Source organism: Bufo bufo, chromosome 8 (genome assembly GCF_905171765.1).
Source record: "Bufo bufo chromosome 8, aBufBuf1.1, whole genome shotgun sequence".
Lineage (NCBI taxonomy): Eukaryota > Metazoa > Chordata > Amphibia > Anura > Bufonidae > Bufo > Bufo bufo.
Window position 1 is genome coordinate 182,244,242 of NC_053396.1, and position 71,217 is coordinate 182,315,458.

General features: G+C 46.9%; 4 protein-coding genes across 5 annotated transcripts; 3 read left to right on the forward strand and 1 right to left on the reverse strand.

Annotated features, from left to right (window-relative positions):
* Window positions 1-416: 416 nt before the first annotated feature.
* On the reverse strand, window positions 417-16,720 carry C8H19orf54 (chromosome 8 C19orf54 homolog). Of its 2 annotated transcripts, none has more exons than XM_040406181.1 (7): window positions 16,608-16,720; window positions 10,613-10,814; window positions 9,024-9,092; window positions 8,111-8,235; window positions 1,906-2,035; window positions 1,499-1,569; window positions 417-939 (listed from the first exon to the last, which is right to left on the reverse strand). In XM_040406181.1, exons 2-7 carry the CDS (start codon window positions 10,807-10,809, stop codon window positions 632-634), a joined length of 900 nt encoding a protein of 299 aa, XP_040262115.1. In that variant the 5' UTR covers window positions 10,810-10,814; window positions 16,608-16,720; the 3' UTR covers window positions 417-631. The 2 variants fall into 2 exon arrangements, with proteins under 2 accessions (XP_040262115.1, XP_040262114.1); XM_040406180.1 differs by lacking the exon at window positions 16,608-16,720 and adding an exon at window positions 15,659-15,743.
* A 17-nt stretch (window positions 16,721-16,737) lies between these two features.
* SNRPA (small nuclear ribonucleoprotein polypeptide A) lies at window positions 16,738-28,614 on the forward strand. Its single transcript, XM_040406182.1, has 7 exons — window positions 16,738-16,894; window positions 20,047-20,130; window positions 25,403-25,575; window positions 25,735-25,917; window positions 25,995-26,174; window positions 27,951-28,039; window positions 28,186-28,614. Exons 2-7 carry the CDS (start codon window positions 20,058-20,060, stop codon window positions 28,343-28,345), a joined length of 858 nt encoding a protein of 285 aa, XP_040262116.1. The 5' UTR covers window positions 16,738-16,894; window positions 20,047-20,057; the 3' UTR covers window positions 28,346-28,614.
* Window positions 28,615-32,612: 3,998 nt separating this feature from the next.
* MIA (MIA SH3 domain containing) lies at window positions 32,613-41,865 on the forward strand. The gene is made up of 4 exons (XM_040406183.1): window positions 32,613-32,786; window positions 39,420-39,553; window positions 39,630-39,740; window positions 41,668-41,865. Exons 1-4 carry the CDS (start codon window positions 32,636-32,638, stop codon window positions 41,689-41,691), a joined length of 420 nt encoding a protein of 139 aa, XP_040262117.1. The 5' UTR covers window positions 32,613-32,635; the 3' UTR covers window positions 41,692-41,865.
* Window positions 41,866-67,403: 25,538 nt separating this feature from the next.
* On the forward strand, window positions 67,404-69,999 carry LOC120977980 (rho-related GTP-binding protein RhoU-like). The gene is made up of 3 exons (XM_040406184.1): window positions 67,404-67,750; window positions 68,312-68,370; window positions 68,732-69,999. The coding sequence occupies exons 1-3, from the start codon at window positions 67,531-67,533 to the stop codon at window positions 69,182-69,184; spliced, it is 732 nt and encodes a 243-aa protein (XP_040262118.1). The 5' UTR covers window positions 67,404-67,530; the 3' UTR covers window positions 69,185-69,999.
* The last annotated feature ends 1,218 nt before the right edge of the window (window positions 70,000-71,217 follow it).

Here is a 71,217-nt window from a genome sequence, read left to right on the forward strand (position 1 = left end):
GACGTCACTGCGCTCATCACATGGTCCGTCACATGATCCATCACCATGGTGATGGATCATGTGATGAGCGCAGTGACATCACCACAGGTCCTTTACCCAGGTCCTGAAGAAAGAAGACAGAAGAGAAGTCGGGCTGCGCGAACAAGTGGATTAAGGTGAGTTAAATTATTATTTTTTTAACCCCTCCAGCCGTATTATACCATGTTATAAGAGAAAATAATAATGATCGGGTCCCCATCCCGATCATCTCCTAGTAACCATGCGTGAAAATCGCACCGCATCCGCACTTGCTTGCGGATGCTTGCGATTTTCACGCAGCCCCATTCACTTCTATGGGGCCTGCGTTGCGTGAAAAATGCACAAAATAGAGCATGCTGCGATTTTCACGCAACGCACAAGTGATGCGTGAAAATCACCGCTTATGTGCACAGCCCCATAGAAATGAATAGGTCCGGATTCAGTGCGGGTGCAATGCGTTCCCGTGCAGAAATCTCGCCCGTGTGAAAGGGGCCTTAGAGTTTTAGACTTTACTGACATTTGACATCTCTCGTTGCATAATTATACACTCAATACGTTATGGGCTTTTTAAACATAATAACTTATCACTTGAGCGTTCAGTGTCTTTGTGCTTTCAATGTGCCAAGTGTTTCAGGAGCAGAATTTTGCCACAGAGCCCAGCTTTTACGCCCCCTTCAGGCACCACATAGACATTACCGTCGCAGGTTCTCTTGGGGTCTAGGTGAAGTAGCTGGCTATTACTGTGGCTCAGAGACTCGTATTCCCACAGCTGGTATCTGAGACTCTTGCCCTGCTTGGCGACGAGGTAGATTTGTTCTATGTCATCCGTGTTGAGGGCACATGGCCTAGGTGGTGGGTGGAATAGCCTAGGTGTTTCAGGGTCAGGATCAAAAGAGCCATTCTGCATGCTAAGAAGAATCCCTAGGTAGAAAGACACTGTTGTGGGCATCAGACATGTATTATACAAAAAAAAGTACATATATATGGAATGGATTGCGGTGCCCTTTATTCCTCAGGCTAGGTCATCGGTATCTGATCAGTGGGGGTCCAACATCTGGGACTCCCGTCGATCAACTGTTTGAGAAAGCAGCGGTGTTCCTGTGAGCACCACGGCCTTCTCTCTGCTCACCTCCATATAGCAGCTATATTTTGTATTGAGCTCAGCCACATTCACTAGAATGGGGATGAGCTGCTCTTAAGCCACGTGACACATGAACATGTCATCACTCGGCCTAGGAAAAGCAGAGAGAAGGCCACGGCACTCACAGAAGCACCAGTGCCTTCTCAAACCACCGATCAGATACTGATGACCTATCCAGAGTATAGGTCATCAGTACTTAAATCTCAGAAAACCCCTTTAATCTTAAGGGAACACAGTGCTGTGGCCCCTTTGTAGTACTAGTCTTGGGGTCATGGTGGTTAAACCCTCCTAATCAGTAGTTTATGACATCCTAGGACTACACTGTCTGAGTGTCCTTACCTGAAATCACTGCCCAGTGTGCCCGGTGTCCATCTCTCTGGCACGGCTCATGATTGAAGTCTTCATCATATCTGCACCAGTTGTTAAATACACATATATTGCTGATAAAATTTAATATCAAAAGCAAATAGAATGCAAATCCGCGGCCATGATCTGCAGTCTGTGCCTGCTTCAATGCTACTGTATGCAATGTTGTTGCCACCTAGTGGTCATCGAGCAGAAAGCAATCTATGATATACAGCTAATTTTCCATTTTGATTTTGTTGAACGTGTTGAAAAGAAAATTTTGGTAGAGGACAAGTAACCTGTACACAGCAGGATAGAAGTCATTTATATAACGCATTACCAAAGTGAGATTTCCCAGAGGACACTGGGGGACTGTAAAGTGTTCATATGGTAAAGGATACGGGATGAGAACAGGGAGCCCGGCTATCAGGTGAGCCAAGATTCTCTCTCTGTTCCCGCCTTCCATTCCTCCTGTCAGGATTTCACAGTGACAGCCAAAAACATTCTCTGCGAGGCAGGACATGTTATCCGCTAGAATAGAAAAAAAAAATGTTTTATCCACTATTCTCAATGTGTCCGGCAGCACACCCACAACGTTATTGCCTAGAACAACAGGGAATGGTGCTCGCTTACTTTCATTTGTGACTTTGGAGAGAGATTTGAGGGGTTTATACAGAGATATTCCAGGCCGGGAAATTAAAAAGACCATATGGATATAAGACTATGTATAGGATGACACATATGGATATTAGACCATGTATAGGATGACACATGTGGATATTAGACCATGTATAGGATGACACATATGGATATTAGACCATGTATAGGATGACACATATGGCTATTAGACCTTGTATAGGATAACACATATGACTATTAGACCATGTATAGGATAACACATATGACTATTAGACCATGTATAGGATGACACATATGGACATTAGACCATGTATAGGATGACACATATGGATATTAGACCATGTATAGGATGACACATATGGATATTAGACCATGTATAGGATGACAGCAACAGGTTGTCAGGCCAGCAGAGGAGAACATGGAGTTCCCTGCAGCTCTGTATGAAAACTAAACAGACAGATTCCAGTAAAACATAGATATTAGGAAATCGTTAGTTAAAGGCTATGAACACCTTCAGGGCAAATTTTTTATGATTGCATTTTACTCATTTTGCGCTAGAAATTATTTTTTCAAATGGTCTTTATTAAAAATGTTCAGCTGTTTTTGACATACAAGGGTTAAAAAAATAAAATAAAAATCAGTCCATTTGCAGGGTATCGTTTCTCTGTCCCGTTAGCTGACGGCTCATGTGAAGCCTTATCTCTGATCTCCTGACCTCATAAACACTCATTTAAAGGGATTCTGTCATGACATTTTAGCCCTATAACTTAAACATATGGCCAGGTCTGTACAAATAACATGAATCCGAAACTGTACTTATTAAATCTGCCTGTGGCTCTATTAGCACATAAAAGGTGCCCAAGGGGACGTCAGTTAATACAGGGTGCCCGGCCCCTCCTTCCCAGTCATAATCGCCGCCTTCCTCACCTCAGCGCCGCCTCCAGCAGATCCAGCTGGCCCTCTGCTAGATCCGGCACCTGCGCACTATGCTCAGCCTGATGCGCCGCAGACTCCTGGCAGCGGCTTAGTTGAGCAAAGTGCGCATGCGCCCGGGCACGCTGCCAGGAGTCCGCGGCGCATCAGGCTGAGCATAGTGCGCAGGCGCCGGATCTAGCAGAGGGCCGGACGGATCTGGCGGAGGCGGCGCTGAGGTGAGGAAGGCGGCGATTATGACTGGGAAGGAGGCGCTGGGCACCAGACAGCCGGGCACCCTGTATTAACTGACGTCCCCTTGGGCACCTTAGGTAGGCGATTGACCGGTTATAAAAACCTGTTTTATGTGCTAATAGAGCCACAGGCAGATTTAATAAGTACAGTTTCAGATTCATGTCATTTGTACGGACCTGGCCATATGTTTAGGTTATAGGGCTAAAATGTCATGACAGAATCCCTTTAAGGCCTTAGGCCTCATGCAAGCGACCGTTGTGTGCACCCGTGGCCGTTGTGCCGTTTTCCGTTTTTTTTCGCGGACCCATTGACTTTCAATGGGTCCGTGGAAAAATCGGAAAATGCACCGTTTTGCATCCGTGATCCGTGTTTCCTGGCCGTGAAAAAAATATGACCTGTCCTATTTTTTTCACGGCCAACGGTTCACGGACCCATTCAAGTCAATGGGTCCGTGAAAGAACACGGATGCACACAAGATTGGCATCCGTGTCCGTGATCCGTAGGTTAGTTTTTATACAGACGGATCCGAAGATCCGTCTGCATAAAAGCTTTTTCATAGCTGAGTTTTCACTTAGCCCCCCCCTCCCCTGTAGTTAACTCATTGGTGGCCAGTGGGCCCCCCCCCCCCTCCCTCCCCTGTAGTTAACTCGTTGGTGACCTGTCACTTACCAGTAGGAGGAGCTCCCGGCCGGACCTGTCACTTACCAGTAGGAGGAGCTCCCGGCCGGACGCAGAGATCGCAGCTCGCAGGTAAGTATAATGGTTCTACAAATTGCTAAGTAACCATGGCAACCGGGACTGCAGTAGCGTCCTGGTTGCCATGCTTACCGATCGGAGCCCCAGCGATTAAACTGGGACTCCGATCGGTACACTCCGCTGCCACCAATGATAGGGGGGAGATTTTAATTAGGAGGGGGAGGGAGGGGAGAAGGCCCACTGGCCACCAACGAGTTAACTACAGGGGAGGGAGGGGGGGGCCCACTGGCAACCAACGAGTTAACTACAGGGGAGGGGGGGGCCGGCCGCACTGGCCACCAATGAGTTAACTAAAGGGAGGGGGGGGGGGCCGGCCACACTGGCCACCAATGTGTTAACTACAGGGGGGGGGGGGGCTGCCCCCTGCTGCCTGGCAGCACCTGCCAGGCAGCAGGGGGCAGTCATGTACACAGTTCTTTTAGTATATTCTAACCTGAAGCGTCCCCATCACCATGGGAACGCCTCTGTGTTAGAATATACTGTCGGATTTGAGTTTCACGATGTAACTCAAATTCGACAGTATATTCTAACATAGAGGCGTTCCCATGATGATGGGGACGCTTCAAGTTAAAATATACCATCGGATTGGAGAAAACTCTGATCCGATGGTATATTAACTCCTGACTTTACATTGAAAGTCAATGGGGGACGGATCCGTTTGAAATGGCACCATATTGTGTCAACGTCAAACGGATCCGTCCCCATTGACTTGCATTGTAATTCAGGACGGATCCGTTTGGCTCCGCACGGCCAGGCGGACACCAAAACGACTTTTTTTTCATGTCCGTGGATCCTCCAAAAATCAAGGAAGACCCACGGACGAAAAATCGGTCACGGATCACGGCAAAACGGAACCCCGTTTTGCGGACTGCAAAAAAATACGGTCGTGTGCATGAGGCCTTAGTCACACAGTCAGTGTTCAGTCAGTGATTGAGCCAAAACCGAGATTGGAGTCTCCACAGACATCAGGTAGAAGGGAAAGATCTGCACCAGTTCTGTGTTTAGAGCCGCACCTGGTTTTGGCTCAAAATCACTGACCAAACACTGACTGTGTGAATGAGGCCTACGCCATATATTTATCAGTTTGATGAGAGTTTAGGCTACTTTCACACTCACATTTGGTGCGGATCCGTCATAGATCTGCACAAACGCATCTGTTCAGATAATACAACCGTCTGCATCCGTTCAGAATGGATCCGTTTGTATGATCTGTAACATGGCCAAGACGGAACCGTCTTGAACACCATTGAAAGTCAATGGGGGACGGATCCGTTTTCTATTGTGCCAGATTGTGTCAGTAAAAACGGATCCGTCCTTATTAACTTACATTGTGTGTCAGGACATATCAGTTTGGCTCAGTTTCGTCAGACGGACATCAAAACGCTGCAAGCAGCGTTTTGGTGTCCGCCTCCAAAGCGGAATGTAGACGGAACGGAGCCAAACTGATGCATTCTGAGCGGAGCCTTTTCCATTCAGAACGCATTAGGGCAAAACTGATCCGTTTTGGACCGCTTGTGAGAGCCCTGAACGGATCTCACAAACGGAAAGCCAAAACGCCAGTGTGAAAGTAGCCTAAGGGCCCTTTCACACTTGCGTTCTTTTCTTCCGGCATAGAGTTCCATCGTCGGGGCTCTATGCCGGAAGAATCCTGATCAGGATTATCCTAATGCATTCTGAATGGAGTGAAATCCGTTCAGGATGCATCAGGATGTCTTCAGTTCCGGAACGGAACGTTTTTTGGCCGGAGAAAATACCGCAGCATGCTGCGCTTTTTGCTCCGGCCAAAAATCCTGAAGACTTGCCGCAAGGCCGGATCCGGAATTAATGCCCATTGAAAGGCATTGATCCGGATCCGGCCTTAAGCTAAACGTTGTTTCGGCGCATTGCCGGAGCCGACATTTAGCTTTTTCTGAATGGTTACCATGGCTGCCAGGACGCTAAAGTCCTGGCAGCCATGGTAAAGTGTAGCGGGGAGCGGGGGAGCAGCATACTTACCGTCCGTGCGGCTCCCGGGGCGCTCCAGAGTGACGTCAGGGCGCCCCAAGCGCATGGATCACGTGATCGCATTGGACACGTCATCCATGCGTATGGGGCGCTCTGACGTCATTCTGGAGCGCCCCGGGAGCCGCACGGACTGTAAGTATACTGCTCCCCCGCTCCCCGCTCCTACTATGGCAGCCAGGACTTTAATAGCGTCCTGGGTGCCATAGTAACACTGAAAGCATTTGGAAGACGGTTCCGTCTTCAAATGCTTTCAGTATACTTGCGTTTTTCCGGATCCGGAGTGTAATTCCGGCAAGTGGAGTACACGCCGGATCCGGACAACGCAAGTGTGAAAGAGGCCTTAGCTGTTCAGAGTGTTTATGAGGTCGGAGCTCAGAAGCAACATTCTGTAAATAGACTGATTTTTTTTAACCCTTGAATCTCCAAAACAGCTGAACATTTTTAATACAGACCAATTGAAAAAAATGATTTTTAGCCCAAAATGAGTAAAATGCAATCATAAAAAACTTGCGCCAAAGGTGTCCATAGCCTTTAAGAAATTCTCTAATATACCTTATTGTTTAGATCCCAGAAGGCATAAACTACGTTACTACAGTACTGTGCAAGGTTTTTAGGCAAGTGGAGAAAAAACTCTGCAAAGTAAGAACCAAAGGAGAAATCTAAATCCAATCAATATTTAGTGTGACCAGCATTAGTTCCTCCAGGTAACCTTCCACACAGGTTAGGAAAAAACTCAGCAGCGAGGTCGTTCCAAACATCGTGGAGACCCAACCACAGATCTTCTGTGGATGTAGGCTTGCTGAAATCCTCCTGTCTCTTCATGTAATCCCAGCCAGACTGGATAATGATGAGATTCTGGCTGTGGGGGTCATATCATCACTTCCAGGACTCCTTGTTCTTAATGACATTGGCTGTATGTTTGGGGTCATTATCCCGCTACAGAATAATTTGAAGCCAATCAGACGCCTCCATGATGGATAAGTATCTGCTTGTATTTCTCAGCAGAACTGATGCTATTTTAAAGGCAAAGTCTGGTCACACCAAATACTGATTGGATTTAGATTTCTATTTTGTTCATTCACTTTGTATTTTATTAATTGACTCTTAACACGTCTAGGCTTGAAAACGTTCTTAAAGGTGTATTAGACTGCCAGTATTTCTACCGCTACCGACCGTTCTTATGAATGCTTGTTAGTGATCATCTGGCGGTCTAATACTGCCTCCAAATGCCCGTTACTCGAGCAATTGTGATTTTTAATCCTGTTTAAAGGGAGTCTGTCCCCTACTTTGAGCGTTTTAGACCACTCATATCACATTATAGCACAGTTGCCTAACAGAAAAATAGTATCTGTGTCTGTCCGTCCACAAGCTGAAAAAAACTCTTTATAAAGAAATGCAGATTAGGTCTGGCAAGTGCCCAGGCCTCTCTCTGATGTGCCAGCATAACCGCTCCCCTTCGAGTCCTCTGGCCTGCCCCCCTCCTCTTGGTTAGATCTCATTCGAGCGGCGGTCACCGCCGGGCCCGCGCACTGCTCTGCCCACTATGGCCAGAGGCACTGATCTTAACAGTGTGCATGCGTGAGCCCAGTGGTGACCAGCGCTTGCACGAGATCTAAGCCAGAGGAGGAGGATGAATAAGGAGAGGAGGGCAGGCCAGAGGACTCGAAGGGGAGCGGTTATGCTGGCACATCAGAGAGGGGCCTGGGCACGTTATAAAGAGTTCTTTTTTCAGCTTTTGGATGTAGGACAGAGACAATACAGATACTATTTTGCTGTTGGGCAACTGTGCTATAACATGATATGAACGGTCTAAAATGCTCAAAGTAGGTGAAAGACTCCCTTTAAAAATCACAATGTTGCCAGCGGCTGTGTAATAGCGATCTGCCGCCGGCACACCGCTGCCCTGCATAGGGACAAGCGATGGCATAGCGATTGCTCTTCCCCATGCCACGGAGGACATTGCTGCATGTAATAGCAGCGATGTCCTCACACCTGCCTAAGACTTTCACACAGAACTGCGTATACAAAGACAGCACTCACCTGAGAACATTTCCCCATGGATGGTGTATCCCCTTGAAGTTGCCACTTGTACAATGTAGTCAAGTGTCACCTCATGGTCATTGCTCAGTATGCCCCCTGCCATCCACAAGGCAACAAGACCGCACCTGCGAGGACATTGAATTGGAGCTGTTACATTGTGAAACGTATGCGTGTTAGCGGGCGTTTCCTGGGTGGAGCGGTTTTGGTGTCATGAGTGCCAATATCTCATTTACAACATAAAGTAATGTCTACTCCAAGTAGACGAACACTATATATACTGTATATATGTGCAAATTGTGCAGCCAACCAGATCATAGCATCTCTCAATCTAAGCGATCAGTCTGGTTAAGGGTTTTTTATTTTTGTATTTTATGTAATTAAAGGGGTTTTCCAGGAGTTAAATATTGATGGCCTATCCTCAGGATAAGTCATCAGTATCTGACTGGTGGTGGTCCGACTCCCGGCACCCCTGATGATTGGCTGTTTGATGGGGCTGCAACGCTCGGACAAGTGCTGTGGCCTCTTCACTGTATACCAAGAACAGCGCCTTGCATTTTCTAGTGGCTGTGCTTGGTATTGCAGCTGAATCCCACTCACTTGAATGGAACTGAGAAGCACAAAGGCCATGTAACCGATGGATGCGACATCCCAGGCCAAGGAAGAGGTGGTGGCGCTTAGCCAAGCAGTGTCATCCCTTTCCAACGGCTGATTGCCGGGTGTGCTGGGAGCCGGCGAATGTTTCCATTGATATCAAGCAGAGACTTTTGAAAATAGCAAGGAATATATCCACAGTTAAAAATGTATTCAAATATTGCAGAACTTTTCATTATAGAATGATTGCAATTTATTTACATAAAACCGGATGTGACCTGTTTGCTCTCCCGTCACTTCAGCGTGACTTTCTTGCACTTACTGGGGCCCCTCCTGTATGAGGGATGGGATGTGCTGGTTATACAGGAGCCATTTTAAATGTCCGCCGAATCTGAAAAAGAACAATATAATGAACACAAATCACAAACTAAAGCTGGACATACATCATACCCATCCAACTCCTCAGAGCCCACTCAGCCCACACCGTGTATGACCTCCTGGTCCAGGTATACACTCCCGCCCAATCTGATATCAGGAGTGAAGAGATGCAACTACCCGCTGGGCAAGGCAACTGTGTGATGCCCAGCGGGTAGTGTGCACAGATCCCATTCATTAGAATAGGACCCAAGTACAGCTCTCGCTGAGCAATTGCCTCGCTAACTCTCCCGCCCAGCGTGTAGCTGTGTTTCTCCACATCCAAACAGAGTGTGCCCACACAACGGCATTCTTACCCTTCACAGGGTTAACGCTATGCATCTCCTCATAGCATATGCAGCGTTAGTACCTTTAAATATCCTCCTGCTCTTACCACGTTAGTTGCCCCTGTCCTCCTCAGATGATGGCAGGGGCGGATTGGGAACTTAAAGAGGACCTTTCACCATAATAAAACCTCTAAACTAACTATACAGACGTGGAGAGCGGCGCCCAGGGATCCCCCTGCACTTACTGTTATCCCCGGGCGCCGCTCCGTTCTCCGGTTATAGCCTCCGGTATCTTCATAGTTAGGCTCCACCCAGGGGAACCTGCCGCGGTCTCCTTCTCCCAGGCTGTAGCGCTGGCCAATCGCAGCGCTCAGCTCATAGCCTGAGAGAAAAAAAAAGCCTCTCAGGCTATGAGCTGAGCGCTGTGATTGGCCAGCGCTACAGCATGGGAGAAGGAGACCGCGGCAGGTTCCCCTGGGTGGAGCCTAACTATGAAGATACCGGAGGCTATAACCGGAGAACGGAGCGGCGCCCGGGGATAACAGTAAGTGCAGGGGGATCCCTGGGCGCCGCTCTACATGTCTGTATAGTCAGTTTAGAGGTTTTATTATGGTGAAAGGTCCTCTTTAAAGAGACCCATTCTTGTAGGTGGGACCAAACTGACGGAAGGCAGGGCAGCACAAGTAGGCGGGACCAGCAATACCTTAGCGTAGCACAAAATACTGCCCCAGCAAATTAACCCCTTTAATTACTACTGGCCAGTCCGCCCCTGGATAGTAATATCTATACTAGGACTCCCAGTACAGACAAGCAAGTGATGGCACAACTGAGAGATAAGGCACATTATGATGGATGATCTGCCCTAATTTCCTTCATCTGAAGCTGCCGAAATTCAGCATGTATGCCTTTAAGATGCACAATGCAACTATATCGGCCTCCTCGCGCTACAGCAAAAAATATGCTTTGGCTGAACATAGACATTTATACTAAGGAGGGGGGGGGGGGGGGGCGCGGCGGGTAGGGCAAAGTGCTAAATCAGTGCTACAGCGCCTTTATTCTCTGAATCAGTGGGGGTCCCAGAAGTTGGACCCTGACAATTATATTCTTGGAAAATGGCATCACTTTATAAGATGGGAATATCCCTTTAACTATTTGATGTCACTCGTTGCAACGACTAGAAGCAAATGTTCACCAGAGACCATTGACTCACCGTTCCTGCTGATTCCTGATCACCCTTTTTAACTCTTCGTATCCTCCGACAGAGGGGTCACTGTTCTCTGCTACCTTCTTATAGAACTTGCTTTTCACCTGAAATTGAGGAGGAGGGCAGAGCACTGGTGGCGGTGGCGGAGGCGGCAGTGGTGGCGGAGGTCCGTGAATGTTATTTGCTTCATCCTCCTCCGGCATGGGTGCTAAAAAGATACAGTGAATAGAACATGAGATAATTAGGGAAACGATTTTGGTTTAATTTGACTGCATACACCGCCTTCACTGAAATGATTGCAGACTAAGGCCTCATGCACACGTTTTTTTTACGGTCCGCAAAAACGGGGTCCGTAGGTCCGTGACTGTTTTTTCATCCGTGGGTCTTCCTTGATTTTTGGAGGATCCACGGACATGAAAAAAAAGTCGTTTTGGTGTCCGCCAGGCCGTGCGGAGCCAAACGGATCCGTCCTGAATTACAATGCAAGTCAATGGGGACGGATCCGTTTGACGTTGACACAATATGGTGCAATTGCAAACGGATCCGTCCCCCATTGACTTTCAATGTAAAGTCAGGAGTCCCTTTTATACCATCGGATCAGAGTTTTCTCCAATCCGATGGTATATTTTAACTTGAAGCGTCCCCATCACCATGGGAACGCCTCTATATTAGAATATACTGTCGGATATGAGTTAGATCGTGAAACTCAGATCCGACAGTATATTATAACACAGAGGCGTTCCCATGGTGATGGGGACGCTTCAGGTTAGAATATACTAAAAGAACTGTGTACATGACTGCCCCCTGCTGGCCGGCCCCCCCTCCCCCCCTGTAGTTAACTCTTTGTTGTCCAGTGTGGCCGGCCCCCCTCCCTCCCCTGTAGTTAACTCATTGGTGGCCAGTTGGCCCCCCCTCCCTCCCCTGTAGTTAACTCTTTGTTGTCCAGTGCGGCCGGCGCCCCCTCCCTCCCCTGTAGTTAACTCGTTGGTGGCCAGTGGGCCCCCCCTGTAGTTAACTCTTTGTTGTCCAGTGCGGCCGGCCCCCCCTCCCTCCCCTGTAGTTAACTCGTTGGTGGCCAGTGGGCCCTCCCCCTCCTAATTAAAATCTCCCCCCCTATCATTGGTGGCAGCGGAGAGTACTGATCGGAGTCCCAGTTTAATCGCTGGGGCTCCGATCGGTAACCATGGCAACCAGGACGCTACTGCGAGCTGCGATGTCTGTGTCCGGCCGGGAGCTCCTCCTACTGGTAAGTGACAGGTCTGTGCGGCGCATTGCTTAATGATCTGTCACTTACCAGTAGGAGGAGCTCCCGGCCGGACACAGACATCGCAGCTCGCAGGTAAGTATAATGCTTCTACAAATTGCTAAGTAACCATGGCAACCGGGACTGCAGTAGCGTCCTGGTTGCCATGGTTACCGATCGGAGCCCCAGCGATTAAACTGGGACTCCGATCGGTACTCTCCGCTGCCACCAATGATAGGGGGGAGATTTTAATTAGGAGGGGGAGGGAGGGCCCACTGGCCACCAACGAGTTAACTACAGGGGAGGGAGGGGGGGCCGGCCGCACTGGACAACAAAGAGTTAACTACAGGGGAGGGAGGGGGGGCCCACTGGCCACCAACGAGTTAACTACAGGGGAGGGAGGGGGGGGGGCGGCCGCACTGGACAACAAAGAGTTAAATACAGGGGAGGGAGGGGGCCCACTGGACACCAATGTGTTAACTACAGGAGGGGGGCCTGCCAGGCAGCAGGGGGCAGTCATGTACACAGTTCTTTTAGTATATTCTAACTTGAAGCGTCCCCATCACCATGGGAACGCCTCTGTGTTAGAATATACTAGTGCTGTGTTCTCTGCTTTACCTGCTTGCTATTGCAGCTCCTCTGTCTTATTCACTTCAATAGGAAGGAGCACTTTCTGTCTGCTACTTCCCATTGAAGTGAATGGGGACTCCATTGTTGTAATTACACCCGCCCGCCGCTGCAATTTCGACGCCGAGCAGGTGAACAGAGAAGAGAGGGCAGCGCTCATATGAGTCATCAATATTGGAAACTGGCCAACCCCTTTAAGGCTCATGCACTCGACCGTTGGATGTTTTGCGGTCTGCAAATTGCGGATCCGCATAACACAGATACTGGCCATGTGCATTCCGCATTTCGTGGAACGGAACCGCTGGCCCCTAATAGAACAGTCCTATCCCTGTCCATAATGCGGACAATAATAGGACATGATTTATTTTTTTGTGAGTCGGCCATGCGGACACGGAATGCACACGGAGTCATTTCCATTTTTTTTGCAGCCCCACTTAAGTGAATGATTCCGCATACAGGCTGCAAAAAAAAATAAAAAAGCCCTTAAAGGGGTTGTCTCATCTCGCCGTTCCGACCACCTCCCGTCTGGGAAACAGCAGAGCGCTCTGCTGTTTCAGTAGCTCTCATTGCCGTGCATGAGAGCTACTGAAACGGCGTAGCACAACAAGCTATACTGTTTTCTAGTTAGGGAAGAGCCTTAGGCTACTTTCACACTGGCCTTTTGGCTTTCTGTTTGTGAGATCCGTTCAGGGCTTTCACAGGCGGTCCAAAACTGATCAGTTTTGCCCTAATGCATCCTAAATGGAAAAGAATCCGCTCAGAATGCATCAGTTTGCCTCCGTTCCGTCTCCATTCCGCTCTGGAGGCTGCCTGCAGCGTTTTGCTGTCCGCTTGATGAAACTGAGCGAAACGGATCCGTCCTGACACACAATGTAAGGCCTCATGCACACGACAGTATTTTTTCACGGTCCGCAAAACGGGGTTCCGTTGGTCCGTGACCGTTTTTTCATCCGTGGGTCTTCCTTGATTTTTGGAGGATCCACGGACATGAAAAAAAAGTCGTTTTGGTGTCCGCCTGGCCGTGCGGAGCCAAACGGATCCGTCCTGATTTACAATGCAAGTCAATGGGGACGGATCCGTTTGACGTTGACACAATATGGTGCAATTGCAAACGGATCCGTCCCGCATTGACTTTCAATGTAAACTCAGGAGTTAATATACCATCGGATCGGAGTTTTCTCCAATCCGATGGTATATTTTAACTTGAAGCGTCCCCATCACCATGGGAACGCCTCTATGTTAGAATATACCATCGGATTTGAGTTACATCGTGAAACTCAGATCCGACAGTATATTCTAACACAGAGGCGTTCCCATAGTGACGCTTCAAGTTAGAATATCCTACGAACTGTGTACATGACTGCCCCCTGCTGCCTGGCAGCACCCGATCTCTTACAGGGGGCTGTGATCCGCACAATTAACCCCTTAACAATTAACCCTCCCTCCCCTGTATTATATTCATTGGTGGCCAGTGCGGCCTCCCCTCTCCCCCCCCCCTAATTAAAATCACCCCCCCATCATTGGTGGCCAGTGCGGCCTCCCCTCCCTCCCCAATATTATATTCATTGGTGGCCAGTGCGGCCTCCCCTCACATCTCCCCCCCCCCCCCCTTAGTTAAAATCACGTTCCCCCATCATTAGTGGCAGTGGAGAGTTCCGATCGGAGTCCCAGTTTAATCGCTGGGGCTCCGATCAGTAACCATGGCAACCAGGACGCTACTGCAGTCCTGGTTGCCATGGTTACTTAGCAATTTTTAGAAGCATTATACTTACCTGCGAGCTGTGATGTCCTCCTACTGGTAAGTGACAGGTCTGTGCGGTGCATTGCTTATAGCACAGACCTGTCACTTACCAGTAGGAGGAGCGCCAGCCGGTCACAGACATCGCAGCTCGCAGGTAAGTATAATGCTTCTAAAAATTGCTAAGTAACCATGGCAACCAGGACTGCAGTAGCGTCCTGGTTGCCATGGTTACCGATCGGAGCCCCATCGATTAAACTGGGACTCCGGTCGGAGCTCTCCACTGCCACCAATGATTGGGGAACGTGATTTTAACTAAGGGGGGGGGGGGGGGAGATGTGAGGGGAGGCCGCACTGGCCACCAATGAATATAATATTGGGGAGGGAGGGGGTCTGCCCCCTCCTGCCTGGCAGCACCTGATCTCTTACAGGGGGCTATGATACGCACAATTAACCCTTTAGGTGCGGCACCTGAGGGGTTAATTGTGCGGATCACAGCCCCCTGTAAAAGATCGGGTGCTGCCAGGCAGCAGGGGGCAGTCATGTACACAGTTCTCAGTATATTCTAACTTGAAGCGTCCCCATCACTATGGGAACGCCTCTGTGTTAGAATATACTGTTGGATATGAGTTTCTGAAAAAGCTTTTATGCAGACGGATCTGCGATCCGTCTGTGTGAAAGTTGCCAACGACCACGGATCACGGATGCGGATGCCAATCTTGTGTGCATCCGTGTTTTTTTACTGACCCATTGACTTGAATGGGTCCGTGAACCGTTGTCCGTCAAAAAAATAGGACAGGTCTTATTTTTTTGACGGACAGGAAACACGGATCACGGCCGCGGATGAACAACGGTGCATTTTCCGAGTTTTCAACGGACCCATTGAAAGTCAATGGGTCCGCAGAAAATCACGGAAAACGGAACAACGGCCACGGATGCACACAACGGTCGTGTGCATGAGGCCTAAGTCAATGGGGACAGATCCGTTTTCTCTGACACAATCGAAAACAGATCCGTTCTCCATTGACTTTCAATAGAGTTCATGACGGATCCGTCTTGGCTCTGATACAGATAATACAAACTGATCCGTTCATGACGGATGCACACGGTTGTATTGTTGTAACGGATCCGTTTTTGCAGATCCATGACGGATCCGCCCAAAACGCGAGTGTGAAAGTAGCCTTAGCTTGCTGTGCTACGCTGTTTCCGTAGCTCTCATGCACACCAATGAGAACTACTAAAAGAGCAGCGTGCCGGAGCGGGAGGTGGTCGGAACGGTGTCTCATGTCGCCTTAGTAACGGCGAGATGAGACAACCCCATTTAAGTGTAGCTCTGGTTTTATGGGGATTGTCTCCCCTTTCATATAGGAGTTGCTGTGATAAGTGTTTCTCTGTGGGTCTGGGTCTAAGGTTGATGTTGACGGAGCCAGGCGGAGATGCTCACCACAACCAGATGAAAGGTTGTCCATGTAAGGCCTCACTCACACGTCCGTGACAAGATGGTCAGTGGTTCATCCGTGCAGCAGTCCGCGTGTCATCTGTATTCCATGGACACTGCTAGGCTGAAATTTCATTTCCAGAGCATCTCCTACCAATGGTCAGTGAAAACCACGGACCAAACACGGATGGCATCTGCGTTGTCTTTGTGGTCTTCATGGACCCATAGACTAAAATGTGCATGAAGGATCCATAATCAAGGACAAAAGTAGGTCATGTTTCCATGGTGTCACCACTGATGTGTAAAAGCCCTCATTAAAGTCAATAAACACATGAGCGGTCTATGGAGACGACGACAGCACACGTCACTGACATGTGACGGAGGCCTAATACATGGCCGACTCGGTCGTTGCTTGGTAGGGGTATGGCACATAGAGGGGTGTCCCTCGCTGCGGACCCCTCCTTTATGAGCTCAGCATGCACAAATACAACCTCACAATTCAATGAAACGTCAGAAGATGGCTGCTCCTTTCGTCCCTCCGCAGTATGGGTCTCATTTCTGGGCCCCCCTACACATGAACAGGCAGGTAATACCAGATACACATATATACTAAGATGGTAGACATCAATGATAGCGGAGATTAAAAAATAAATAAATGCGGTTACCCATAGCAACCAATCCACTTCCAGCTCTCATTTCTCAATAGTCCTTTTTAAATTGATAGCTGCAATCTGATTGGTTGCTGTGGACACCAGTTTGACAAACTTCCCCCATTGCCCCTAGCAAACAATAAAACGACTGGTCTACATAACAACGGCCACTTTATTACAGGGCTGTAGCCCGAAAGGGGCTTATGTCAGACGAGTGCACACTCCGAGCAGCTTCTAATAGCAACCAATAAAAAGCACACATGAGACGATAGTCACGTTTTTAGAACAGGTCGGCGGCGGCTTACCGAGTGTGATTGGCAGTTCGCTCTTCCTGACGTTTCATTGGCGTAGTTCCATCACGTGACGTACGTAGCCGACGCGTGCACGTAGGAGGCGTGTGCCGCTGACCAATCGGAAGCTCTCTGACGTAGCGCTGTGGGCGCGGCTACGTTGCTGGGTGCTATAGTAGTAAGGCCTGTTCTGCGGCCTGCCTTCATTCATTGTGCGGTTTTTTCGCGGCGTTTTCGTTGCAGGTCAGCGCGTGGAGCGTGCAGTCGCGGGACCCGAGCCTTCCGAAGTCGTTTGTGTATAGGTAAGGTGTGGCCGACATTTAGTAGGCTTATCGGGTGGCAGTGTGAGCGTGCGGGCGGCCTCATTCCTCCAATATGGGGGCGCGCAAGTCCTTATGAGGCGCCAGACCCCCCCCCCCCCCCCCCCCCCCCCGAGCGGATGGAGCGCACCCTTATATAACCCTATATTTATGAGGTGTTTATAATCATCATCTCTGGTGTCCATCTATCCATCACTAACCAATATAAATGCAGATGTCTACTGTTTTATACTCCAGAGCTGCAATCACAGTTCTGCAGGCATCAAGCATTTCATGTTGGGCTGTGACTGCTCAGTGCTTGGTGACTTGCATTCTGTGAAGTGTAGTAATCACACCACAAGCCGTGTAGGGACATGGCTGGAAAGGGGGGTTGTCAGGGAGCTCAAGGGGGTTCTCTCACTTTAACAAATGGGATTTATCATGTAGAGAGTTAAAGGGGTTTTGCAGTTCTTTTTAACTGATGCTCCGGCCTCTGGATAGATCATCAGCATCTGATTGGCGAGGGTCCCACACCCGGGACCACCGCTGATCGGCTGTTTGAGAAGCCTGTGTGGCTCCAGGCATGGAGCTTAGCCGCGCCCAGGTCAGTGTGAAGTCACTGGGCCAGAGGGAAACTGATCGGGGGGGGCGACCTTACAGACAGAGCCAGAAAAAAACTGCACGCCTGCCAGGAGCCGCAAGCTGCACACGACGGGATTACTGCAACTGAGTTTTCAAACATTTAAACCGCCTCTGGCTACTTTCACCCCTCTCTCCTGCTGCCACCAATGAGGAGAGAGGGGTGGGCACACTGCGCCACCAATGATAGGAGGACCTTTCACGGGTCCGGACTTTAAGAGAAGGCTACACAGAGCGGCGCCCAGAGATGTCCCAGCACTTACTATTATTCCTGGGTGCCGCTCCGTTCGCCCGCTGTGCCCCATTACTGTGTCCTGCTCCATATACTAATTACTATCAGAGAAATGGGGAGGAGACATCAGCTTCTCTCCTGGGAGTTCCTTCTCCCTGCGCTGCGATTGGACAGCCCACTAGAGAAGCTGATGTCTCCTCCCCATTTCTCTGATAGTAATTAGTATATGGAGCAGGAGACAGTAATGGGGCACAGCGGGCGAACGGAGCGGCACCCAGGAATAATAGTAAGTGCTGGGACATCTCTGGGCGCCGCTCTGTGTATCCTAATACTTAGTCTGGACCCATATAAGTTCGTCTTTAACACATAATACAGGAGGCGGGTGCCGGCAGCAGAATCACATAGTCTGCACCCTGCCTCTGACGGGGAGCTGCGATCAGCAGCAGTTAACCCCTCAGATGCGGCACTTGAGGGGTTAACTACCGCAGATCGCAGCTACCGCTCATAGAGGTCAGGAGCCGGCTATGTGATTCTGCAGCTCCCGCCTCCTGTATATGAATCAATGAGAGAGGTATCTTCATTGGTGGCGCAGTGGCCACAGCCCCTCTTGTCCTCTCATTGGTGGCAGCAGCACAGGGGGAGGGAGACACTGCTTCCTTCTCCCCTGTGCTGCTGAGGGACCAGGATCGCGCTGAGAGCAGCGCGATTTGTGTTCCTGGTTCGTTATCGGAATATCGGTAAAATAGATGCCGATACTGATAACTTTAAAAATACTGAATGTCGGCTGATTAATATCGGTAAAACCGATAATCGGTCGATCCCTAGTTCATAAGACCCCCATGATCAGTACTTCAATAAAAAACGGATAAAAAAAATAAGATCTTGCATCTCCTAATCTGTGCCCCTGTGCTGCTCTGTAGGAGCGGGGTGCTCTCCAGTGACCTGACGTGTACATGCTCAGATGACCGCCCCACCCCCATTCTGAGATCATGGAGGGGGGGGGGGGGGGGGGGTTTGACATGGGGGAGATGTGAGCATGGACTGTCTGATTTATGGTATCTGATGTGAGCACTGGGGAGGCTTATTTTGTGGGTCTTATCTGAGCTCATACTACCCCCATGTCAGATAAGACCCCCATGATCAGTACTTCAATAGAAAACTGTGGACTGTTCTCCATGTGTAGTAGGCTTATCCTGCCGTAACTCTGCTGCTCTGAGGACTGTGGCGCCCCCTCTCCACAGTGACCTGACGTGCACAGCGTCAGGTCAGAGCGCGGGCCTCCATGTACTAACTATGTACTAACGCTGTACGCGTCACGACATGGCGGAGAGCACTGCTGAGAGGAGCGCAAAGTAGAGGAATAGCCTCCCCTGCGAGCCGCGTATGTACACAGACGAGAGTAAGAGCTGGCCGCTCCCCTGCAAGCCGCAAATGAAGGTGCAAGGAGCCACATGTGTATCGCCTCCTTTCCTGGCCTGATTCACTTTTCCATCACAATATACACAGTTCATTTCCATGGTTATGACCACCCTGCACTCCAGCAGCAGTGGTCGTGGTTGCACAGTATATGTTTCCAGCCACCAGAGAGGCCGTGCCTTTTTTCCAGTAGTGTGCAAGTCCGACCATCGCTGCTGGATTCCAATGTGGTGGTAACTGTGGAAACGAGCCGTGTATAATGTGATGGAGAAATGAATCCAACCAGCAAAGCAGGCAATATGGACAATCACAATACATTAGTTAGGGCCTTGTATTAACTTCCTCTACATGATAAATGCCATGTGCTGAATTCCGGCAACCCCTTTAAACTAGCTGGTGACTGCTTAGGGTGCATGTGTTCTGAATGGGGAGAGGAGAATAAGTTGCTGCCAAACACCCGGCAGCCTTAATAAAAGGATCAGGCATGGTGAAATGGGAACGGCCCAGCCCTTTCCCCTGGCATCTGCTACTGGGGAGATTTAAAGGCTCTATTCACATTAGTTGGTTGTGTATGGCCCCCCCACAACATTAGAGGGGCTCGGCAGACCTGTCGGGATGCTGCCTGACAATGTGTGTTTCTGTTGACACAGAGCAGAATTGTGAATGCAGCTCTGACTAGAACAGACTGTAATGTGTTTACCAGGTTACAGTATACCCTGGTGTCTTCAGTGATGACCTGTATGGCTCAGCCCAGGGATGTGCTCACGTGTCACGACTACCCTTGTTCGTTACTGTCACGTTTTTAAAGTGTCAGACTCGGAAAGCCTCTATTAGCGCCTCATGTTTGACTTCGTGTTTTGTCATTTAGCCTCTTGTGCCATGGCCGTCCAGGAGATCAGACCCAACAACACAATCTACATCAACAACCTCAATGAGAAGATAAAGAAGGATGGTGAGTGTCTCTGAGAGTAGATATTCCAGCCGTGTAAATGCATCCTGACACCTTCCTATTACAAATAATGTTTCTACTGTACAGATACTTTGTTACAATGTGTCAGTGCAGGTAAATGTCTACAGACCTTTGGACAAAAACTGAACTGAATTTGTTGCTCATTTAATTCCCCCTCAAAGTATATTAGGAAGCTGCAGAACTAGACGTCCCCCATGACTGCACATGAGGATGTCCATCCCCATCTCTGTAGGGACAGGAAGTGAGAAGTTTAAGAGTTCCCCCACCCTCAATCTCCAGTGTCTTTCTGTCCCTACAGGGATAGTGAGTGAGCTTCGATAGAAGGGGGACAAAGAAAGATGGAAAACTACCCCTCCGGGGGACCTTTTTGGGGCTAGAGCTGGCCGGGGATCCCTGGTTTCCCCTCACAGCTCAGATCAATAGCCCTGCTAGCTACCCCTCCAGGCGTTCTCTAGCATCTCTCATCTCGCCTGTTGGGCCGCGGTGGATGAGATGTGGACGCCGCTTTCCCCTAGGGGCTCTTGGCTCGGCAGAACACTTCCTCCTTCACCCTGGCGGCACAAGTGATGGAGCGTCTGACGTCACTTCCGGCGTCGGCGGATCCAAGATGGCGGCACCCTGCTGGTATGCTTGAGACCCGGCAAATGCGCATACGGGGTTGACTACCCTGAAAACTAAGAAGCTGCTGTAGAGGGAGGGCATGTAAGGTAAGCCCCATAAAAGGGGAGAAACCACTCCAGGTTAGGTCTGTGATTCCTACTATGGAGGCCCTGATGTCGTCTAAGACTGAACCAGTCTCCGCGACACCTCTGCCCAGGGGCATGTAAGTGGATCCTATGGATAGGAAAACCGAAGGCCTCCTTAAAACAGCCTGGGAATGCTCGTCAGCTTTAATACTGATATTGCGGTGACGTCTGTATCCAGAGCGATGGGGCTGTGGTTGAATCAGTTGGAGAACCACCTTAAACTTAAAACATCCAGATAAGATATTTTAGATTCTGTTTCCCTCTTAATAATGGCTACAGCCGCCTTGGCAGATGCTTCAGCAGAGTATCTGTTTTGCTGCAAAAAAAAAAGACACACTAGCCAATACTTCCAGAAGAGCTTTATAGCTTAAAAAAACTGGTCTGGTGACTTGGCCTCTAAAAACAAGTTGTGCTCCATTCCCTTTTCGGGTTCTTATGTTTTCGGGCTGGTGTTGGACACAATTCTAGAGAAAGCGGCCGACAAGAAAAAAGGGTTCCCGGAAGAAAAGCCAAAGAAAACCCAGTCCTTTCGGAGAACTCCTAGACAGACACAGAATTTTTCTGGACGAGGGAAGGGTAAGTTGGTGGAGCTACCCTAAAGGTGGGAAAGGCAGAGGTTTCTTACTCAATCCGAATACCACCAGCAATACTGGAAAACAATGATGCCAGACCAGTAGGAGGAAGGCTGTGGTTCTTCAGTCACAAATGGACTCAGATCACGCAGAACCCTTGGATACTCCAGACGATCCAAAAGGGCTACAAAATAGAGTTCAGATCCCTTCCTCCTCAAAAGTTCTGTCTAACAATTCCTCAAACAACCTCCTTGAAATGTCATATGGTGCAAGACATACAGAAATGATGCAACATGAAGGCCGTAATACCGGTTCCAAAGTTGCAACAACTTAGAGGCCACTACTCAAAACTGTTTCTGGTAAAAAAAAAAAAACTGATGGATCATTCCAGACTATCATAAACCTGAAGTTCCTAAACAAGTGGATCAGTTATTACAAATTCAAGATGGAATCAGTCCAGACAGAAACCCCTCGCATCACACCAGGGGCATTAATGTGCGCAATCGACCTTATGGATGCATATTACCATGTTCCCATACATCCGGACCACCATCAATATCTCAGGTTTGCAATAAAAATAGATGGGTTAGTGTATCACTTCCAGTTTGTGTCTACCCTTCGGGATTTCATCTGCCCCTTGCGTATTTACTAAGATAGTAGTAGAGATCATGGCCTATCTGAGACAGCAGGATATAATTGTACCATATCTAGACTATTTTCTTTTGACAGCAGAATCACAGGAACTCCTGAAAATGCATCTTCAGACAACTCTGAATCTACTGTACAACCTAAAAAAAGTCAGATCTCCAGATGGATTACAGGAAAGTATTTTTGGGAACACTCCTGGATTCAATAAGACAAGCCTCCTTCCTTCCAACACCCAAACGCAAAGCTTTTATAAAAGAAATATCTTCCTTCCAGAAAAGAAGTTGTACCATCAGGGAAGCAATGCATGTGTTGGGCATAATGACTTCTTATATCCACAAAGTTCCTTTAGGCTCAAATTCGTTCCAGACCTCTGCAAAACCTGATCCTCTCCAGCTGGAACAGAAACCAGAATACCTTGGACAGGAAAATTTTAATACCAACCAGAATAAAAAATACTCTAGACTGGTGGATAGACCCAGTTAATCTTCAAAAAGGAGTATTCTGGAACAAAAGTCCATTCACGGTAGTAACTACTGATGCCAGCCTGAAGGGCTGGGGCGCCCAAGTAGAGAACCATTTTTTTCAGGGATATTGGTTGGCAATGGAGAGGTTAAAGATCTTCAAATGCAAGAGAACTGGCGGCCGTTCTGAAAACCTTAAAGATCGCAAGCCAGAGCCTGAGGGGAAAACGTTTAAAAAATCTTATTAGACAATATGACCACAGTCTGCTGCCTCAGACACCAAGGGGGAACTCGGAACCCGAAACTTCAGAGGATTGCGGATCAAATTTTCCTCTGGACCCAAAACCATGTTCTGTCAATTACGGCCTTAAACTTAAGAGGGGTGGAGAACATTACGGCAGATTTCCTAAGCATGAAAAAATTCTATCCAGGAGGTGTTTCAGGAACTTTTCCACAAATGGGGATCGCCTCAGGTCAATCTCTTCTCCTCCAGGGAAAATACTCAAATAATTATTTCTCTCTAGACCCCTAGGAGTGGATTCTATATCACGGAGATGGAATATTAACCTTGCGTATGCCCTTTCACCGATTCCGCTTATCTCATGATCATGTTCATAGGACCAGCTTGGCCAAAAAGAAGTTGGTATCCACTTCTAAAAAAGATGGCACTAGAAGAGCCAATATCTCTACCGTTGATACCGAACCTACTGTCCTAGGGACCTCTACTTCATCCAGACCTGAAGAAGTTGAACCTGAAAGCTTGGATCCTGAGCAGCAGATGCTAAAAAGGCAGGGTTTATCTGACACTGTTATTTCCACCTTACAGAAGAGCCGTAAGCCGGTAACATCGGCAATATACAAAAAAAATTGCTACCTGGTTATCAGTAGTACACCCAGATTGTACAGGGTGGGCCATTTATCTGGATACACCTTAATAAAATGGGAATGGTTGGTGATATTAACTTCCTGTTTGTGGCACATTAGTATATGTGAGGGGGGAAACTTTTCATGAAAGAATAGTTACGTCAAAACCAAGCAAACCATTGTTTTTCGTGTGAAATTCCCAATAAGTTTGATGTGTCACATGACCCTCTTCCTATTGAAAAAACAAAAGTTATATTCAAAGTGGCTGACTTAAAAATGGCCGCCATGGTCACCACCCATCTTGAAAAGTTTCCCCCCTCACATATTAACTTCCTGTTTGTGGCACATTAGTATATGTGAGGGGGGAAACTTTTCAAGATGGGTGGTGACCATGGCGGCCATTTTTAAGTCAGCCACTTTGAATATAACTTTTGTTTTTTCAATAGGAAGAGGGTCATGTGACACATCAAACTTATTGGGAATTTCACACGAAAAACAATGGTTTGCTTGGTTTTGACGTAACTATTCTTTCATGAAAAGTTTCCCCCCTCACATATACTAATGTGCCACAAACAGGAAGTTAATATCACCAACCATTCCCATTTTATTAAGGTGTATCCATATAAATGGCCCACCCTGTACTTCCCTTACTGTAGCACAAATTAGATATTTTTTTACAGAAGGGATTTGATCTAGGACTAAGACCTAGTACATTGAAAGTGCAGATTTCTGTTTTTATCCACTTTTTTTTGACTATCCTTTAGCTAAACATCGGTGGATTAAGAGATTTATAAAAGCTATAAACAGATTAAGACCCACCTTGAGACAAACCAAACCGTTCCACCCTGGGATCTTTCACTGGTACTTAATGCCCTATGTGAAGCGCCCTTTGAACCTCTGGACTCCATATCCTCGAAAACATTTATCACGGAAAACCGCCTTTTTAGTGGCATTCACTTCTGTCCGTAGTATAGGGGAGATGCAGGCCCTATCTATAAAAGAACCTTATTTAAGAATCTTGGAGGACAGATTAATTCTAAAATTGGATCCAGGCTTTCTGCCCAAGGTGGTAACATATTTTCATAGAGCACAAGAAATAATCCTGCCCTCTTTTTGTGCTTCTCCTAGAAGCCCACAAGAGGCGCGTTTTTACTGCTTAGACATCCTAGGATATCTACAGGAGACTCTAACCTTTTTGTCCAGTTTGGAGAAACATGTAAAGGGAACAAAATCACCAAAAGGACATTAACCAGATGGATCACACAGACCATTCAGGAGTCCTTTCGTCTTCAAAACAAGCCCTGTCCAGTTTCTATTAGGACTCATTCTACCAGGGCGGTAGCCACCTCCTTGGCAGAGGGCATGCGCTACAGTAGACCAAATTTGCCAGGCAGCAACTTGATCTAGTTTAGAACACCTTTTGCAGACACTACAGGTTGGGCCTACTGACCTTTGGTCGGCAGGTCCTTCAAGCTGTGGTTCCTCCCTGAGAAATTAATTTGGTAATTCTCCCATGTGCTGTCATGGGGGACGTCCTGGAAGTCAGTAATTAGTCTTACTGGTAATTTGTTTTTCCAGGAGTCCAACATGACAGCACTCCTATTACCCTCCCTTATTATTATTACTCAGTGTGAAGTTAACATTGTATGGGATATGACAAAAAAATGAGTTGCATCGGTTAGAAAACACTGCAGATTGGGGGTGGGGACATTTAAATGTCTCACTTCCAGTCCCTACAGAGATGGGGATGGACATCCTCCCATGTGCTGTCATGTTGGACTCCTGGAAATACAATTACCGGTAAGACTAATTACTGATATTCCATCATTAAAGGGGTTGTCTCCTCTCGGACATTGATAGGAGTCATTTTATATACAGGTTCCCAGTTGAATTATGGATTACAAGCTTCATGACACTTTTTGCTGCTTAGTCTGACCTTACAATTCTTTAATCTTTCCTGTAGAGCTGAAGAAGTCTCTGTATGCCATCTTCTCCCAGTTTGGTCAGATCCTTGACATCTTGGTGTCTCGCAGTCTGAAGATGAGAGGACAGGCGTTTGTCATCTTTAAGGAAGTTAACAGTGCAACAAATGCCCTGAGGTCAATGCAAGGATTCCCCTTTTATGATAAGCCAATGGTTGGTATTACATTTATTAAAAGGGGTTGTATGTTTTCTGCCAGCAATTGGCCCACTCACCCGTAGGCCATGTCTGTTATGGCCGCTTATGGCCAATTTTACTGACTTGTTTTAATTTGCATTGAGCGAGTCAATGGAACTTCATCCTTTTTCCTTCAGAGAATCCAGTATGCAAAGAGTGACTCTGACATCATATCCAAAATGAAAGGAACCTTCGTGGATCAAGACCGAAAGAGGCAGGAGAAGAGGAAAGTCAAAGCACAAGATGCTGCTGCTGCTGCCGCTGCCAAGAAGATTGTTCCAGGCGCTCCTATGGTGCCAGGCTTACCAGGGCAGATTCCTGTGAGTTGTATCTTCCTGATCTCAAGTTGTTGCTGCTTCTGTCCTCGAGCTTCTTACAAATGTTCTTTTCTCTTTAGGGAATGCAGAACATCCCTGGAATGACCCAGGCTCCCCGTATGATGCATATGGCTGGACAGAATCCATACATGCACCATCCTGGCATGATGCCACCACCAGGAATTGCTCCAGGACAGATGCCTCCTGGTGGCATGCCTCATGGACAGATGATGCCTGGACAAATGGCACCTATGCAACCGGTTAGTAGACTAAGACCTGCCTGTATATTACTGTAAGAAGACTGGCATGTGCATTCGTTGTGGTGGTACTGAATCTACCATATTACAGGTGTATTTCCATCATAGGATGGTATGGCAGAACATTCTGGCTGGTAAAGTCTGACCTGCAACACTCGGGAGCTTAAAGGGGTTTTGCCATCTCAGACAATGGGGGCATATCGCTTTGTCCGATACGTGCGAGTCCCACCTCTGGGACCCGCACCTACAATGAGAACGGAGCGGAGAAATGAAGTGAGGGTGCACTGCGCATGCGCAGTCGTCCATTTATTTCAGTCTGCCCCATAGAAATTAATGGGAACAGGGGTCGTGTGTGCATGGTGCGCTCCTATTCACTTCTATGGGAGCAGCACTTGGTGGGGTCCTCCAGCCACAACTCTCCCCGCTCTGTTCTCGTTGCAGGTGCAGGTCCCAGCGATATGCCCCCATTGTATGTAATGGGAATATCCCTTTAACAGCAAAGGGACCAAGGACTGGCTTTTCTCCAGTGGTGTTTCTGGTCTCCCACTATGCAGGGCACTACAACATGACCCACATTCAAGTGAAGAACATTGCAACTGCGCCATCGATTTTTAAGGGCATCTGTCAGCAGATTTGTACCTATGACATTGGCTGACCTATTACATGTGCGCTTGGCAGCTAAAGGCATCTGTGTTTCTCCCATGTTCATATGTGCCCGCATTGCTTAGAAAAATGATGCTTTAATATATGCAAATGAGCCTCTAGGAGCAACGGGGGCGTTGCCATTACACCTAGAGACTCCGCTTTGTCTGCAACTGCTGTGCCCTCTGCACTTTGACAGGGCTGGGTGTGATGATTATTTCTCTGCCTGGCCCTGTCCATTTAAGTGCAGAGAGCAGAGCCTCTAGGTGTAATGGCAACGCCCCCGTTGCTCCTAGAGGCTCATTTGCATAGATTAGAATATTTCACAGGTACAAATCTGCTGACTGATGCCTTTTCAGAATCGGTAGGTGACCCAGCAGTCGGGCCCAAACTGATTAGTAAGTGATGTCACATCCTGCATATATACCATCGATTTTACTATGGTAGGGGAAACCATTTCGGGACCTTCTGAGCCAGAACAGAGAGACTGACATTTCCCATGTAGTGGTGATGGCTAGGGGTTAAGGAGCGATTACACTGTCCGACCTAGTAGCCAGGTATAAGGAGCAAGAAGCCCGTGCACAATTGGGTCCAACAAGGAAATCTGCATGCTTTTTGAGAGAGTTGCGTGTTCAGGTGCAATTTTGCGGAACAGGCGTGGACCCATTCATTTCAACGGAGCCGCAAAAGATGCGGACTGCACACCAATTGTGGAGAAGAATAGGCATTTTCTATGATGGTGGCAGCGCACTATGGTTGTGTGAATGAGCGCTAACTCTGATCGGCATGCCCTTCATGGATGGGCACCCCAGCTGTACAGATGAGCTGACAAATAAGCAATTCCCTGTCAGCTGATCGCATTTTTTTATGCAGCATAAAAGATGCTAAATTGGCAGCTTATAGCCCCGTATAACGAGGAAAGTGCTGCAAATAATGAACATTTGTGGTAGCAACCATAGACTTTTTTTTTTTTTTTTTCTTCTTCTCAGCAGGTTAGTGTAATAGGAATATGCAAATGGTGCTGAGACATTGTAATGCCACCACCTCCCCTCCCCCTGTCTGTTTTGTGTGGTCCTCTGATCATGGAGCTCTTCGCAATACAACAAGGACTAACCTGCATTATACCTTCTTTCTCAGTTATCTGAAAATCCACCCAACCATATTCTGTTCTTGACCAACCTCCCAGAAGAAACCAATGAGCTGATGCTGTCCATGCTGTTCAACCAGTGAGTATCTGTCGCCCTCTGCTGGTGTTGTTGGGAGTTATCACCATGCACTACAAGATGACTGATCAGAGTGGTTCTGACGCTGCTCTGAGAGGCCTGTCACTTGTTTTCTGCAGCACTTAACTTGTAAATGTCTTTTTATCTAGATTCCCTGGCTTCAAAGAAGTCCGTCTAGTCCCCGGACGTCATGATATAGCCTTTGTGGAATTCGACAATGAAGTCCAGGCGGCTGCTGCCCGAGAGTCTCTACAAGGATTCAAGATCACCCAGAGCAACTCCATGAAGATTTCATTTGCTAAGAAATAATGGTGCACTGGGTACAGGGGCTTGTCAGGCTTCAGTCTCTGTAAAACCACTGGGCTTGTTGTGCAGTTGGTTCTTAGCAGATACTGATTGGACTCTTTTTAATTTAAATTCTAGCAATTATTCAGTGCCGAGCGCTCATCCAGCGTATTATGTTGGTGAGTATGGCATGGTTTCTATTTTTTTATGTTCATGCATCTGTTGAAAGCATTGCACCCAGAGTCTGATTCCAGACACTGTACCTGGCGCTTGTGAATAAATGTGTTTTTCTATGAGCCTTCGGTCATGTGTGTTTTGAGTTTATTACAGTGCAAAACGTTTAAAAGTAAAATACATGAATTGTCACAATATATTGCCATAAAGTATATACTTAATTACCTTACACATGTACTAAACTCTGTGGCCCTGATCTATCACCAGCGTGCTATGCTGGTCGTGTAGGTGTTTAATTTATGATGAGGCGCAGGCCTAGTCCTAAATTACTGGCAGTCTGTGATACAGCTCGTGTCTGGCGTAAATGGTCATAAATGTTTCGGGCTGATGGCCCCTCCCTCACCACGCCCCCTTTTTGGAAACTGGCAAGGGCAACGTAAAAATTGTATTTGCGGCTATCTAGTTACACTGGCATTTAAAAAGTTGCAAAACAGTTTTTTGCAACTTTTTAACACCAAAAGCAAGATGTGGGGCAGGGGTAGGCAGCCTCCTGCACTCCAGCTGTTGTGAAACTACAACTCCCAGCATGCATACTTGCTCTGCTCTTCTAAGAATAGTAGTTTCACAATAGCTGGAGTGCCGAAGGTTGCTGGCCCCTGGCGTAGGGGGGGTGATGAAGCTCCCCTTGTGTAATAAAATGACACCCCTCTGTGGGCACCAGTATTCAAGATGGCCACATTGCAACAAGATCAAAAGCCACGTCAGACATACAAGTTATAGGTAATATATGGTCAAATTTATACATCCCTGTATTAGCCTTTCAAAAACTGGCAACTGCCTCAGTTGTTTGTACTGTGCATTATGGTGCTTTTACCTGGGCCGTTCATCGGCCTTGTGAATGAGGCCCATAATTTATGTCCATATTTACACTCCGTATATAAACTGTACATGATACTAACCAAAAAAGCCCTACCGCCCAGTATACCGGCTGATGTCAGATGTGACACACAAGATCCAGGACGTTCTGGGGCTACACAAGTCCTTCATTGATGGAGCGCTACAGTGGTCACTTTGTGTATTCACAGGGATGCATACAGTGCGCCAGGTCTGTGCGGAGGCGGCAGGTCCCAGAGCTTGGCCTGCAGGAGAGGAATCCTGTTTACAGCCAAGTCGTCTCGCTGGATACTGGTTCATTGATATATTGCTCACTCTATGAAAATAGCCGCTTCCTTCCTCTTAGGAAATGTCCCCTGTGGATAAGGGGGAGAAGTAGTATTGGTGAAAATACTATTCAGTTTCCTCAATCCTTATCTCATATATATTAGTCAGCCAACCTTCGTTCCCGGCTGTTTGACTGTGGCGTGAGGCATTGGGCCCATGGGCACGTGTGTTCTGACCCTGCTGCCTCTTACGCAAGAAGGGCTTATCGGACAGCCTCATTTTCCATCCCTTACGTCGGGGATCAGTAACCTTTTGGCACTCCAGGTCTGGCATAACCGACTCCCAGCATGCACACTTACTTGGCTGTTCTGAATGCTAGCGGTTGTAGTTTCACAACAGCTGGAGTGACGGAGGTTGCTGACCCTTGCCATACGTGATACGTCAAAAGACTTTTGGCCGTAAATTAAAGGGGTCTTCTCTTGGTGACGGGCTTTCTTGAAATGTCTTCACCCAGCTTCCTCCTCCATTCCTGATATGTAACTGTATTGAGCAATACTAGTGCAATTTGCTTGTGTTATAAACCATCTGGGGGAGGGGGGGGGGGCCAGTTCTGGGAAGAACTCTGCAGGACCACCGCAGATACGTGTTTATAAAGGATGCCGCATGATGAGCACAAGATCCATCACTACCGTAACCCAACGTCATGCGAAGGAGGCAACTGACTCATTGGGACCAGTTCACATTATCATCAAAATACAGCAGACATTTTGTTTCTTATGGGTTTTTCTTTTTTTTTTTTTTTTTGGGCAGCATCAGCATGAGACGCGAAGTGACGGAGACTATCTGGCAAATAAGTCAGCAGGAGATGAAAGAATAGAGTGTAAATAGACCAAGATGGGCTCCGTTCACCATGAAAAAATTCTGTATTGTCATAAAGGGGTTGCCTTCTAGAAGCAGTGCCACTCATGTCCACATGGCTGTGTCTGGTATTGCAGCTGACTGAGAACCTCTTGAATAAGTCTAAGGCTACTTTCACACTTGCGTTATTGTTTTCCAGTATTGAGATCCGGCAGAGGATTTCAATACTGGGGGAAAAAAACTTTTCTGTTTAGTCCTTATGCATTCTGAATGGAAAGAGATCCGTTCAGGATGCATCAGGAAGTCTTCCGTTCCAGCAGCATTCTGATTTGTGTCCGGTCGTAAAAATGCATCCGGCACTGAAAACAATGTAAGTCAATGGTGACTGATACGTTTTTTGAGGAATCTAAAAAAGCAGATCCGTCACCCATTGACTTTCAGTGTATTTAGTTACAGATCTGTGTGTTTTTTTTTTTTTTTTTTTTTTTTTTTTTATGTTGCACAATTGCATCCTGATGTGCAAAATCAAAGCGGATCCGCTGCCGAATCTCAATACCGGAATTAACAACGCAAGTGTGAAAGTAGCCTAAGCTGCAATACCAGACACAAGCCATGGACATGAGTGGTGCAGTTTGTAAAAGAAAGTAGCCATGTTTTTCTAATGTAATACAAATGCCTTTAAAGAGGCTGTCCAGTATTAAAGGGGTTGGCCCATCTCACACAGTGGTTGATAAATCACTAGGTAAGGGCAGGTCCCAGAGCTAGGACCTGCAACTATCTCTAGCACGGGGGCCCCAAAAGCGAAGGCGGGCGCAAGTGTGACCACCCTCCATTCAATTATAGGGGAGTATCGAAAATAGCCAAGCGCACTCTGCTATATGTGGAACTCCCATTGAAGTGAATGTAGAGGTGGCTGCAATTGCGCAGTGAGCTCTCCATTGCTTTGGGGGGGCCCATGCTAGAGATAGGTGTGGGACCCACACATACCTGATATGCCACCAATGTATGAGATGGGCCATCACCTTTTAAGCCTCAGTCAGACGGCCACATTGTGAATGTGTTTTAGCATCCATAAGGCCCCTTTCACACAAGCGAGTTTTCCGCGCAGGTGCAATGCGTGACGTGAACGCACAGCACCCGCACTGAATCCTGACTCATTAATTTCAATGTATCTGTGTACATGAGTTTTGTTTTTTTTCCACGCGTCAGTTCTGCGTTACGTGAAAAACGCAGCATGTTCTATATTCTGTGTTTTTCACGCAGCCCTGGCTCCATAGACGTGAATGGGGCTTCAGTGAAAAACACTTTTTCACTGATGGTTGCTAAGAGATGTTGTTTGTAAACCTTCCGTTTTTTATCACACACGTGAAAAACGCATCAAGACGCATTGCACTTGCGCGGAAACAACTGAATGCAATCACAGACAAAACTGACTGAACTTGCTTCCAAAATGGTGCAAGTTTCACTGAACGCACCCGGACCTAATCTGTCACGCTCGTGTGAAAGAGGCCTAAGAGTTATGATGTTGGAGCCATAGCCCAATGTAGGAGATGACCCAACCCCTTTAAACAGCCTTCTCCACTGAAATGGAGATAACTGTGGGTGTCCAACGACTGGTCCCAAAAAAGTAGCCCTTAGTGCATGGATGTCAAACTGCAGCTATCAGGGCATGCTGGGAGGGATGAATGGAGCAGCAGAGTACATGCTTTACCTGACGCTTCATCAGGCTGGGGCTTCTCCCCTATCCTGTCCTATCCAATAGATGGGGGATAACTTTTAGTAACCAGAATATCCCATTTAAAGGCAAAGATTGCAATCTTGTGGGCTTTATTTATCAAAATTGATTTAAAAAAAAAAAAACTGGCCTTGTTGCTGATGGCAACCAATCAGAACTCCGCTTTATTTAAATTTTTTTTTTAACTATTTGCTTTTGCGGTAATTTTGGGCTTTTTTTTTTTGTCCTGTGTACAAATCCTAATCCCTCACTGTCGCAAGTGACACAAATTTATAGGAAGCCAGCAGGAAGGAGTGTAAGGAATGCCCCCGACCCCCACGCAACTAATTGAAATGGAAAAACAAAAAAGGTGGGGAGGTGACGTGAAGCAGGTTACTGAGCTCTGGATGTTCAGAGTCTGCCGTCCGCAGAGCAGCGGAGTCATGCATCCGTCACTTCTGGGACTCGTCTTCTGCTTGTTGCTTGGGCTGGTTGGTGGCAACCGGAAGATGCCCAAACTTGCGGAGAGGAAGCTCTGCGCCGATGAGGAATGTAGCTGTAAGTACTGCCGAACTGATGAGGGTTGTAATAGGGGAGAGTTCACATCACTGTTATTTTTCCGTTCTGATCCATCAGAAGAACAGAAAAAAAATAAATGATTCTGAGCGTCAGTTATGCACATTTGGTATCCGTTTTTTTTAGACAGAAAAAAGCCGTACATGCAATACAGTGATCCCTCAGGATACAATGGTTTCCACATACAGTGGTCGTCCTGGAACCAATTAATATTGTAACTTGAGGAACCACTTGTACAAAACAGATCTGATGGAAACTGCTCAAATGTGCATAACTGATGCACAGAATAGTTAAAAAAAAATAATATTTTACAGGATCCTTTTTTTTTCTTTCTTTTTCTGTTCTAATGGATGAGAAGAACAGAAAAATAACGGTGATGTGAACTGTCCCTTACTTGCGCATGCAATATGTAAGGATGTTTATGACAAAGTGAAAATCTAAACTAAGACGTCCTTCACCTGGTGGTGACCAAGTCTTTGTGTGTGATAGAATTTAAAGGGAAACTCCAGCAAAACTCCGGAATTTGCTGAATAATTATTCATTAGGGAATTAGAAAATTTCTATTGAGTAATTATTTGGATCTGCTTACGGCACGAGATATGGGTGAGCCATTACTAAGCAACACAGGCGGTGACTTGTAGGTGACACCTTCAGATCACCATGGTGGAGGCATGGATGGAGTCGCCCACATTCAGACAAAGCGCTATTGTGGGCGTTGATATATTCGGCCAAAAATTTTAGCTCTAGCGCAAAAGATGGTTCAAGGTCCAGTAGACTCCTGGAGGAGAAGCTGCCGGGAGTCTCCTGCCGAAACGCGCGGTGAGGATCTGAACCGAGGCTTAGTTGGAAAGGGATGTTGCCCAAGATCCCTCGTATCCTTCCATGGGAGCTGTGTCATGGCTCTGTACAACTCAGAGGTTGTATGGAGCTGTTAATATGGCCGTGTACATGAGGTCTTAGAGCGTAAATTAATCAAAGGCCCCATGCACAGGACCCTTTCCATTTTGCGGTACGCAAATCTCGGATCCACAAACTACGGATGCAGTCCATGTGTTGTCTGGATTTTATTTGCAGACCGATTTCCACATTTTGTGGACATAGTCAATCTTTTTGCTTAATCGACATACGTAGGCAGAAAACACACGGATCGTCCATGTGCTTTCCGCATCCACATCCATTCTGCAAAACGGTAGAACATGTCCTATGCTTGTCTGCAAAATGCGGACTGCGTACCCATTGAAAACAATGGGTCTGCAAAAAATACTAATGTGACACAGACTGCATCCTTCTTTTGCGGATCCGCGATTTGTGGCCTGCAAAACTGATATGGTTGTGTTTGAGGCCAAAATCAAATGTATATTCCACCCAGGATGCTAAAAAAAAAAAAAAAAAGCTGGACCCTCCAACAGGACCAGAACTCTTACCGGATACCCTATATCATGTTGGCCCAAAAAACAGTACGGCCCATGGAAATTATGACTAGGCCTCATTCACATCTGGCATCTCTAAGATCAGTTGCACTTCTAGGAAATACTAGGACGTACAAGTGCAATTTTGATATTCAAGGGTCACTAAAATAATCCTTCCAGTTAGAGGGATTGTTAGGCCCCTTTCACACGGGCGAGATTTCCGCTCAGATGCGATGCGGGAGGTGAACGCATTGCACCCGCACTGAATACCGACCCATTCATTTCTATGGGGCTGTTCACATCACTTGTGCGTTCCGTGAAAATCGCAGCATGCTCCTCTCTGTGTGTTTTTCACGTAACGTAGGCCCCATAGAAATGAAAGGGGTTGCGTGAAAATCGCAAGCATCCGCAAGCAAGTGCGGATGCGGTGCGATTTTCACGCACGGTTGCTAGGAGACGATTGGGATGGAGACCCAATCATTATTATTTCCCCTTATAACATGGTTATAAGGGGAAATAATAGCATTCTGAATACAGAATGCATAGTAAAATAGGGCTGGAGGGGTTAAAAATAAATAAATAATTTAACTCACCTTAGTCCACTTGATCGCGGCCCGGCATCTCCTTCTGTCTCCTTTGCTGAACAGGACCTGTGGTGAGCATTTTACAGGACCTTTGGTGACGTCACTTCGGTCATCACATGATCTTTTACCATGGTGATGGATCATGTGATGACCGGAATGATGTCACCAAAGGTCCTGTTGCTGCATAGAGATCAGATGAAGACAGAAGGAGATGCCGGGCATCGCGATCAAGTGGACTAAGGTGAGTTTAATTATTATTATTATTTTTTTAACCCCTCCAGCGATGTTTTACTATGCATTCTGTATTCAGAATGCTATTATTTTTCCTTATAACCATGTTATAAGGGAAAATAATACAATCTACAGAACACCGATCCCAAGCCCGAACCTCTGTGAAGAAGTTTGGGTTTGGGTACCAAACACGCACGATTTTTCTCACGCGAGTGCGAAACTCATTACAATGTTTTGCACTCGTGCGGAAAAATCGCGGGTGTTCCCGCAACGCACCCACACATTTTCCCGCAACGCCCGTGTGAAAGAGGCCATAGTCTTCAGACTTCCATTGAAGTGGTTTTTGAGGCTCCTGATATTGATGATCTATTCCCAGGATAGGTCATTGATATCTGATCTGTGAGGTTCCGACACTTCCCCACCCCCACCGATCAGCTGTTCCCTGGAGCACTAGAACTAGCACAGCAAATGGTACAGCTCCGTTCAAAGTGTAGTGGCTGTGCTATGTTACTGCAGCTCAGCTCCCATTGAAGTGAATAGAAGCCGAGCTGCAGTAACCCAGCACGACCACTACACGTTGAACGGAGCTGTGCTGCTTGTTCCATTCACAGTGCTAGTTATGGTACTGGAGGTTGCGGGGAACAGCTGATCGGTGGGGGGGGTCGGCCCCCACTAATCGGATATTAATATCAGGAGTCTGGAAAACCCTTTTAGGGCTTATGCACACGACTGTATGTTTGGTGTGCATTTTTTGCAGATGCGGACCCATTAATTTCAATGGTGCCACTAAAGATGCGGACAGCACCACGGTATACTGTCCGCATCTGTATGTCCGTTCCGTGACCCAGCAAAAAAAGATAAACATGTCCTATTCTTGTCCAATTTTGCAGAAAAAGATATGACACTTCTATTGAAGTGAAAAAGAAAATGGCAGCATGCACACAGCCGGGATCCGTGTTTTGTGGATACAGTCATGTGCATGAGGCATTAATCTAAAGGGCAGGTCCTGGTATGTACTCGGTACAATGTGAAATATTTCAAGCTCCGTTGAGGCATGTGACACCGACCCTGCATATATCGTACACATCTGTGAGTTATCTATAGCACTGTTCATCCTGAGCATGCTGGTTCAAAGAAAGAAAACCCAATGAAGACTGGCACTGATAAAGGTGATGTCATAAATGAAGGACCGGGAAGCAAAGGCGACTGTAATACAAGGGAGATGGATATGCCAATGAGAGGACTGACGAGATAAATACCCAGCACTGTCTGCGGCGGTCACGTCACCTGTATTATCTTTATTAATAAAAATCATGACGGTTTTGTGTTTCTTGCATTTGCTGTTACAGTATGGTTTCTACATTGTAGCAGCTCAAGGCTCCCATCCCCCCAACACATATTTTCCCCCCCACAAAAGCAAGTATGTCAGACTCCACCCCTTCATGTCAAACAGTCGGGTGACAAATATTTCACACGTTGCCATGGACGCGTTCATACAAAATGACATACGTTACATTTGAAGGGGATTTTCTAGCACTGACGGGTTAATGATGTTATAAAACTGGTTAGTGTTATGGTAGACGTTCCTGTGCCACCTCTCGAGGACAGACAATGCCCTAAGAATGCTGCAGGGGAAGTGGCGGTACATATTTCTACTGACCTCATTGATGTCAATGGAAACTGTAAAAACAATATACTGTGAGCATCCCCTAGTGGTGGGTGGTTGTAGGCAGACCGAGATCTAGAGCTGTATGTTAGTTGTCTTTATGTAGGAGCACGTTGCTGGTAGCATTATTTACAATGGGAAGCAATCTGTCAGTTTATGGAGTTCTCTTCAGGTACTGCACACGTGGGGTTCCTGTGCTGGTAGCATTATTTATGAGAGGAAGCCATCCAACACTATTTATAGGGTTCTCTTCTGGTATTGCTTCTGAGGGGTTACTCTGCTGGCAGTATTATTTATGGGGTTACTCTGCTGGCCGTATTGTTTACGAGGGCACTCTTCTGGTACTGCTTATAAGGGGTTACTCTGCTGGCAGTATTATATACGAGGGCACTCTTCTGGTACTGCTTATAAGGGGTTACTCTGCTGGCGGTATTATTTACAAGGGCATTCTTCTGGTACTGCTTCTGAGGGGTTACTCTGCTGGTAGTATTATTTACAAGGGCACTCTTCTGGTACTGCTTCTGAGGGGTTACTCTGCTGGCTGTATTATTTATGGGGTTCACTTCTGGTACTGCTTCTGAGGGGTAATTCTGATGGCAGTATTATTTATGGGGTTCACTTCTGGTACTGCTTCTGAGGGGTTATTCTGCTGGCAGTATTATTTATGGGGTTCACTTCTGGTACTGCTTCTTAGGGGTTATTTTGCTGTCAGTATTATTTATGGGGTTCACTTCTGGTATTGCTTCTGAGGGGTTACTCTGCTGGCAGTATTATTTACAAGGGGCACTCTTTAGGCACTATTAGGGCACAGTCAGACTGTACAGTTAAAGGGAGCACTAGCCGCCATTATGTGGGTATAACATGGGTGTTGTGTACATGGGAAAATAAAAATACACTGTGTTGTGCCAAGTATAGGGCCCGAGGGGGCGGAGCATTCAAAGAACACATCAAAGATAATCCCTGTGTCATGCTCGGCCCCTTCAGGCCCTGCACGAGGAATTACACAGTTTTACATGGAGTGTTCCTTTAAGTGTAAACACATACAGTTGCAAGAAAAAGTATGTGAACCCTTTGGAATGATATGGATTTCTGCACAAATTGGTCATAAAATGTGATCTGATCTTCACCTAAGTCACAACAATAGACAATCACAGTCTGCTTAAACTAATAACACACAAAGAATTAAATGTTACCATGTTTTTATTGAACACGCATGTAAACATTTAGGGTGCAGGTGGAAAAAGCATGTGAACCCCTAGACTAATGACATTTCCAAGAGCTAATTGGAGTGAGGTGTCAGCCAACTGGAGTCCAATCAATGAGATGAGATTGGAGGTGTTGGTTACAGCTGCCCTGCCCTATAAAAACAAACACAGCAGTTCTGGGTTTGCTTTTCACAAGAAGCATTGCCTGATGTGATCGATGCCTCGCACAAAAGAGCTCTCAGAAGACCTACGATTAAGAATTGTTGACTTGCATAAAGCTGGAAAGGGTTATATCTCCAAAAGCCTTGCTGTTCATCAGTCCACGGTAAGACAAATTGTCTATAAATGGAAAGTTCAGCACTGCTGCTACTCTCCCTAGGAGTGGCCGTCCTGTAAAGATGACTGCAAGAGCACAGCGCACACTGCTCAATGAGGTGAAGAAGAATCTTAGAGTGTCAGCTAAAGACTTACAAAAGTCTCTGGCATATGCTAACATCCCTGTTAGAGAATCTACGATACGTAAAACACTAAACAAGATACGTAAAACACTAAACAAGAATGGATTTATTAGGAGGATACCACAGAGGAAGCAACTGCTGTCCAAAAAAAAACATTGCTGCACGTTTACAGTTTGCACAAGAGCACCTGGATGTTCCACAGCAGTACTGGCAAAATATTCTGTGGACAGATGAACCAAAGTTGAGTTGTTTGGAAGAAACACACAACACTATGTGTGGAGAAAAAGAGGCACAGCACACCAACATCAAAACCTCATCCCAACTGTGAAGTATGGTGGTGGGGGCATCATGGTTTGGGGCTGCTTTGCTGTGTCAGGGCCTGGATCGATTGCTATCATCAAAGGAAAAATTAATTCCCAAGTTTATCAAGACATTTTGCAGGAGAACTTAAGGCCATCTGTCCACCAGCTGAAGTTCAACAGAAGATGGGTGTTGCAACAGGACAACAACCCAAAGCATAGAACTAAATAAAAAACTGAATGGCTTAAACAGAAGAAAATACGCCTTCTGGAGTGGCCCAGTCAGAGTCCTGACCTCAACCCGATTGAGATGCTGTGGTATGATCTCGAGAAAGTGATTCACACCAGACATCCCAAGAATATTGCTGAACTGAAGCAGTTCTGTAAAGAGGAATGGTCAAGAATTACTCCTGACCGTTGTGCACGTCTGATCTGCAACTACAGGAAACGTTTGGTTGAAGTTATTGCTGGGAAAGGAGGTTCAACCAGTTATTAAATCCAAGGGTTCACATACTTTTTCCACCTGCACTGTGAATGTTTACATGGTGTGTTCAATAAAAACATGGTAACATTTAATTCTTTGTGTGTTATTAGTTTAAGCAGACTGTGATTGTCTATTGTTGTGACTTAGATGAAGATCAGATCACATTTTATGACCAATTTGTGCAGAAATCCATATCATTCCAAAGGGTTCACATACTTTGTCTTGCAACTGTATGTAAACAGAGTACCAGATGGTTTTACGCTCTTCTCCTCTCGGCAGATCCCATCTCTATAGCCGTGGCGCTCTCAGACTACACCCCCCCTGACTGCCGTTTCATCCCTATCAGACGTGGACAGACCCTGTATGTTTTTTCCAAGTTAAAGGGCCGTGGGCGGCTGTTTTGGCTCGGAAGTGTAAGTACTAATTCAATTGTGTAACGCGGTTAAATTCCGGATAATACATGATGTGCTGCGCTCTGTTACTCAATAGGTGCAAGGAGATGAATATGGGGAGTACACAGCGAAGTTGGGGTACTTTCCAAGTTCAATTGTTCAAGAAGAACACTATTTAATGCCCGGAAAAGTGGAGATGAAAACAGACGTAAGTACATTGTGTAAGAAGACATTGCTGCATGGTGTGTAGCCCCAATTATAAACCTGTATTATAACGCCCCAAAGGCAACCATAAGGAATATACAATAGCAGTAGTGATCTATATTATATAGCTAGTAGGACAAGTAGGATTTATTTTCAGGGCCCAGGGAGTGGTGAGTGGTGCTCCTAGTCCTAGCACTGGTATTACTCACCACTCTCTTGCCTTCTTCTCCGGGCGCCTGCTCTGCACTAAGTCCTGGCACAGCTTCAGGACCGGACGTCAGGTGCATAGGAGCGCACCGTGACATGACACTGTGCGACATCAGGACACAGGGTAGTGCATGCCTAGACATGAAGAGCGGAGACGCCCGCAGGAGGAGGAGAGGTGAGTATTTTTTTTGTCTGGCCTGAGGTATGCATTAAGGGGATCGAGAGGGACTTTGTTCAAAAATTTGCTGTGGGGCCCAGTCAGTTCTAGTTACCCCACTGGTAGTATTACATTGTCCTAGATGGCATGGTGCATGGTCTTAGGGGGTGCAGAGGTTGGAGACATAGAGACTCCAGGGAGTAGTGTGTACCCCAGGTGTCAGAGACCGCCAACAATCCACTGTACCATGGCCAAGGTATTTGGATACAGGGGTCGGGCAGCAAACTGAGACATGTCAATGGGACAAAAATTGTTGAGGGTGGTGTGTATATGAGCCTATGCCCTGTGAGCTCTACATGGAAGGGGTTTGGGAATCTAGGGAGTGGGCTATCCCTTTAGCTTTTTTTTAGCATTGTATTTCGTTAGATAGGACTAAATAAGGGATAACTCTTAGATCGGTTTTTGAGAACAGGGGACCCATCCCACCATATGAGTGTAGCAACAGGTCGAGCTGTCACTCCATTTATCTCTATGGGACTGCGCTTCACCATCTTTGGAAGACCAGTACACCAACAGGAGCGGTGGTGCTTATGCTCAACCAAAGCTCCATTCAAATGGGGGACATGGGACCCCCAGCAATCTAACAGTTATCAATTATTCTGTGTATTGGGCATACCCCTTTAAGGATACCCCTATCTCCAATCAAAGGTAATTATGTTTCCATTGAAATCAATGGATCTGCAGTGCACTGTCACCATCACTTACAGTAATGTCCAAATAAAGGTAATGAGACACAGTGCTTGCTAAGGCCACGGTCACATCTCCAGCAACCTGTCGGAGTTCACCATATCCGGTATTGCCGGATTCTACAGATCTATTATAGGGATCCATAATTGCCGGGTTTTGTCCGGACAAAAAAAAACACTCCTTGCAACGTTTTTTGGTCGCCCAGCACGTGTGCCAGATCAGGCAGCCCGATCCTCTTGCTGCAGTTGCCCAAAGTGCCATGAGTCCACAATCCTTTCTTCCCTAGGGATTGGTACAGGTTATCAGTTTAAGGGCTCGTGCACACGGGTCCGATATATATACGGGCACTGTATCACAGATGCGGACCCACTCACTTGAATGGGTCAACAATCCGTAAGATACGGAGCGGAAGGCTCTATTTTTTTGCGGTCAAGTTGAATGGGTCTGAATCCGTCAGCACAGGCCACACAGACGGCGCCCATGCATTGGGGACCACAATTTGCGCTCCCCACGGCACGGACGGCACACATTTGTGTGCATGAGCCATAAAGAGTGTGTGTGTTTGTGTGTGGGGGGGTCTGCTTATTCTCTACCTAGCTTAGTGGTTAGCACTGTTGTCTTTCAGCACTGGGGTCCTAGGATGGACATTGTATGTCCTCTCCAAGTTCGGGTGGGTTTCCTCTGTGTACACCAGTTTTCTCCAAAACCATACTGATAGGTTAAGTTGGAATTTAGATTGTGACCCCCATTGGGGACGCTGAGGGAAGACACCATATTAATGGGTAAAATAACTAATAAAATTCAGTTTCTTCTATTTCAGCAATGGGATTTCATGTGTCACTGACGTCTCCAGCCTCATCGGTGTCCCCACATACCATCGGCACAATGGAGAAATAACACGGGATCTAATAGCTACGGCTCTCGGTCAGCGTACACAGCGCTATGTACAATGCATATACAGCATGTGTCCTAATGCAGCTCGTCTCTTTAGCTTTCTAATAAAGATCTCACCATTTTGCACCGTTAGTATTTTTCCCATAACGTCCCTTTTGCAAAACCTGAAATGGGGCCTTACTCCAAAGCCGGGACCCTCCGCAGCAGGTGGGCTCAAGATTCTGAGTATATTGACCTCTGCTCTGTTTCTATGTCAGGTGGACACAGACACCACAAGGCCCTGTGCAAGAACAGTATATGGGCCCCTCGCTCTCCAATTCATCAGCTCAGTCCTTTACGTGGCAATCTAATAACAGTAGGAAGATGTTTGGGAAAAAGGGATCAATATCAAATTGGATGGGGTCAGACTCCTAGCAATCCAACTGATCTGGACCTGTGGTGCTCCATGAACCACGATGTGGTCATCCTTTGCCATGCACAGTGCCGTTAGTGGTTGTGACAGGTATTGCAGTGTGACAGTTTTGTGCTTCGCTTGGATCAAAATTAGAAACTGTCCTCCAAAAGAGGCAGACATGGTAGGTGCACAAGTATGTGCTATCAGGTTGACTTCCTATATTTGAGCAGATCATATGGTGTGTGATCATAGATAACAAATCCGCTTAAAGGGGTTTTCCTAGATATTTTTAGGGTCCATTCACACGTCCTACTGACCTAGAAAATGAAGGGCACAGGTCAGTTTTGCCGCAAAGGGAACACCGTAGGAACAAAACCCGTAAAACGGTGGAGGAATTTTTATTTATTTTTTCAATTCCACCAAATTTTGAATTTTTTCCCTGCTTCCCACTATATTGTATGCCATATTAAAGCACAACTTGTACCGCAAAAAATAAGCCCTCATGTGGATATGTGAACGGAAAAATAAAAAGGTTATGGCTCAAGGAAGATAGGGAAGAAAAATGAAAATTAAAAAACCTCCGGTATCTTAATGGTTAAAAGGGTTATCCAACCCCTATTATGCCCCCCAAAATGCAACAGTTCTTCACCCAAATCGCCAGGACCCGATGGCATACACCCCCGTATCCTAAGGGAATTAAGTAATGTCATAGCCAGACCCTTATTTCTGATATTTGCGGACTCTATACTGACAGGGAGTGTTCTACAGGATTGGCGCATGGCAAATGTGGTGCCAATATTCAAAAAAGGTCCAAAAACAGAGCCTGGAAACTATAGGCCGGTAAGTTTAACATTGAAGGTTTTCTGAGAGATGCTATCTTAGAGCCATATCAGCATGGCTTCATGAGGGATCGGTCATGCCAAACTAATTTAATCAGTTTCTATGAGGTGGTAAGTTCTAGACTTGACAGCGGCGAATCAATGGATGTCGTATATCTGGACTTCTCCAAAGCATTTGACACTGTACCACATAAAAGGTTAGTATATAAAATGAGAATGCTCGGACTGGGAGAAAACATCTGTATATGGGTAAGTAACTGGCTGAGTAATAGAAAACAGAGGGTGGTTATCAATGGTACACACTCAGATTGGGTCACTAGTGGAGTACCTCAGGGGTCAGTATTGGGCCCTATTCTCTTCAATATATTTATTAATGATCTTGTAGAAGATTTGCATAGTAAAGTATCAATTTTCGCAGATGACACTAAACTGTGTAAAGTAATTAACACTGAAGAGGACAGTATACTGCTACAGAGGGATCTGGATAGATTGGAGGCTTGGGCAGATAAGTGGCAGATGAGGTTTAACACTGACAAATGTAAAGTTATGCACATGGGAAGGAATAATGCAAGTCACCCGTACATACTAAATGGTAAAACACTCGGTAACACTGACATGGAAAAGGATCTAGGAATTTTAATAAACAGCAAACTAAGCTGTAGAAACCAGTGTCAGGCAGCTGCTGCCAAGGCCAATAAGATAATGGGTTGCATCAGAAGGGGCATAGATGCCCGTGATGAGAACATATTCCTACCACTTTACAAATCACTAGTCAGACCACACATGGAGTACTGTGTACAGTTCTGGGCTCCTGTAAACAAGGCAGACATAGCAGAGCTGGAGAGGGTCCAGAGGAGTGCAACTAAAGTAATAACTGGAATGGGTGGACTACAGTACCCTGAAAGATTATCAACATTAGGGTTATTCACCTTAGAAAAAAGACGACTGAGGGGAGATCTAATAACTATGTATAAATATATCAGGGGGCAGTACAGAGATCTCTCCCATCATCTATTTATCCCCAGGACTGTGACTGTGACGAGGGGACATCCTCTGTGTCTGGAGAAAAGAAGGTTTGTACACAAACATAGAAGAGGATTCTTTACGGTAAGAGCAGTGAGACTATGGAGCTCTCTGCCTGAGGAGGTGGTGATGGTGAGTACAATAAAGGAATTCAAGAGGGGCCTGGATGTATTTCTGGAGCGTAATAATATTACAAAAACAAGTGAAGAGGGTCAGACAGGGAAAGCAGTGAAGCCCCCCTAAATACTGCTCGAAAATTGCAACAAGGAAAACTTAAAGGGGCAGTATACTAAAATAAAACTTTACTTTTAATGATATATAGGAGATAAAAAGGCCCCTACAGACAAACAAACAAGTAAGACGTGCGTGTCCTCAGCGTGGTGTAGGGAGAGAACACAGATGGCTACAATACCAACATAGATGTTAGTGGTGGGCTGGACAGATGTAAACGTGGAAGGTCAGGGGAGGGTTTGTTGGTGTAAAATACCCGCTAACCCTAATGCCTCCCTACTTGTCCTAGTCCGCCCTAATAAGTGTGTCCAAAGGACGGGGTCCAAAAAGCCCCGCAAGGGGTGGCCCAGACTGGAACTCTGATCCTGTATTGGAAGCCCTAATGAGGCCCTAGCCAGTAACAAAAAAGGACCTTCCGTGTATTGGAGCACCACATTAATGCAAATTATTGGAGATATACCCCACCAAAAATCAGAAAGGATTAGATGAGGAATACTCAAGTGTCCCTTGGGAGTATTCCTCATCTAATCCTATCTTATATTGATGACCTATCCTGAGATAGGCATCAATATGAAAATCCTGGAAACCCCCGATAATAAACATCATAATAACATTACCAATACATAGGAAGAATTTATAGAAGCCGAGAAGTTACTTCAGCCACTATTTCTAAAAATAAAGCTTCTGATCTACTAATGAATGACCAACTTTATGTTGGGTGGTCCCCCAAATGGTCAACAGCAGAAATGTAACCTGAAGCTCCTGGGCCACAATGCAAAATCGGTAACAGGGCTCCCACCTACTGTATGTTACTCATGATGCCCTTTTATGCGGTTCCCTCAGACACCAGGGCTTGGGTACGACTTCTACCTCCCCCTACAGCTACTCCACCGGTCAACAGATCACAAGAAGGTCTTAGATGCCATCACCTCAGCACAGCTACATATATACGTCTATGGAATGTAAGCTAAATCAATGCAAAAAAGCCTAAAGTGAAGCTAATTTAAACTACATAAACATATATTAATTACAATTATAGCCCGCACATACATATCTGCAGCTGGCAGATCTTCAGGAGGAATAATTAGGTCGGCCATGTTTGATCCGTAACCATTGTCTCCCCCATAAGATAAGGGGCACCAGAGAGTCTAGCAGCCATTCTCTACCCTCTACAATGTGAATTAACATACAGTCCAGCCAAATGTGCATATTAATGGCCGGACTAGAGTTGATAACCACCAGCCTTACTTACTTACAATTGGCATTTATCTTATGCTAATCGCCAAGGTCCATACTGTGAGCGGTGTGTGTGCGTGTGTATGGGGGGTGTAATATAACAATAAGTGAGAAATTGATAAAATGTTATTAAACACTAGATCACTCTATTCATTCAGCAATTTTTTAGGACTATGTCTAAAGGCGGCCATACATATTCAGACGGCTATCTCTCCCGACTCCCTCATACTTATGTATATTGAATCGGGAGATGGGAGAAAGACGCTTCCAGAAAAAAATCTGGAAGTGGTTTATTTCCCGGGGGAATATGCATGCAGGACTTTTTTTTTTCCGTGTAAAATAACTGATCTCAGAAGGAAATGGCTCAAACGGATGGCAAATAAGCATAAAGGCTCATACACACGAAGGTGTTTTTTGCCGTGTCTGTTCCGTTTTTTTTCCAGCCCATAAGCAGGACCATTAACTTCAATGGGTCCGCAAAAAAAAATGGAAATGACTCCGTGTGCATGGCCGCATGGCCGTTCCACAAAAAACATGTCCTATTCTTGTCTGTTTTGTGGGCAAGGATTGGCATTGTCACAATGGATCTGCAAAAAAAAAAACTGGATGCAATACGGATGTCGCACAGACCTCAAAATACATATGTTCGTGTGTATGAGCCCTAACTGACGCACAGAATCAGTTTTTTTTTTTACAGGATCAGTTTTTTTTCTTTATTTTTCTGTTCTGACGGATTAGAAGAATGGAAAGATAACGGTGATGTGAACTCACAGACTGTTCTCGGTGGGTTCCACTGACAATACACTAATGGGTATAGTCGCCTTCAGACTTTGCTATAAAGAGGACATTTCCCCTCTCCTGACATGTCTGTTTTAGTAACTACTTGCAGTCCCTATGTAATAAATTCTGGCCCTCTATTTTTATGACTCTAGCTTGTGCCATTCCTTTATTATTCCTGCTAGAAGTTACAAATGAATTGCAATCAGTTTGCAATGAAGGTCCAGATGGGTGTTACCAGTAAAGGCTGTGTCCCTGCACAGTCTGACACTGGCAGCAATGATTGGATATAGGGCTGGGCGATATGGCCTAAAATCTATATCGCAATATAATTTGAAGCATGTGCGATATAACGATATATCGCAATATATTATTTTCTTCTGTGTGTATACAAATTACAAAACTGTTCAAGAAATTTCTAAGGGTACTTTCACACTAGCGCTATTCTTTTCCGGCATAGAGTTCCGTCAAAAGGGCTCTATGCCGGTAAAGAACTGATCAGGCATATCCCAATGCATTCTGAATGGATAGAAATCCGTTCAGTTTGCATCAGTATGCCTTCCATTCAGTCACTGTCAGGCGTTTTGGCCGGACATAATACCGCAGCATGCTGCGGTATTATGTCCGTCCAAAATGCCCGATCAGTCGCCGGAATGCCGGATCCGGCATTAATTCCCATTGACTTGCATTAGTGCTGGATCCGGCATTGCAAAACAACTGAAGGACGGATCCGTCCTTCCGATCTGCACATGCGCAAACCGGGAAAACTGTGAAAAAGACTGCAAGACGGATCCGTCCATTCGCAAGACAAGCGGAGAGACGGATCCGTTCTTGCAATGCATTTGTAGACGGATCCGCACCCAGATCCGTCTGCAAATGCTGTCAGCTGTCACACTGATCGGCGGATCTGGCAGGCAGCTCAGACGACGGAACTGCCTGCCGGATCACACTAACGCTAGTGCGAAATTACCCTGAGATGTGTATTGTGTAGCAAATCTTTTTTCAAACAATGTAAAGATGAAGTATCCCCCAGCCAGCGCCATCAGCCCCATGCCATTGCCACTATCATCCTGTCCCCCAGCCATTGCCATCAGCCCCATGCCATTGCCACTATCATCCTGTCCCCCAGCCAGCGCCATCAGCCCCATGCCATTGCCACTATCATCCTGTCCCCCAGCCAGCGCCATCAGCCCCATGCCATTGCCATTTTCCATCATCCATGTCCCCCAGCCAGCGCCATCAGCCCCATGCCATTGCCACTATCATCCTGTCCCCCAGCCAGCGCCATCAGCCCCATGACATTGCCACTATCATCCTGTCCCCCAGCCCCATACCATTGCCACTATCATCCTGTCCCCCAGACAGCGCCATCAGCCCCATGCCATAGCCATCCACCCCGGTGGATTCGGGCTCCTGCTAATATACTTACCTTTCCTGCAGGGTGGGCGGCTGGCTGATGGAGTCCGCAGGAGACGGACCGCGTCTTCTTCCCAGCATGCACTGGGAGGGACCTGACGTCACACACAGCGTCAGTAAGCGCGCTGGCGATGTGTGCACGCAAGGCCCTGGCCAGTGCAGCGCGGTGCAGAGTCGAGAGGCCACGGAGCGGTGAGTGAGAAGCTTCTTTAATTCACTTCTGTGGTCATCTATCGCGATATGGCTAAAATCTATATAACTTTATGACGACGATATCGTATATTGTTTATATCGCCCACCCCTAATTAGACTGTGCAGGGACACATCCCCAACTGGTAACCCCCAGCTAGGCTTTCAGTGCAAACTTCAAGTAATTCCTTCATAACTTCTAGCAGGGATTATAAAGGAATATCACATCACAGAGTCATAAGAACAGATGCTCCAGCCTCCAGAACATGGGGGATGCAAGTACGTACTAAAACAGACAAGTCAGGATTGGGGACGGGTCCTCATTAAAGGGGTTGTCCCAAGATATCAATTTATCATCTATTCACAGGTGCTAGGTGATCGTCTATTCACTTGAATAGCAATTATACTAGTCACAACCCCTGGGCGAGACTGGCCCCTTTTCTAATCCCAGAAAACCTCTTTCCCAGCCCCCGGGAACTGTCTAATCCCACTCCCCCATTCCTTGTACATGGGGTCAGTATCAGCTAAGACTCTGACTGTAAAGGAAATTACCGGCTCATTTACACTGAGGCGCTAAGCGCCAGTTCATTATAATGTCATTACCAGGGTCAAATAGAAGCACCTCGTATACTATTGTCAATCAGGGCGTTAATGGCTGCTCCGAGGGTCCTGTGAACCCGCCTAAAAAGAGATAATGGAGGCTCTGGGTGATAGACTCCGTGCAAACGAATATCAATCCCGGGGCCGAACAAGGACTGACGACATTCTGTGCGTTCAGTGTCATCTTCTCATGATCGCTCCCATTCTTCTCCTCCATTGTGTTCTCCCAGTTACTAATGTCTTATTACCAGTGACGACACTGTGGTATACTGAGAAGCCGTCCCTAGTGGGGCTTAGAATGTAATGTTAAAGGGGTTATCCGGGAAAAAATATTGATGACCCACACTCAGGATAGATCATCAATATCTTTTTCCCGGATAACCCCTTTAAGTGGTAGGCAATTAAGAGTGCCGTATTTGTGTGAGGGGAGGCGGGGCGTTCACTATTTAAACCTGGCCCTCCTCCCCCCACTTGTCGGTTCGAACGATTTCGAATCGGCTTGTGGGTTGGTGCCAGAGAAGGGCATGCGTCACTGGAGGATCGGGGGATCGGCTGCGTCGGGCTCGTCGCTACGGTGATTAGGTAGGCAGGGTGGCTTGCACACCCGTCTCGCTATGTATACATGTGGGGCTGCCGAGCGTGCCGCCGGTCCCCAGCTGCGCTGGAGACTGCCCGCACTCCCGATCGCTTCCGGCACCCCGATCCGCTCCAGGCCCTGCGCTAAGCACCCCCGCTCCCACATGCAGCGTCCCCCAGGCAGGCACCCCTCACCTGTGGCTCAGCAGCGACGGGTCCCGACGTCCGCTCGCATACCCTGAGCATCGGTCACGCCGGCCGTCGGCTCCACGACGCAGCGTTATATATCACTCACTCCCGTATCAGAACATAAACATTCGTTCCGCTGTAGAGGAAAACGCCGTCCGCTCACACAGGAATCTATTCATTAGCTGCAATCAGTAAGTGGAGGTCCAGCTGCAGGATCAGGGGGCGGAACCCGAAACCTATAGGCGATTAATACGCCGCGGCTTTCCCTGTACAAATAGTCGATAGCGGTGGGCACGGGATGCAATGTTCCACATGGCGGAGCGCAAATCCCTCACAGCCGATCCTGATGCACGTTCTCCTGGTAATTACAATTAGCAAGGCAGTGAAGGTGGACATGCTTATGTGACTTTCAGTCATGTCTAGGAATCCACTGCAGAACAAACTCGTCTTCTTTACTGCACCAAACTCAGGCAAGACAAGATAAGCAGATACTCAGACATGTGCACTGTATAACAAGTTAGGATTTCAATGGTTAATTCTAACCTAGAAGGGAATCACTGGCTTGCTGCGCTCCAGCAGGTCCTGGCTGATAGAGGGCGACACCTACAAGCCCATACTGGTACTGCAGTCCTGGTGCAGGGCTCCTCTGCTCAGGCACAGTGGCTAGGTACTAAGGCAGGAGTATAAAAAAAAAAAAAAAAAAAAAAAAAAAAAAAATTTAAATAAATTTGGAATATGTTCAAGGATCAAATATAAAGAGGGCTTCAAGGAGGGGGGCTGGCCACGTCACTTTGCGCACGCAGCCGGGCCGCCCGTAAGCCCATACGGTCAGTCAGGGGGTTGGTTCGGGCGCAGTCACAATAATCCGGTGGCTAGCTAGGGAGCGGTGGCATGAGTGAAGGGTCGCCCAGCCGGCGTGCGCTCACTCTTACGTCTGTCCTTGGTTATTCAGGTCCACAGGTGGTGGGCTAACTTACGATACTGTGGGGTTCGTGGCTGTCATGGCCGCCAGGTGAGTCAGGGGTGGTGTATGCGGGGGCCAACCCCCTCTTTTCTCCTGCATAGGCTTGGGGGACGGGGGATGGTGGACTATTATGTCCAGGCCTCTGGCGCATCTCTTACAGGGTGGCGCCTACAGTCGTGGCCTTTGGTGGGGGGGAAAAAAATAAAATAAAATAAAAAATATATATATATATAATGGTATAGATAGGAATGTTGCTTTGCCAGGTCTGTCACGACTACAGACTCCTTATAAAGCCCTGCCACGACTGCAGGCATCAGTCTGTCACGACTACAGACCCGCTCTAAAGCCCTGCCACGACTGCAGGCAACAGTCTGTCACGACTACAGACCCGTTATAAAGCCCTGCCACGACTGCAGGCATCAGTCTGTCACGACTACAGACTCGTTATAAAGTCCTGCCACGACTGCAGGCATCAGTCTGTCACGACTACAGACCCGTTATAAAGCCCTGCCACGACTGCAGGCATCAGTCTGTCACGACTACAGACTCGTTATAAAGTCCTGCCACGACTGCAGGCATCAGTCTGTCACGACTACAGACCCGCTCTAAAGCCCTGCCACGACTGCAGGCACAAATCCGTTACGACTACAGACTCATTATTAAGACCAGCCACGACTGCAGGCATTAGTCTCATGTAAACAGACTCATGAGGTAATACTACCACGTCTACAGGCGATGGTCCGTTACCGCTACTCTCGATGTAGGGTCCCCTCACGACTACAGGGGCTAGTCGGTCACATCCACAGACTCGGTCGCACTCCCGTTAACTACAGGCACTGGGTGGGCATCTACGGGTAGTTGCGTCACAACTACGCACGTGGGTCAGCCACGGCCTGGGAGGTCAGCCTTCACGGTCACCGGTAGGTCCAGTTAGGCTTCAGTCTCCCAGCGGGTTCCAGTCACAATAACCAGCCCTTAGGTGAGGCACTCCCGCACCGGCACACAATGCCAGGGAGCTGTGAGGCTCCTCACGCAGCACACTGTTCAACCCAGCGGGGGCCGGGGCCCACGGTAAAGGAAGGGCTCCCTCTGATCCGGTGCACATTGCCAGGGAGTGGCGCTGCTCCCCACGTGGTACGAGTGTCCAGCCGGCGGTGGGTCGGCCCTAGCTGAGGAGGGGGGCTCCCCCGCACTGGTGCATTCTGCCAGGGAGCAGCGTGAGCTCCCCACGCGGCTGGGGGGTAAGGCTCCTCATCTTCAATAAAGTCTGGCATGGGCCGCCGTGCCGTTAGGTAGGCAGGGATCAGGGGAAGGAGTACTAGGCTCGGTCAGGGGGAGCAGATCATAGGCGGTGGCTGGCTTCCTGCTGCCGGCCGTACATTAGGTTCCAAGGGGGTTATTTAGGCACAGGATGTTAGTTAGTCCGTGCAGGTGATCTGCGTTATACCATGCTCTTCATGCTCGTACTCAGAGCTGTGCCCATACGGGAGCTGCTTAAGTGGTTGATAGTGGAAAAAAAAATATATAAAAAATACATTTTTGAGTCTCTCACGCATGGCTTCTCCGTTTTAGGTTTACACATATGACTCCGCCATCTGAGTCTCTCACGCATGGCTTCTCCGTTTTAGGTTTACACATATGACTCCGCCATTAGAGTCTCTCACGCATGGCTTCTCCGTTTTAGGTTTACACATATGACTCCGCCATTAGAGTCTCTCACGCATGGCTTCCCCGTTTTAGGTTACACATATGACTCCGCCATTAGAGTCTCTCACGCATGGCTTCTCCGTGTGAGTTTTACACATACGACTCCGCCATTAGTCTCTCACGCCTGGCTTCTCCGTTTTAGGTTGGCACATATGACTCCGCCATTAGAATCTCTCACGCATGGCTGCTCCGTTTTAGGTTTACACATATGACTCCGCCATTAGAATCTCTCACGCATGGCTTCTCCGTTTTAGGTTACACATATGACTCCGCCATTAGTCTCTCACGCATGGCTTCCCCATTTAGGTTCACACATATGTCTCCGCCATTAGTCTCTCACGCATGGCTTCTCCGTTTAGGTTCACACATATGTCTCCGCCATTAGAGTCTCATGCATGGCTTCCCCGTTTTAGGTTACACATATGACTCCGCCATCTGAGTCTCTCACGCATGGCTTCTCCGTTTTAGGTTTACACATATGACTCCGCCATTAGAGTCTCTCACGCATGGCTTTCCCGTTTTTAGGTTACACATATGACTCCGCCATTAGAGTCTCTCACGCATGGCTTCTCCGTGTGAGTTTTACACTTACAACTCCGCCATTAGTCTCTCACGCATGGCTTCTCAGTTTTAGGTTGGCACATATGACTCCGCCATTAGAATCTCTCACGCATGGCTTCTCCGTTTTAGGTTTACACATATGACTCCGCCATTAGAGTCTCTCACGCATGGCTTCTCTGTTTTAGGTTACACATATGACTCCGCCATTAGAGTCTCGCACGCATGGCTTCCCCGTTTTAGGTTACACATATGACTCCGCCATTAGAGTCTCGCACGCATGGCTTCTCCGTTTTAGTTTTACACATATGACTCCGCCATTAGAGTCCCTCACGCAGAGCTTCTCCGTTTTAGTTTTACACATATGACTCCGCCATTAGAGTCCCTCACGCAGAGCTTCTCCGTTTTAGTTTTACACATATGACTCCGCCATTAGTCTCTCACGCATGGCTCCGCCATTAGTCTCTCGCGCATGGCTTCTCCGCTTTAGGTTTACACACAGGACTCCGCCATTAGAGTCTCTCACGCATGGAGGTAAAAAATAAATAAATAAATAAATAAATAAATAATTCCTCACCAGGCCCAGCTGCGCTGGGACTAGTCTCTCATCTCACCATAGCTAAGAGACTGATGGCCAATTCCTTGGCCAGTAATACTCTGAGGGCTTACAAGACAGCTTGGCGCCTGTTTCAGAGATATAAGAACACCTACCTGGCCGCTGGCCGGGGGCCTATCACTCACCTATTGGGCTTTGTCGGGGTTTTTGCCACTCTCAATTAAACCTGTCCTATAGCATTGTTAACTATACATGGCAGGTATTCAGCACCATTGGTACAGGCTACATCCGGACCTACCGTCACTCTTCTCCGCCCACCCGATCAAAGCGGCATTGAAGGGTTTGCGCAAGATGTCTGTTGTGAAATGACATGGGCGTCAGCCATTTACCGGTAGCTTGTTCAGGCCGTGACAGGCAAACTGCAGGGGCAAACCGTTCGGGCCGCAGGTTAGCGCTCTGGCAGAAACAGCCTTGTACCTGGCTTTCCATGGATTCCTCAGGTCAGGCGAGCTCATGGGCACCAATACGCTGGCTGGGTGCTTGCGGAAAGGTCAGCTCATCCGGCGCGGGTCCATCTATGTCCTCACCTTGGCCTCGTCCAAGACGTCACGGCCGGGGCAATCAGTGGCGGTCAGATACTTTCCCACGGACAGCAGATGGTGTCCGGTGCAGGCCTTGGAGGCTTGGCTGCGTAGTATTTAGTCCAAGCGGCATGTTCTCCTGTACTCGAACTAGGCAATGCCCGGCTAACCACCGCGGCCTTTCTTAGGTACATTCAGGTTAGTTGACAGGTTCAGGGGTCGGTCCTCGCTGGATCACAGGACATTCCTTCCGCATGGGCACGGCAGCAGCGGCGTCCATGCATAAGGTGCCAGTACATGTCATCAAACGTTTGGGTCGTCGCAGTTCCACGTGTTCCATGCGTAATATCCCGGATCCTTATACGAAATATCATTGGCTTTCGAGTTTTGGTCTGTAGTTTCTGTTATCTAGTTTTCAAACTCCTATGCATGGTTCTTTTGGCCCCTTTAGGCTACCCTTCGATAAGCAGTTCCGGCATAACTCTGCTGCTTCTAGGTTGGGGGGGTGGAGTATAGGCTTGGGTAGGGTACCCTCTCAGCATGAGCCGATCCGAGCACAAGTGGTAGGCAATTAAGAGTGCCGTATTTGTGTGAGGGGAGGCGGGGCGTTCACTATTTAAACCTGGCCCTCCTCCCCCCACTTGTCGGTTCGAACGATTTCAACCCACCCAGGAGCCCTCCCTTCTTTCAGGTCTCATCATTGGGGTAGCCCCTTTAGGCTACCCTTCGATAAGCAGTTCCGGCATAACTCTGCTGCTTCTAGGTTGGGGGGGTGGAGTATAGGCTTGGGTAGGGTACCCTCTCAGCATGAGCCGATCCGAGCACAAGGTTAATTAGCTGATACGCCCATACATTGAAAGGGGCAATCCAATCATAAAAATGATGGCGTAAATACTCTTTTACTTCATAATTGGAGGTCTAGCTGCAGAGACTCTCAGGGGTTTATTAGACGGGAGGGTAGACGCCATTGTACATAATACCGCGCAGTGATCGACCGATGAGCGATAAAGTTCTTGCTGCCCATGAACTGGACAAATCTGCCTTAGGCGTCATGCACACAGCCGTTGTTTGGGTCCGCGTCCGAGCCGCCGTTTTGGTGGATCGGATGCAGACCCATTCACTTCAATGGGGTCGCAAAAGATGCGGACAGCGCTCCGTGTGCTGTCCGCATCCGTTGCTCCGTTCCGTGGCCCCGCTAAAAAAAAATATAACAAGAATATGCATTTATATTTACGGTTCAATCATTATTTTATTAAATCATATAATTGAATAATGTATAAATACATCCAATGAGTATACAAAACAGAAAAGTGCAAGGTCAAGAATTGAACATACCAATAAGTCTGAGGTAGTATTACATTCAATAATTAGTCTTACGGAACACAATTTCTAGAATTAGAAGAGCTTACACGGCATTTATTCTCTAACTTCCAGACTAATAACCACATAAGACCGGGGAGACATCACAAGACGTGACAGACCAAAACAAGACTTATACAAAAGGAAGGGGGGGGGGGGGGGGGGTGTAGGATAGGATAGGAGATTCTACTTAGTGTAGTATTTAGGAGCTATTATCGGGGACAATACCTGTTGTCAACCAATCATGGAAAGATGTGGAGGTACGAAATTGATTCCATGGGTCCCAAGTCCCCCAAAAGGCTGTAGCAGATCCTGAGTCCCTAGCGCCTAGTTCTTCCATATGAACTAGTGAATCCAGGGCGTTAGACCAGGTCACTCTCAAAAGACTCTCTGTAGACCTCCATTGACGGGGAATTATCTGTCTCATAGCTAGGATAAATAATCGGAGGGCTCCCTTCTTAATCTGTGAGATCCGCCCTGAGAACATGGATAGAAGAGCTAACGCAGGTGAGGGTGTAATAGTCGCTTTGTACAAGAAATTATATAAGTCAAAGATCTCCTGCCACAGTGGGGCTACACCCGGGCAGTCCCACCAAATATGAGTCATGGATCCCCTTGCATTAAGACATCTCCAACATGCATCAGATACCTGAGGATAAAATTGGTGTAATCGCACTGGGGTCCTATACCATCTGCTAAGGATTTTATAGTTGAGTTCCTGTAAATTACAAGACACCGTTAATTTGTGAGTGAAGAGGAGAGATCTGGACCATTGGTCTACAGAGAAGGTGGCTCCCAGTTCCGATTCCCAATCAGACATGAATTTGAGTTTAGTTCCCTGGGTATCTGTGGAAGAGTCCTCTTTCTCCCCAGAGTTCAACATGGCATATAAATGAGAAATAGCATGATCAGGAGCTGACCTCGCTGTGCACATCTTTTCAAATTCAGTTAAGGGGGGACATGACCGCGATCCAGGTATCAGGGATTTAATGAAGCTTCGCAACTGAAAGTAGAGGAGCCAACGCCCAGGGCCTGCAGGAATAATGTGGGAAAGATCCTCCAAAGGGAGTAAACCATTCTGTTTATAAATGTCTATTAATTTGATTGGTTGTCTATTATGGTCTCCTAAAGCTGGGAGTTGACTCAAGCCTGTGGGGAGATCTGTATGACCCGTGAGTGTCGTGAGAGGACCAGGAGAATGTATAAGGCCAAGTTTAACCGCAAATTTAGCCCAGGACCTAGCCAAGGAATATAGAAGCATCGGGGATTGCGAACTATATAATGAATTCAAGGAGGTAGGGGACAACCAAAAGATTCCAGTGGCTAAATGTGGAGCCATTTCATGCTCAATTTCTACCCATAGTTTAGTAGAGCGGTTGTGACATAGATCAAGCACACAATTCATGATTGTCGCTTTATAGTATGAGCTAAAATTTGGTAGTCCCGTGCCCCCCCGAGCTTTAGAACGAGATATTAAGCTATAACTTAGTCTAGCTCTAGGTGCTTTCCATACAAAAACCGATACCATTCTCCTGATCTTAGCAAAATAGGTTAAAGGGATTTTACATGGGATCGTCTGAAACAAGTATAGAAGACGCGGTAAAATGTCCATTTTCACCACATTAATCCTCCCAAACCAAGAAATCTGGAGTGAAGTCCATTTATGGAAACTGGATTCAATAGCTCTAAGCAAAGGTAGATAGTTAAGTTTAAAAACATGTGTCAAGTTGGCTGGGATATGTACTCCTAAATATTTAATATGTTGGGAGGTCCACTTAAAGGAGAAAGAGTCCCTTAAGGAATCTGCTTCCCGTTGGGGCATGTTTATGTTCAAAATCTCTGATTTCTGCACATTGACTTTAAAGTTACTAAGGCGTCCAAAAAGATCAAATTCACGAAGAATCGAGGGCAGGCCAATCCTGGGAGAAGTTAAGTAAATAAGCAGGTCGTCTGCGAACAGGGACAGTTTGTGCTCTTTATTGCCCAGCCTGAGACCCGAAATGGAAGGGTTTGCCCGAAGAGCATTAGCCAGGGATTCCATCACAAGGGTGTATAAAAAGGGGGACAAGGGGCACCCTTGACGTGTTCCATTCCGGATCTCAAAAGGGGCAGAAAGAAGTCCATTAACACGAACACAGGCTGAAGGGGAGGAATAAAGAGCTAATATCCTATAGATCATTTTGTCTCCTAGGCCAACGTGGCGTAGGGTCTCCTCTAAGAACCGCCAGCTCACCCTATCAAACGCCTTCTCAGCATCTACAGCGAGAAGGCATAGTGGGATTTTGGTTTGTTGTGCTCTCGCTATCAGCCCTAGCGTTTTAAGTGTATTATCTCGGGCTTCTCGTCTAGGTACAAATCCTACTTGCTCTTTGTGTATACAACCTGGAATGTGGGGATGGAGCCTCAGGGCCAAAAGCTTGGCATACATTTTGAGGTCCACGTTGAGCAAGGAGATAGGCCTGTAATTAGAGCATGACGCTGGGTCCCTGCCTGGTTTGGGGATGACTGTGATATGTGCCTGGAGTGCCTGTCGTGTAAATGGACAATCTGGTGCGATGGAATTAAAGGTATCAACCAATAGGGGTGTAAGATCTTCTCGGAAAATATTATAGAACCGTGAGGTCAATCCATCAGGGCCTGGGGATTTCCCATTCTTCAGGTTCTTGATCACTGACTCTAGCTCAGGGAGGGTGAAATCATCTTCCAACGTGGCTGTATCCTCGTCAGATATAGGTGTAGGGCCAAATTGGGTTATGTATTCACGAGTTTCATCACTAAGGGGTTCTCGTGAGAGAGCGGATGCTGGTAAATTATATAAGGATGCATAATAGGATTGAAATTCCGCTGTGATATCTACTGGGTTGTGTACAGAGCTTCCAGTACCTGTATTGATTGATGGCACGTGAGTCAGAGCAGTTCGGGGATGTAAGGCCCTAGCTAGCCAACTTCCACATTTATTACCATACTCAAAGAACCCGTGTCTAATTTTATCCCTAAAACATAATGATTTTTGGTCTAGGATCTGCAATATTTGATGTTGAACTAGAGAAATGTCTGATTTTAAGGTGTCAGTAGGGGAATTTTTGTTTAGGTTTTCTTTTATGGCAAGGTCAGATAGAAGAGATTTCAATTTATGGGAGCGTTCCTTCTTCAGTCTGGAGCCATGTGAGATAAACACCCCTCTAAGCACGCATTTGAGGGCCTCCCATTTAATAGGGGGGGCGGTCAAATCCGTTAGATGATCATTAGTAAAGTTGGTAATAGCCTTCCTGATGTCTGCTAGGCAGGCTACATCTGATAGCAGGTTATCATTCAGTCTCCATGAGAAGGGCCGGGTGTAAGAAGGTTGGGAGGAAATAATGCCACACACCGGTGCATGATCAGACCACAGGCGAGTGTCAATAGAGCATTTAGGCCCAGAGTCCAGCAGTTGTTGAGATATAAAGATGTGGTCGAGTCTACCATAGCTATTATGGATTGGAGAGTGGAAGCTATAATCCCTGACACCTGGATGCAAAATGCGCCATAGATCCACCAGGCGAAGTGCCATGAGCTCGGATTTAAAACTGCGCAGAGAACTCGGGGAGATCGAGGACTTACCAGATGAGGAATCCAGCAGTGGGTCCATCACCAGGTTAAAATCGCCTCCAAGTATGATCGGGGAACCATCTGCAAATTTGGATAGTTTTTTCAGGATCTTGGATCCAAAAGTTGTTTGTCCCTGGTTAGGAAAATAGACATTAGCTATAGTTATAACAGAATGATCCACAGAGAGCTTAATGAAAACAAACCTGCCCTTTAGGTCTATCTCAGAGGATAAAACTGTATAGCTGAATGATTTGTGGAGTCCTATAGAGACTCCCCCTGATCTGCTAGTGGGATTAGGACCATGAAACCAATTCTGATAATAACGGTTGGCATATTTGGGAACGGCGCCTGCTTTAAAGTGAGTCTCCTGTATCATAGCAATCATAACTCTCTTCTTATGGAGGTTGTATAGGATCTGACTCCGTTTCTCGGGTTTATTGAAACCCCTGACATTAAAAGTGCAAAACGATATGGGTGCCATTTTGAGGAATATTAGTGAGAGGGAAGCATAATCTCCTATATTCTGTCAGTACTATCTGCAATGTAGTAAGAGTATGGGGGAGGACACATGAGGGAGGGAAGACAACAAGGGGAACAATTAAACACAGAGCAGTGCATATATAAAGCATATAAATCTTATTTGGAAGAACCAACATCGTCGGTTTCAAGGGTGCTAGGTGACGACTGAGGTCTTTCGCAGCGGTGTGTGCTGCGGTCCCTAAGTGGGGTGGGGAGAAAGCAAGGACCAACCGTCTCCTTACTGGACTCCAACTTATAATAACGCAGAAATAACATTTGCTGAATATATAACAGGACAGGTGTGTGTATAGGTCTAAGAGACCCATACATAAGAAAATGATATGCACATAATTTCTATAACAGTATAGAACAATAAAGGCAACAGGAGGGTGTGAATCCCCTCAGGTGGGTGAGCGAGAATGTCCCAACAGTCAATCGTTAGGGTTAGGCTCACGTCTAGGGGTCCTCTTCTGCTTAGGTGAGGTCGTCTGCCATCTTTCCCTCTGTGGGATGGGAATGGGTTGCTTCGGACTAGGCCAATCCGGCAACTCCATCAGCGGGATATCAAACGCTGCACAGAGGTTGGCGAGGTCATCAAGGGATCTGAAAACAGCTGACCTCCCTTCTTTAGTAGCTGACAATTGAAATGGATATCCCCATCTGTAAGGAATGTCCTTGGCTTTGAGTGCTGTCAGTAACGGTTTCAGTGCTTTGCGTAGCTGCAAGGTACGCCTGGCTAGATCCTGTAGAATGATGACTTCTTTATCAGCATGCATGATTTTGCTTGCAGATCTGGCAGCTTTCAAGATGGCCTCTTTATCTTTAAAGAAATGTATACGGCATATGACATCTCTGGGGCGATTAGGATCGCTTAGTTTAGGACCAAGGGCTCTGTGGATACGATCTATTTCAAGAGATTGTCCTGGTTCTCTGGACATCAATGTATTGAAGAAGGAAGTGGCCCATTTCTCAAGATCTTGTGGTAAAATATCTTCAGGAAGGCCCCTAATGCGTAGGTTATTCCTCCTATTTCTATTTTCAATATCGTCTAGATGTGTGATGATATCTTGGATCTGAGCAGAGTGTGTCTGGATGACTTGTTGGTGTGACTCCAGGACCCCCAGTACTTGCTCCTGCATGGATTCTGCCTCCTCCACCCTCTGACCCACCTGCTTTAAATCCTGCTGCAAGGCCTCCATATCTCTTTTATGAGAAGTTTCCAGCCTGGAAAATAAGGCATCTATTTCATGCCTGGTGGGGAGGGATTTGAGGTGAACCTTCCAGTCCCAGTCCTCATCTTCTCTCTGTGGGGTTATGGATGCCCCTGACCCCAAGATCGAGGTCTGGGAGCAGCGGCCCCTAGAAGAATGTCCCTGAGGTGCTGCTGGGGACGACCCTGTGTATGGCGGGGATGAAGCCGCCGACGAGCCGGAGCTTGCTGCCGCAGCATAGGATGCCGGCGAACCGGTAGGTGTACCCCCCAGCTGCTGTGGTGACTCTGGGGCTTGTGGGCCTGAGTCTTCATGGTGCGTGGGGGACGCCGCTCTGACCTGTCTCGCCGCCATCTTGGGAGAATTGTCTTCCCCTCGGTCAGCGTCTGTCTGGCTGGAGGGAACGAAGAAGCGGGAAATCGCTCCCGTTTTGCGGTGTGTCGGAGCGGGCGTCGATGAGGGTCTCCTCCTGCGACCTGTCATGTGGTCAGCGAAGCGGGTGGTGTCCTGTCAGGCTGTATAGTTGGAGTCGGTCGGGAGCCGAGGTAAAGCACGTCTTACCCGGCCATTGGTTAGCTCCGCCCCCCATGCATTTATATTTAAAGCTGTCCGTGCTGTTCCGCAAATTGCGGAACTCGCACGGACGCCATCCATGTTTTGCGGATCCGTGATTTACAAACCGCAAAACACACCACGGTCGTGTGCATGCGGCCTTACTGAAAGAGTAGGGTTAGCTGCCGCCTAATCCCCTCGTCTAATCAGAAATCTGCCAGTTTTAGCAGTCTGGAAGCGAACGAGCAATGATCGTAATAACGGGCAAACGGCGAAAAAGATTTAGCAATTATTGTTTTGTGAAATTAAACGAAAAAAATTAATAAAACTCTGTAAATCATTACTTGTCGCTTGTGATAAAAAAAATAATATCTGCCTGTCTAGTAGGACATGTTAGGCCTCATGCACACAGCCGTGCAAACAGTTCATTGGCCCCTAAAGCATTTAGGCCTCATTCACATTTCCGTGTCCGTTTCACGTCCATGAGAAAATCAGTCCGCGTTACATCCGGATCCGTGTTTGGTCCGTGTGTCTATTTTTTGCCCTCCGAGTGTAACACTTATTCCACGGACACTGCTCAGCTGAAAATTTATTTCCAGAGCATCTCCTACCAGCGATCAGTGAAAAACGGACGCAACATGGTTCCCATCCGTGTTATGTCCATGATTTTCATGGACCCATAGACTTCAATAGTTGTGCTTGGTCTGCATCACGCGACCAAAGTAGTGCATGTCTCCGTGACCAACGGTCAGTAAAAAACTACTGATGGGCGAGCAGACACATTGAAATCGCTGGTATGTGTGCATTTTCTGCGGACAGCACACATCAGTTAAAAAACGGAAATGTGAACGGGGCCTTATACACTGCAGATTTCTGATTAGACTAAAGGATTTGGCGTCGACTAACAATCTTTCAGTCAAGAAGATTTGTCTGATCCATGGAAAATGAAGGATTGTCATTTGATCGCTGCGCATTATTACATAATCAATTCTCAGCTTTGAACAATAATCCGAAAAATTCAAACAATAATCACTCTGTATAATAAGCCCCTAAGGGTCTGTTTAACACTGGGCAATTTCAGCCCTGAACACGCACTCATCCACAACATACAAGTTGATAGCTGCTCGTTTCTTCATGGTCTGATGCAAACTAAATGGGGGACGAGCGATCGGTACTACGAATGTGGGTCCCCCATGTAGTTTGCATATTGTTGGCAGCACATCTCCTGTTTACACACCAGTGTGCTGCCGACAAAAACAAATTTTTATGAGCAGCCAACAAATTTCAATGGGTCCGCAAAAAAAAAAAAGGAAGTTACTCCGTGTGCATTCGTTTCCCTATGTCCGTATTTCCGTTCCGCCAAAAAATTGAATATGTCCTATTATTGTCCGCATCACGGACAAGGATAGGACTGTTCTATTAGGGCTCATGCACACAACCGTGCCTTTTTTTGCGGATCTGCAATTTTCAGATGCCTCCCGTGTGCCTTCCACAATTTGCTGAACAGAACAAGAAGCCCATTATAGAAATGCCTATTCTTGTCCGAAAAACGGGCAAGAACAGGACATGCCTCATAATTTTTGCGGGGCCACGGAACGGAGCAACGGATGCGGACAGCACACAAATTGCTGTCCGCATCTTTTGCGGACACATTGAAATGAATGGTTCCGTATACGGAATCAAAATACGGCCCGTATACGGAACTCAAAAATCGTTAGTGTGCATGAGCCCTTAGGGGCCAGTTGTTCCATTCTGCAAAATACGGAATACACGTGGATGTCATCCATATTTTTTGCGGATACGTTTTCTTGCGGACCGCAAAATACTTACGGTCGTGTGCAAGAGGCTTTAGGCTACATTCACACGACCATATGTGTTTTGCGGTCCGCAAAAAAAATGGATGACGTCCGTATGGCATCCGTTTTTTTTGCGGATCCATTGTAACAATGCCTATTCTTGTCGGCAAAAGAATAGGACACGTTCTATTTTTTTTTTGCGGGGCTACGGAACGGACATAGGGTGTGCTGTCCGCATTTTTTGCGGACCCATTGAAATTAATAAAAAAGATGGAACGGACACGGAAACAAAATACGTTCGTGTGAATGTAGATGGGGAGGGTCCTGTTTCAGTGGGGTCTTGGAGCTTCATGTCACGCTTGCTAGACTACTGATCACAACTACAATCACAGACATGGCTGGCCAATACAATATATATATACAACAACACTATTTAAAATAAAATTTCTGTAAAATTGTCCTACAGTCATTATACATGGAGGTGTACTACATAGCTGTGGCCACAAGGTGGCAGCAGATTCTTCCAAATTTCACTAAGCTCTGGCATGGCCAGGCTAAGCTGTTCTCCTGCTGCTCAACAATCCATTCTGGGAATAGTAGTTCCACAGCAGATATAGAGTGAAATGTTGCTTAAGTATGACATGAAATGAGAAGAACAGATTTATACGTGGCATATTTGTTGCATAAATTTCAGTTCATGTGAACAGGATTGTTTTGGAAGCCCCATTCAGATGAACAGAACTGATTTCCAGTCGCCAAAAATTTTTGAAAAAATCTGCTGCGTGTAAATCCCCTCTTAGGCCTCATACATGACAGCCTCCAGATTGTATGGCGCCACAACACAGCACTCATGGACTTCTACGGTTCACCTCCGTATTCCTTACGGTGTTGTGATCTTTGTCTTACAGTCCGGCTCTAAGCACTAGTTCCCTACAAGGACCGCAGCGATTATAACTGCTCGGAGGCATTGCACGACATTACCTGATTGCCAAGATTATTCCTAATAAGGCCACTTTCACACAGTCAGTGTTTGGTCAGGTTTTGATCAGTGATTTCCATCAGTGATTGTGAGCTGAAACCAGAACAGGAACAATTCTTTCCATTATATCTCCTGCCTGTGGAGGCTCTGCTTCTGGTTTTGGGCCACAGTCACTGATGGAAATCACTGATCAAACACTGACCAAACACTTTAGGCTACATTCACACGACTGTATTGTTCGTCCGCGTATGATCCGCATTTTTTACACATCCGCACACGGACCCATTCATTTCTATGGGGCTTTAAAAAGTGTGGACAGCACATGGATGTCATCCATGTGCTGTCCGCATCAGTATGTCCGTTCTGGAAATGATTGTCCTATTCTTGTCTTTAAAATGGGGTCTGCGAAACTTGCGGGATTCACACGGACCTCATCTGTATTTTGTGGATCCGCAAAATGGATCCGGTCATGTGAGTGCAGCCTTAGGCTGGGTTCAGACCTGAGCGTTTTACAGCGCGTTCCTACGCGCTGTAAAACGCTCAACAGGCAAAAACCAATGTTTCCCTATGGGCATGGTTCTCACCTGAGCGTTTTACAGCGCGTACGAACGCGCTGTAAAACGCCCTACGCCTCAAGAGGTACAGGAGCTTCTTTGGGGCGTATAGTCGCGAGTTCCTGCCCATAGACTTCAGAGGGAACGCGCCTAAATGGGCGTTTGCTTGTTTCCGCCCATTAAAAACGCCCGATACAAACGCCTGATAAAAACGCCTGTAAAAAGCGCATATCGAATACGCTCAGGTCTGAATCCAGCCTTACTGTAAGAAATCAGCTTAACGTAAATGTCAGTAAACATATGGCGCACGACTGCTGGACTATGGCGCTTTCTAGGAGGGAATAAAAAAGCCGTCAGGTGAATGGTACACCCCACCGCCATAAAACATTATCCAACAATCCCCTAGTATAAACAGTAACAGGGAGCCGCTATCTCTGGTGTAAGAGCTTGGAGGAGTGTTTGGAGAAGGACACGCTGGGTGGGCTCCCGCTCCTCCGGGATAAACAGCTGCTGGCTCTGTGCAGCTAGTGGGGACAGATGCAAGGGCCTTGGGGAATAGGCCTCCCTGATAGAGCGCCATTATTCACACCTATGGTGTCAATTTCCATTGAGGGAATAAAGAGAGCGGGGAATGATGGCTCTTTCACATGTCGGCCATTGCTGTGAACAGGCAGAAGGCGATCAGAGGGTTGTAGTCCATTCATTATTATGAAACCTCGGGCCTAGTTTATCAAAACCATCCGCAACCAATCAGAGCCCAGATTTCATTTCATGTGCTGCCTTTGAAAAATGAAAGCTGGGCTGTGATTGGTTGCTATGGGCAACAAAGACAGTTCTCTTTTAGAGCAGGGGTCAGCACTCCAGCTTTTCTGAGACTACTACTCCCAGCATGAATACAAGCTGGGCTGTTTTTGTAACTCCCATAGAAGTAAATGGAGTATTCTGGGAGTTGTAGTCTGTTGGGGGATATTTATCAAAACTGGTGTAAAGGAAAACCACAGCAACCAATCAGATTCCACCTTTCATTTTCCAAAGGACTTCTGAAAAATGAAAGGTGGAATCTGATTAGTTGCTAGGGGCAACTGAGCCAGTTTTCCTTTACACCAGCTCCACCAACTTTATAGACAGTGACATTTGATTGACACAGATTGCCATCCTGGAACCCAAGGCAACCACAGGAGTCTGAGGCCTTGTTCACACAGTGTGCGTATCGTGTTCCCTGTCGACAGTACACAGACCCATTGATTTTAATGTGTTTGTTCACACATCAATGGGTCCGTGGAAAAACAATGTGATCCAAACACGCCCATTAAAGTCTTTGGGTCTGTGAAAAAACCACTGCTTTTGCATCCTGCCTCCATATATTTTTTGAACATGGGACAGAAACATAATGTGAACACAGCCTTATTTGTATGAACAGTAGCATGGCCATAGAGGGTGCAGAAGTTGCATCGGTATGGGGTTTTCTTGACCAAAATGGCCCAAAGTGATGTCATGATAGGGGAATACATTGGGACAGGTTCTTCAATATTTGTCAGCTCACCACCCCTGACCTCCCTGTATACATGCACACTCGGATGGGTCAAGCGTGCATGTGTTCTCAATGGGGGAGAGAAATAAGCCACTGGCGGTCACCCTTTGGCAGCTTATCCCTCCCTTGAGGGAAATGGATCGGGCATTAAAATTTAACATCACCAGTCCATTTTTTCCCCAACATTATCAAAACGTTTATCTGCATAACATCTAAGGTCTCATTCCGACGAGCATTGTAAAACTCGTCCATGTTCTAAAAACAGAAGATTCTCCTAAACTCCTTCCCTTTTGACCGTTTTTTTTCCGTCCGTCTGAAAAAAAAAAACACTCTTTTCAGCATCTCCTTGTACTGAAAAACAGACTGTCGCAGATGGCGTCCATGAGCTGTCCTGCTTTCATTTGCAGACCTTTTCAGAATATACATGGAAGTTATACAGTATGATGTCAATTAGAGATGAGCGAATTTCATATTTTGAAATTCGTTCACACTTCATTTGGTGATAAAAGGTGAATTGCGTTATGAATTCCGTTACCACGGACCATAACGCAATTCTATGACGGAATACATAACGGAATGCCTTCAGAGGCATTCCATTATTCATTCTGTCATAATAGAAGTTTATGGGCTGCAAAACGGATCCGTCCCGTTTCCGTTATGCAGGGGAGTCCTTCCCTGCATAACGGAAACGGGACGGATCAGTTTTGCAGCCCATAGACTTCTATTATGATTGAATCAATAACGGAATGCCTCTGAAGGCATTCCGTTATGTATTCTGTCATAGAATTGCGTTAGGGTCCATGGTAACGGAATCCGTAACGCAATTCACCTTTAACCAACAAACGAAGTGTGAACGAATTTCAAAATATGAAATTCGCTCATCTCTAATGTCAATGGCAGTTAGGTGCTAGGCCCAGGTAAAGCCTTTCCAACAAGATCTTCAAGTTACGCCTCTGATGTTGGCTTATTTGAAAGTGGTGATGCTGGTAATAGAGCACGCCATGACATCATCTGCAGCGCGCGCCCTGAGGCTACACAACTCTTGCAGTGACTTAAGTAGATCAGCTGGACAAGTGTGGGCTTCTCCCCATACAGCCCTGCGGGTGTGCTGTGTGTTCGGTAACATCACTAATAATTCAGTTTATGGTTTCATCTCTATCCCAATAACAATGATCCAAAACACGATGGTGGCTCGAGAACCTACAGGATTCCAGCGCGCTTTGAAGACATTATACGTCTTAAGTCTCCCTGTATAAGAATGTAAGCTCTGCAAAGTAGGATTATGGTATTAAGTAGGTATATTACAGGGTAAGCTCAGGATAGGAGCAGGATATCCCACACTCATTGCTTTCTACTCTTCAAGATCTGGGAAGCAGAGAGGGTTAAGACAAGGACTTCTCAGAAAAGTCCAGGATCTGGACTGTAACTTCAGGGTGGAGATTTTCATGAAGGAGAAATGTTAACTCTTCCTTTTCCCAGATTTCTTGATTTGAGGGAGCAGAAGCTACTTGAAGGTGAGGGAACTTTACTGGGCAGAATTCCTCTTCTCAATTCTATGCAAAACTCTTCTGCAAAGAAGCTTTAGATCTGCCCCCCCATGCTTTCCCTCCTCCCAATCTTTCCACCTCCCCCACCACATCAATCCCTAAGTCCTCCCCATCTCTCCACATTGATTATCCCAGGCTGTCTGCAACTCCTCCCTCTCCTGGTTCCAGCCCTCAGCCTGCAGAGTTCCCAGGAGTGAAGGGGGTGTCTTGCACAAAGAGGGAGGGGAAACCTATTTTAAAAAGTCAATACTCCTTTCCTGAATCAGTATACCTGCAGAAACCTGGCAAGGTGGACACCCGGGAGAGACCAGAAGATAATGCCCCCCCAAGAAATGTCCATGGAATACACGTCACACTTTGCACCCCCTGTGCCACCGCACAAGCCTAAACCTCTACCATCCGCCGGAGGTCAAGAAAGGAACCTAAAATGCGTCCTACTAGGAGATGGGGCAGTAGGGAAGACCAGCCTTCTGGTCAGCTACACCACCAATGGTTACCCAACGCGATATATTCCCACCGCCTTCGATGACTTCTCAGGTAGGATTTACTTAACCAAATTTTTATAATTTTAAAAATGACGCATAAGGAATGAGTCAAGAATAAATCCAGTTGTAGGTGGACTTTCTTATATATGATCTTTAACCGGTATATTTCAAAGGACAACCGAGAAGGTTCTTTCCCTCACGTCTCCCTATGTTCAGATCCTCTTGTATTCCTTGCATGTCAAGTTAAAGCTGATTGCACAGGGTTTCCAGGGCATTCGTGAAAGGGATCCAATATTAGGGTATTATAAGACACCCCTGGGGGGGATTCTTGTTACTTGATATAGGAATGTACAAGTCTGCAAGAGTAGTTTTTTTTCCCCCCAGTAACTGGTTTGCACTAGATCTTATATAACTTGGAATAACGTCACATTTTACTGTTGGTATTTGCTCTGTGTCACTCTGCATTTTACAACGTCTCCTTCACGATAATAGGGTCATGTCCTGTCATTGCCACCTTGCACACTATATACCCCATAGAAATATAGGATTGGGGCAAATAACTGGATGGTGTCTAAATGGTTAATTCTGTATATATATATTTTTCTTTTTGTAGCTTTGGTGCAAGTAGAAAACACGCCTGTCAAGCTGCAGCTCTGTGACACCGCAGGGCAGGTAAGTTCCCAGCTGGATTGTATGTCAGGTTTTATGTTGCATGACTTCCACCTCTGTGTCCTAAATATACAGTAAATCCCTGGAAGTGGAGACGCCATATCTTATGTCTGTGTCACCCAGAAGATTCCATGCCCTCTGTTGCCTACTTTCCGCCTGTAGCACCTTGCACTGGTAGGGTCAGACACCCTGGGACCAGACTTTGTGTCCACTAGGGTTATTCTACAGCATTCTCATCTTGCATGGTTTTTTATATTTCTCTATCTTAGTCATGACCCTAAGCCCCATAGCTCCACCACCACCATTCTGTATGTTGACTTCTTCTGGATACACAAATAAAAACCAATCTTCCTTCTCTCACCAGGATGAATTTGACAAGCTGCGTCACTTCTGCTACCCCAAAACCGACGTGGTCATCCTGTGTTTCAGTGTCGTGAGCCCCTCATCTTTTCAGAACATATCGGAGAAATGGATCTCAGAGATACAAACTCACTGCCCCAATGTGCCTCTTGTCCTGGTGGGCACACAGTGCGACATTCGAGAGGATGTCAAAGTCTTAATCCAGTTGGCAAGGTATCGGGAGAAACCTGTGCCCCCTTCTTCCGCCAGGGCCCTCGCTGAAAAAATTGGGGCGGTTGCCTACGTCGAATGCTCGTCCCTTACTCAAAAGAACCTGAAAGAAGTCTTCGACACAGCCATACTATCCGGCCTCCGATACTCCGACCTTCGAAACCAGAGGGAAAGGAAAATGGCCGCCACAGCTAGCAAGATGAAAACTCTTTCTAAGGCTTGGTGGAAAAAATATGTGTGCGTTTAAGACTCTTCCTCGTAACGTGGGACCAAAAAATAAAGCCAAGTGCCTTATCCAAAGAGCTTGCACTCGGAGCAAGAGCTTGACGTCTTGCTGTGAAAGGTGACTCTGAAAGTTTATGGTTTCGGACTCTCATGCCCAAATTCCAGGTGCACGCAGAGTTCAAAGACTTGTAATGGGGCCTGGTATGGGTTGAATCAGAAGGCCCCCCTCGGAGACATTGTACCTTGGCAGCAGATTAACCTACATAACGACTTTCTGACACCTCTTCTCAAAGGGATACATCCAATTTGCACCTATGTTTACACTGGATAGGGTTCCAGGCTGGAATGTGTCAGAATGAATACCGGTGACCGGGATGGTGCCTATAACGAATTTAATATAATGATTGCTTTGATTTGCTGCCTCGCAGTGGTGGCTGAAACCCGAATATAGCTTCTGTTCTAAGAAGCGTGTAACATATGGACATTGTAATACTATGTATTAGCATGGACATCCGTGTCTGCGAGTGAGCCATGACCTGGACTGCTTCTTCAAACAGCAGATTTAACAGCCGCTGGAATATGTCATCTGGCATCAAACGGGGCTTTGTGTAACTCGAAGCTCCCAGCTGTTCTCTTAACTGCATGGCCCCATGCTGAGACTTGTAGTTCCGGGACATCTGGGTGCCACTAGTTACCCAAGCCTGTAGTAAACGCCTCTCACTCATAGCCATAACTCGTCTGGCATCGGTCTCAGTGATAACGCTTTACAAGCATTTGTTTGGGACGTCGAATCTCTTTTCATGCGATTCTGTTTGCAAATAAAATTACTTTTTATTATGTACCTTGTCTGGTCTTCACTCACTACCATAGACGATCTAGGTCTACCATCCCATCGAGGATGCGGGAAGGTCTGGTCAGTGCCCTAGAGGGGAGGGGGGGTATTTCCACAGTCAAGCTGAAGTGGCTGATAACAGAGAACAGATTGCTTTCAACAAATGGAGACAGAACCGAGTTTAGGTTTAATGTTCCTTTATTGCACTAAACCAAGACCTAAAATATGTGATATTTTATAACCCAATCAGCAGAACCTTTCATATTCAATACTGCAACATTTACCAAGTTAAAGGGGCACTCCCCATCACTAGCATAGGCCAACACTTCATGATCATTGCAGGTCCCACCTCTGGGACCCTGAATGATATAAAAAAAAATGTAGCACAGTGCCACCTTCTAAGCTTTCCCTGCAGGGCTCCAGACCAATCAGATGGTAGAAATATGCCACCATTTTATAAGAGGGGAATTAAAGACTCAACTCAAACTAAACGGCACCCCTAGTGGCTATTTTAATCTACACATGGGCTCATGAACACGAACGTGTGCCACCCGTGCCGTGCATTGGGGAATGCATCTGTGTGGCCGACGCTGATGGATGCAGACCCATTCAACTTGAATGGGTCCGAGATCCGTCTGCACCACAAAAAAATAGAGCATGTTTTATTTTTTTGGGGTGCAGAGGCAAGGGCCGAAATGCCACGAAAGTACTCCGTAATTCTTCCGTGGCCTTCCACTCCATATCTTCCAGATTGTGGATCCATTCAAGTGAATGGGTCTGCATCCCTGATACGGTGTGCACATGGCTGGTGCTCGTATATATTGCGGACCGCAATACGAGCACGGCCGTCACACGTTCGTGTGCATGATCCCTATTGCTGTGTATCTAAAGGCCTCTTAGGGGGATATTATGGGGGTTTTCTGAGATTTTTAGACTGATCGGTGGAGATCCAACACTCAGGATCCCCGGCGAGATGCTGTTGGAGAAGGCCACAGCGCTTGCAGTATCGTTTTGGCCTTCTCCCAACTTAGGCCATGTGACGTCCCATTCTTCGGTCACGTGGCCTACGAGAAGCTCAGCCCCATAAAAGTGAATCGGCCTGAGCTGAGATACCAAGCACAGCCAGTATATAATGTACGGCGCTGTGCTTGGTGAGCTGAGAGAAGGCCACAGCAATACTGCGAGCCCCGGTGCCTTCTCAAACAGCTGATCGACGGAGGTCT

Bases quoted from the DNA above. Each gene is read 5' to 3' on its own strand.
- MIA (XM_040406183.1), top strand. From the start codon at position 32,636: ATGTTCAGAGTCTGCCGTCCGCAGAGCAGCGGAGTCATGCATCCGTCA. The intron at 32,787-39,419 runs GTAAGTACTGCC...TCCTCTCGGCAG, and splicing joins CGCCGATGAGGAATGTAGCT to ATCCCATCTCTATAGCCGTG. The intron at 39,741-41,667 runs GTAAGTACATTG...CTTCTATTTCAG, and splicing joins AAGTGGAGATGAAAACAGAC to CAATGGGATTTCATGTGTCA.
- SNRPA (XM_040406182.1), top strand. From the start codon at position 20,058: ATGGCCGTCCAGGAGATCAGACCCAACAACACAATCTACATCAACAAC. The intron at 25,576-25,734 runs GTTGGTATTACA...TTTTTCCTTCAG, and splicing joins CCTTTTATGATAAGCCAATG to AGAATCCAGTATGCAAAGAG. The intron at 25,918-25,994 runs GTGAGTTGTATC...TTTTCTCTTTAG, and splicing joins GCTTACCAGGGCAGATTCCT to GGAATGCAGAACATCCCTGG.
- C8H19orf54 (XM_040406180.1), bottom strand. From the start codon at position 15,683: ATGGACAACCTTTCATCTGGTTGTG. The intron at 10,815-15,658 runs GTGAGCATCTCC...GTATCTTTTTAG, and splicing joins CAACCTTTCATCTGGTTGTG to CACCCATGCCGGAGGAGGAT. The intron at 1,570-1,905 runs GTATCCTTTACC...CAACTGGTGCAG, and splicing joins GGGCTCCCTGTTCTCATCCC to ATATGATGAAGACTTCAATC.
- LOC120977980 (XM_040406184.1), top strand. From the start codon at position 67,531: ATGCCCCCCCAAGAAATGTCCATGGAATACACGTCACACTTTGCACCC. The intron at 67,751-68,311 runs GTAGGATTTACT...TTCTTTTTGTAG, and splicing joins CGCCTTCGATGACTTCTCAG to CTTTGGTGCAAGTAGAAAAC. The intron at 68,371-68,731 runs GTAAGTTCCCAG...TTCTCTCACCAG, and splicing joins TCTGTGACACCGCAGGGCAG to GATGAATTTGACAAGCTGCG.